The 69,802-nt window shown below is 40.2% G+C and overlaps 8 protein-coding genes and 1 pseudogene across 12 annotated transcripts; 5 read left to right on the top strand and 4 right to left on the bottom strand.

Annotated features, from left to right (window-relative positions):
• Window positions 1–286: 286 nt before the first annotated feature.
• On the bottom strand, window positions 287–4,762 carry LOC137738394 (U-box domain-containing protein 43-like). 3 transcript variants are annotated; one of them, XM_068478030.1, is made up of 4 exons: window positions 4,182–4,762; window positions 2,739–4,054; window positions 2,163–2,484; window positions 287–2,002 (listed from the first exon to the last, which is right to left on the bottom strand). In XM_068478030.1, exons 2-4 carry the CDS (start codon window positions 3,972–3,974, stop codon window positions 507–509), a joined length of 3,054 nt encoding a protein of 1,017 aa, XP_068334131.1. In that variant the 5' UTR covers window positions 3,975–4,054; window positions 4,182–4,762; the 3' UTR covers window positions 287–506. The 3 variants fall into 3 exon arrangements, with proteins under 3 accessions (XP_068334131.1, XP_068334130.1, XP_068334132.1); XM_068478029.1 differs by having other exon boundaries at window positions 4,576–4,762; XM_068478031.1 differs by having other exon boundaries at window positions 4,608–4,760.
• A 1,676-nt stretch (window positions 4,763–6,438) lies between these two features.
• LOC137737910 (uncharacterized) lies at window positions 6,439–7,309 on the bottom strand. The gene is made up of 2 exons (XM_068477492.1): window positions 7,076–7,309; window positions 6,439–6,755 (listed from the first exon to the last, which is right to left on the bottom strand). Exons 1-2 carry the CDS (start codon window positions 7,202–7,204, stop codon window positions 6,654–6,656), a joined length of 231 nt encoding a protein of 76 aa, XP_068333593.1. The 5' UTR covers window positions 7,205–7,309; the 3' UTR covers window positions 6,439–6,653.
• Window positions 7,310–17,054: 9,745 nt separating this feature from the next.
• On the top strand, window positions 17,055–18,726 carry LOC137737958 (CBL-interacting serine/threonine-protein kinase 4-like). The gene has a single exon (XM_068477548.1). It carries the CDS (start codon window positions 17,300–17,302, stop codon window positions 18,617–18,619), a length of 1,320 nt encoding a protein of 439 aa, XP_068333649.1. The 5' UTR covers window positions 17,055–17,299; the 3' UTR covers window positions 18,620–18,726.
• A 12,935-nt stretch (window positions 18,727–31,661) lies between these two features.
• LOC137737945 (pentatricopeptide repeat-containing protein At3g23020) lies at window positions 31,662–34,895 on the bottom strand. The gene has a single exon (XM_068477533.1). The coding sequence runs from the start codon at window positions 34,734–34,736 to the stop codon at window positions 32,130–32,132; it is 2,607 nt and encodes an 868-aa protein (XP_068333634.1). The 5' UTR covers window positions 34,737–34,895; the 3' UTR covers window positions 31,662–32,129.
• A 984-nt stretch (window positions 34,896–35,879) lies between these two features.
• LOC137737598 (acylamino-acid-releasing enzyme-like) lies at window positions 35,880–43,336 on the bottom strand. 3 transcript variants are annotated; one of them, XM_068477130.1, is made up of 18 exons: window positions 43,118–43,336; window positions 41,981–42,156; window positions 41,497–41,806; window positions 41,156–41,377; window positions 40,836–41,054; window positions 40,635–40,709; window positions 40,094–40,232; window positions 39,234–39,385; window positions 39,069–39,148; window positions 38,859–38,980; window positions 38,693–38,771; window positions 38,436–38,613; window positions 38,234–38,294; window positions 37,820–37,942; window positions 37,315–37,512; window positions 36,689–36,757; window positions 36,324–36,400; window positions 35,880–36,206 (listed from the first exon to the last, which is right to left on the bottom strand). In XM_068477130.1, the coding sequence occupies exons 1-18, from the start codon at window positions 43,282–43,284 to the stop codon at window positions 36,143–36,145; spliced, it is 2,511 nt and encodes an 836-aa protein (XP_068333231.1). In that variant the 5' UTR covers window positions 43,285–43,336; the 3' UTR covers window positions 35,880–36,142. The 3 variants fall into 3 exon arrangements, 2 of the variants coding, with proteins under 2 accessions (XP_068333231.1, XP_068333232.1); XM_068477131.1 differs by having other exon boundaries at window positions 40,635–40,703; XR_011068833.1 differs by lacking the exons at window positions 35,880–36,206; window positions 36,324–36,400; window positions 36,689–36,757 and having other exon boundaries at window positions 37,376–37,512; window positions 37,820–37,956.
• Window positions 43,337–44,046: 710 nt separating this feature from the next.
• Window positions 44,047–45,750, top strand: LOC137736133 (photosynthetic NDH subunit of subcomplex B 5, chloroplastic-like; annotated as a pseudogene).
• A 3,237-nt stretch (window positions 45,751–48,987) lies between these two features.
• On the top strand, window positions 48,988–49,449 carry LOC137736132 (uncharacterized). Its single transcript, XM_068475459.1, has one exon. It carries the CDS (start codon window positions 48,988–48,990, stop codon window positions 49,447–49,449), a length of 462 nt encoding a protein of 153 aa, XP_068331560.1.
• A 3-nt stretch (window positions 49,450–49,452) lies between these two features.
• Window positions 49,453–50,277, top strand: LOC137736131 (uncharacterized). Its single transcript, XM_068475458.1, has 2 exons — window positions 49,453–49,791; window positions 49,837–50,277. The coding sequence occupies exons 1-2, from the start codon at window positions 49,453–49,455 to the stop codon at window positions 50,275–50,277; spliced, it is 780 nt and encodes a 259-aa protein (XP_068331559.1).
• Window positions 50,278–62,635: 12,358 nt separating this feature from the next.
• Window positions 62,636–66,583, top strand: LOC137737150 (serine/threonine receptor-like kinase NFP). Its single transcript, XM_068476541.1, has 2 exons — window positions 62,636–63,836; window positions 65,620–66,583. Exons 1-2 carry the CDS (start codon window positions 62,694–62,696, stop codon window positions 66,352–66,354), a joined length of 1,878 nt encoding a protein of 625 aa, XP_068332642.1. The 5' UTR covers window positions 62,636–62,693; the 3' UTR covers window positions 66,355–66,583.
• Window positions 66,584–69,802: the final 3,219 nt, after the last annotated feature.

Below are 69,802 nucleotides of genomic sequence, written 5' to 3'. Positions count from 1 at the left end.
AAACAAACCGGATTAGGTCCGGTTCTTATTTCAATTTTTGCATGATCCGCCCCATCCCGCGCTGCTGTATTTTCAAAAGGGTCCGGTCCTTACCCTCCAATTTTTAGTTCTTACTTCTAAGGCACAAATTCCTTATACTGAAATTTAGTTATATAATTATCCAGCAACAGCAGCCATCTATACATTATTTTCGTTTGGCTAAACATTCACGGAAGCACTTACATAGTTAGAGATCCTCTTCTCAGAGGGCTAAAACTTTTAGGCTGTCCAGAATATTTACTCATCCAAAGCGGAGTAAAACGCACTTAGTATCACGGTCAAATGCTGTTTCTTTTTATTTGTAAGTGAAAGGTAGATTCGACGGGAGTACAAAGAGGGACAATTGATGAATGTTTTAATAAGAGTGACAATTGATGCACTAAATTTTCCAACTCTATCCCGGTATAATCCCAAACAGAATTGAAGTACATTTGTTCTTCTGATCTGGTAACCAAAATTTTTTAGCCTTACATCATTCCCGGAATAATAGAAGTTGATGATTTCGAATAACGTTCAAGGAGTGACAAAACCCTGGAAGCCTTCCTCCTATGGCGGCCATCCTCATGAATCTTCCTGCTAGTTAGTCCAGCAAGACGTAATCTAGCTGCTGATCCATACACCTCAACCATTTCCTTCGACATGAAAACCTTTTCGAGAAGACTCAATGCCTCTTCTTGCAGAGAATCCGTTCCCCAAGATAATACCTCCAACGTCGGCTTTATGGCATCAGCGTCATGCAAGACACTGGCTCCTCTTTGAGGAGAGGTTTCGAGAACCAATGTCGAAAGAGTTTGAATTGCTTCGATGGCAGTTTCATAGACCTCTCCCGATAAGAGCCTTACCAAGTCAGGCAAAGCTTTCGCTTCCAAAAGACAGAATGTGGAAGTCACACTGCAGATACCACCGTGTGCTGAGCATAGTGGAGTGCCGGATGGCTTGAAACATGACCAGCAGCCGGAGGGTTTGGAGACCATGGTGAGCTTTGGAGTGCTTGTGGAAAGATTACCAATCAGAGCTGCAGCCCACGCCTTTGCAGTCACTGAGCTGGACCTGAGAAAGTTTACGAGCAAAGGGTATGCTCCTCCTTCAACCAGCTTACGCTGCGATTCCAGGTTTGTGGGATCCGTAAACCTGAAAAGAGCACTTAGAGCATTTTCTTTTGCCTTCATAGTCCCTGTTCTTAAAATGTTTATGATTGCAGTATGTCCATCCAGTTCGATTAACTTCTTAGTTAGTAATCTTTCAGATTTTGGCAGATTTGCCAATAATCCAGCAGCAGCCATCTGTGCATCATCCTTGTCATCATTCTCAAGGAACCCCACTAAAGCCTCCAGCCTTCTTGGCTTGAGAAGGTATTCCACGACCCCCTCAGGCTCATGCTGTGAGAAGAGGAAAAGCAAATTTATGGCAATCTCCCGAATCTCTGAGTCAGAGTGATCAAGTAGAGGAAGGACTAGAGATATGGCATTGGCAGTGAGAACAACCTTTTTTATCAGCCCTGCATCAAACTTGCAGATTCCAAGAAGTGAGAACAAGGCAGGCCTCCGGACATTGTAGGCCAAGTTGGGATTCTGTTGTAATGCAGTCAAACTGGTGACAATTGGCTCTAACTCTAGTTGACAACCATTTTCATCAACAAAGAATTTAGCCCCATCCGTGTCAGATGTAAATTTCTCCAGGATTTCATAACATTTAACAGCAATGATTGGGCATACATGGGGAGTGAAAGCTAGCTTTAGAACAAGATTAACCCCACCAGAAGCAGCTATCAGTTCTTTGTTGGCACTGCAACCTGATAGTTTAGCCAAGGCGGATAAGGACAATTGTTTTGATTCAATATTTCCAGACACCATTTCGAGCAAAGGAGGTATAATCCCTTCCTCACCAAGAAGCTTCAAATTTGAGTCTACCAATTCCATGTTAACTAGTGTTTTCACCATTGATAACCTTGAAGTTTCCGGCCCTAGAATGATAAAATGCATCAGTAATCCATCGTAAAATGAAAAAAGGCAATTCAGAAAAACAGATTTATTACATCCAAATCTTTTCTTTTTTTGTATGTGATTGAAGGAATAGAATATAAAGAAGATGTTATATAGGTCCTAGGAGATGAATCGTCTTACCTTGAACTATGCGATCAACAAGTGGCTTATACCAGCCAGATTTAGCTGCACAATAAATGTTTTCCTCATCTATGTCGAAAAGTTTCAGCAAGATTTTCTCTGCAATCTCAGCTGACTCCCTCACAGTTCCCTTTAAAAGGGTGTAAACAAGGAAAAGAATTGTACTGCATTGTTGAGAGAGTTTCCTGCATACAGGCACATTCCAACCAGTTCTGTCCTGCAACAATTCATATAGCAACTCAATTGCAGCCTTCGAGATGCTTGCGTCGCGGCCTAAGCAGGGAATGATGTGATCCCACCCCTGGGATTCAACCACTTTCTCCTAAACGAATTGATCAAAAAAGATTTAGAATACAGCAAAACATTTCATATATTTTCAGGCCGTAAAAGAGAACAATTCATAACTTTGTCCAACTCTGAAATAATAGATTGTATACTTCAAAAATCAGAAGAGTGGGAGGAAAAATTAGATGAATTAAAGGAAGGGCATTCGATTTCTAGTATTCTTTTTTATTTTCAGCTTTCACTTTCTTTTAGTTGTTTTCCATATATACAAGGAGTATCAAAGATGCTTACCTTGTTTCTTGCATGCCCTTCGACAATATCCTTTAAGGTGATCAAAATCTTCCTCTTCACTTCTCTGTTGTGAGAATTTCCGAGGACGGAGATTATAATATCGGTGAGTCCTTCAATGGCGATCCAGTCCTTGTTAATAGAATTCTCTGTCATAAGATCTTGCATTTGGCTTAAGGCCTCTAACATTGACGTCTCAACGCCTGATAACAACTTTGCCTTGGCAGATCGGATCTTGAGACAATAATTTAGCTCTCTCCACTCTTCTATTGATTGTCTCAGTGGGATGTTACACCTCCACGAAGTATCTTGAAGAACCTCAAGAGTTTCGGGGTCAGTTCTCTCGCCACTTTCAAACCAAGCTATGATAGCGGCTCTCTCACATGTAGTACCAGTGCAAAGACTGACTGGTTCAGCCATCACAGTTTTTCTAATACAGCATTTAAAAGGCTTAAGTGGTGGAATATATTCTTCACTCGGATCATACCCCTCTATGGCCTGCACCCGTTGCTTGTATTGCTTCTTGACTTCTTCATAATCCCTCGCAGCATCAGCTCGAGAGAGCAACTCAATAATCTGATCTAAGAAGAAAACTTCAGCTCTTTCTTTCCTGCTGGTAGCTTCTTCTTTCTCCTTTCGGAAATCTGCAAGCTCTTTGCTTATCTCCGAGGGCTCTAAAGGCACCCCAACTGCCATTGCTATTTCTGCAAGCATGTCGTTTGCAAAACCTGGGCCAAGGGTCTGATCATCAAGACCTTGTTTTAGCTTGTCGAAAACTCGGAGCTGAGACTGTGAAGCCTCGATTTCCACTCTTTGCATCTCATTCTGTAACCTATTCACCTGATCAGATATCCCCAATAAGACATCGTTGCTTGCAAGGGAGAGAGCAGCCAAAGACCTTCCAATATCCCTGGTAACGTCTTGTACCTCCTTGACAATGTGCCTGCACTTGACAAGCAAGTAGAAACGTGCTCGGTTTTTGTACTTGTCAACCAGATTATTAGCCCTTTTAACATCTGTTTCGAGGGACCCCAAAGCAAGCCTTGCAGCTTGTGAATCATTCAATTCTTGATGCTGTAGTTCTTTCAAAACCGATCCAATGTCAAGCAAGTGGTTCGAAAGGACCTTGAAACTCTCCTTTTCGAGAACATCTTTCGCAGCGTTGGCTGTTTTAATGACCTGGTTCGTTAGCACAGCCAAGATGGTACCAATAGGTATAAGTTCCAACGCCATCGTCATACTCTACGCCAAATCCTTTATTCGAACAGAAACACGATCGCTTATGAGATGAAGGCTACAACTACCGAAGCATACTTGTCCTGCACACGAAAAACACACAAAAATACCAAGAATTTGTACCAATCAACATTCTAGTTGGTCAAGGATAAATTACTTTTTAAAGTTGAAAAATAAACCGCAATCCAAATCGCAACGAACAAGTCACACCTTTTCACACGGAAACCTTTGAATTTTGAAATTCTGCTAATCGAAAAAAATTTACAAGTTTAAGAGTTCAATCACAATGAAAGTGCCTGGTTAAAAAGCTGAGAAAATCATAAGGAAATATCTCAGCTTTAGTTTTGGCCACTAATCCGTTGGCCGGAACATGTAAACGGAAGGAAAGTGGACAATCCAACTGGTCCAGAAGATGAACATTGTAACACTGGCAAACGAAATACTTTCAGTTTCAAACTGGTAAACGAAACAGTTATCAAACAGGTCGGGGTAACGAGAGAACTTGCATGTACTTATAACTAATTCGGATAGAAATAAGCAAGAAAAATAAGCACAAGTATATTAAAACATGAGAAACCCAGAAAAAGCAATGAGAATTAGGTACCTGTCACAAGAGAAGTGCATCATCATATTTACACTTGGAAAAGTTGGGGTTAAAGCGATCAAAGATTTGCTCCGGTTGGAAAATAGCACTTGCTAATTTGCTATTGCCATTGTTATCAGTCTATTAGCCTATTGCTATCGCTGCAGGGAGGAAGACTTAAGCAAGTCAAGGCTTCTTTCTGTGGCTGTCACTCACCATTTATTGAATATTGGTTATTAATTTTAAATTACTTAATTCAGACGCGGTGTGGAAAACTCAGAGTTTCTTTAGTTTTTTCTCTCTTGTTGCGTGCGTGTGTGTGTGTGTGTTTTTTTTTTTTTTCCCAGGAAATTTGTGTTTTCGACTTGTAAACCACGGTTCATTTGACCGTGGAATTGTACGAAAGATCAGGAAATTTCCACGTACTTGAGGAAGGTTGTTGAACATGTAGTTGTTGATTTTATGCCATTGTAATTACAGATGTGATATAAAGGTGAGACAATAATACATGCAACTTACGTATGTAACCAAAAATACAAAAGGTAAGAGTTTAGATCTGAATAGTTAAGAAAATTCACTTGTATATTCAAAATATTGAGTTTAAGTTCTTTCTCTTCCAATATCGCTTGTATAAAAAATAAAATAAAAATTGAAGTAAAAGTCAAACCATCCGTATTTCGCACACAACGAAAATTTTCTTCTCTCCATAAACTTTCTGACACATCAAAGTTTAGCATCAATTCTTGTGCTAACATTATGAAAACATTATGTCAAAAACATGAGGTGACATCGTATCTATAGAAAATGCCACTTTTGACCAAGCCTCTCTAGCAGGGCCGGAAATTTTAACTAAGAAAAAATTTATCGCGAACTGAAGCTACACATCAATTCTTCAGCTGTCTTTTCATTTTAAAATTATTTCAGCACAAAGAGGTCATAGATTTTTAAGCCATACGAGGCCCTGTTTTCGAAACATTTGGCGTTGCTGTATCAAATTTTCCTTCTTTATTATAAATACGCACGAAAAAGAACCTCGCGTGAAACTTAACAAAGAAACACCATTTGCTCTAAGAGCTGACTTTGTTATTGTAGTCCACAACAACTTCTATAACCTATTGTAGTCCACAACATATATAACCTATATAAATTGTGTAACGTTAAAAATTTTGGGCCCTTCAAAATCGAGGGCTGTGCGGGTGCACCTCTTGCACTCCCTCAGGGCCGGCTCTGCCCCTAGCATTTGTTTTGAAATTATATTCTCTATTTTTCATCATTAATTCCTAGCCAAAAGCATTAAAGTTGTTTTTGCAAAGATTAGTGCAAAGATTGCTAGCACTCCCATTTCTGCGACGGCCATCAGTCCGGCGGACTTTCAGTTCATGAACTGGGACAGGGAAAGAGAGCTGCAGCACACATTCAAAAGCCCAAATCCAATTAAGATGAAGAAGATTACTGGAGATATTTTCTTACGAATTTTTTTTGGTTGAATTTTCTTATGAATTTTTGTTATAGCATCCATAACGGCCTCTGGTTTCCGGTTTAGCCCTTCAGATGGCCACCCGGCTAATTAGAAACCCAGAGGAATTAGCTCTTCAACTCCCTCAACCCCAATTTACAGGCCGGAGAAAGGTTTTCCCGGCGATTGTAGGGCATTTGAATGAAAAATGCAGCAATGGCTCGAGTTTGCAAGTCCACAAAAACAATTAATCCCAATGGATCAGAGCAGTAAAGCATGGAATCAACACAACAGTAAAGGAGAGACAAGTCCAACCATCTGAAACTACATTCAACCTCAGCACAGTTACTTGGCCGATAACATCGCCAATAAACGAAATCAAATCATTGAAAGCAACAAGTAGTTACGGTATTACATGGCATCCCCAGTCACAAAGCTCATTCAAGTTTCATATTTTTCAAACCGAAACGGAGGAGGCCAAACCCCATCACAAACATTACAAGTTCATACGTGTATTCGAACAGCTAATCCACTTACTAAGCCCTCTGCCTCGCCATTTATTTAAACACAAATCCAAATACAAATATAGCATTTCTATATAGCAGCAAGGCACTTACAAGTTACGACAGAGGCAGCAAAAGCCTCAACGGCCAGCCTTGTTCCGAGCTAGCTCTCGTGCCATCTCCCTCATTTCCTCCGGTGACGGAGGTCTCGGTGCCTCTGGTGGATATACTACATACGAATGCTGCACCCCATAACAACACAATTAAACCCATACATTGATTGCCTCTAAAACATGGTTAAATTAATAAACCCACGTGAAATTTCACCAAGCCTCTCGCTATGTAATAATTTCTAACTTAATCATTGTGAAATTTCAGATTTACTATCATCTCAACTTTGAATCATTCAATTTAATAACACTACAACGTTATAATCCAATAAACCCAATTCAGATTTCAACCAGATTCTTTCAGCATCTAAAAATTATTCCATTTTATACATCGAAAAAAATAAATTAACACAACATCAGTGTGTGTGTGTAAAGAGAAATAGAGAGATTACATTGCCCATGAATCTCTGGAGATTCTTGGAGTTGTTGGCGAAGGAGTACATAAGAACGATGGGGATGGAGACGTACAGGCCAAATTTTCCGATCTCCAGAAGTCCCTTCGAAGTTCCCACATTCGACATCTTCCCTGTTGGCTCAGGTATGAAGCTTCAGCTCACAAACCCTAGAAAATGATTGACCTTCGCAGAGAGAGAGAGGTTCAGGAGGTGAACGTGTGCGGATGAGGAATTGGATACGTGGGCTGTACTGTTTCTTGGTACCCGCCAGAGTGTCTGTGACATTGGGCCGGGCGGCGGGCTTTTGTCAGAAAATTATTAATGGGCTGCTCCAATGTTTCAATTTGGTTTTTATAGGTTCATTTGTCCAAATTTAACCTACCTAGTTAAACAATTGTTGTATTTTAACTTAAGTGCGTTACGTTTTTCACGAAATAACAAGTGAGAGGCATGTTTTGTAACTCCAGAAGCCAATTTATCCTCCTATGCTTTAGGCTCACCGAAGAGAATTAACAATAGTCGTAAGGAACTTAAACTAAGGATACTGACTCATTGAATATTTATTTACTAAACAAGACTGAGCTAAGCTAGTTCTAAAGCCAAAAGACGAAGGCGCAAGGAGAAACAAACAAGGGGAAAGTTACTTTTTGATCCATATAACTCGCTAGCCTTCGTGATCCTTCTCCTAATATGTCAATGATTGGGCATATTATCAAAGACGCAACAACTTTGTTGGCTTCAGTCACTGGAGTTTCTTATACCCATGTTTGTCATCAAACCAATGGCCTTGCTCATCGCCTAGCACGTGCTGCCCCATCTTGTTGTTGTCCATTTGGACTTTTAATGAAATCTATCGATCTTTTCTCCCAAAAAAAAAAAAAAAAAAAAAAAAAAAAAAAAAACCTCATTTCAGACCTTCTATTTGAGAAGGCTAATATGTAACCGTGTTGTTGTCCATTTGGGCTTTTAATGAAATCTATCGATCTTTTCTCCAAAAAAATAAGGGCAAGCCTTCCCAATGGTTTTTTGATTTCTTCGGATATGTGATTGATTAAGTCATTTTCTTCAAATTACAAGAATCCCAAGCTATAGGGGCCAAAATCAAAATGTTGCTTTTTTTTATCTATTGATGGGGAATTCAAACTACAAATCTCTTCCGACGTTAGGAACAGTGATATCATTGTACTAATTAGAGCATCTTGTCACTTAATACTACAGTTTAATGGTATTCCTTTTCACTAGTAAGTGAAATGTCTTAAGTTCGATTTTTGCCAAAGGCGAATTTGAACAACATTATTGCTAGCCCATTGTGAGGCTAAACCCACTCCCTTCTTCTGATGTAGATAATATTGTTTGTTCAAAAAAAAAAAAAAATTCGAACATGAGGCTAATTTTTGTCCTTTGCAAAGTGATAAGGCAATTACCTCATCGATTTTGCCTTATCCTTCGGAAGGCTAGTGTGTTCTTGTACCTGGTAATTTAAATCCCATGGCTGCAATGATTTTAACTTAGAAAATTATAAGCATGGGAGTCTTTGTCTTAAATCCTGCGTTGCATTGTTAATAACGTGATTAAGACTTGGATTAGGGTTGTATTAAACTTGATAGAGATTTGCAAATCTAATGCTCTCGTTGCTGTGATCCAAATAAGCAAACAACTTCCAAGAATTTCATTGTTACAACTTACAATGCTTGGCTAGGGTTTAAACAATAATATATACCTATACCAATAATTTACAATATGTTGCGGTCTATTTTATCTGACAAGGTTAAAGAGGGCCGGCGATAAGGAGAAGAGAGAGAGAGAGAGAGATGTGTTTGTAGAATTGTTGGGGAATGTGTGTTGTTATCCCTCCAACATTGTGCCTTTATTTATAGTAGTAAAAGGAGAGAAGATATTCCTTCATCCCCAAGGAATACAAGATACAATAAGAAAGGATAACTAGAATCAAATCTAATATAGGGTTTACACAATCACACTTAAACCATGAATGTTTACAACACTCCCCTTTGAGTGTGTAAATACTAAAGGTAGATTTAACATCATGCAGAAGTTGAGGAAGTCGACTCGTCGGCACTGATTCTAAGGAATAACACTTATTCTCGATAAGGTAGGAACTTGCATAAGTAGTATGTCTCACTAAAAAAACCCTAAGGCTATGGCAAAAACCTGAGGAGGGACAAAATCCATAGTCTAAGGAAAAATGTGTGAGAAATGCAAAGTCAAAAGAAACATCTACGGGGACATCATCAGGGATATGACCAGCCCAAGATGGGTGCCTCGTTAAAACCTAGTTAGGTAGCAAAAACCCAGTGGGAAAAATGCTCCTAATCGTAGAGAAAAAGAGTACATTAAGATCAAGCAAGTATCTATAGGATACTTCCCCTGAGTTTGACATAATTCCAAAGGGAAATAGCAAAGTTAAACTCAGAAAGTTTACGCATACCAATTCCATGAACAAGCTTCTGAAACGTCGCATTCGGCAGTGATTTGGTAAAGAGGTCAGCCAAATTGTCTTGTGAACGGATTCGCATGAATTCAATCTTCTGATGCTCTTGTTCTTGATGTGAAAAGAGGAACTTCAGCGCAATGTGCTTGGTGTTGTCTCCTTTGATGTAACCCTTCTTGAGCTGTTCGATGCATGCTGCGTTGTCTTCAAAGATCGTCGTCGAGACATCAACGATGGGATAAAAATCATAGGAGCTTCGAATATGGCCCACTATTGCCCTTAACCAAAAGCATTCCCGAGTTGCTTCATGTAAGGTGAGAATTTCAGCATGGTTAGATGAAGTGGCAACTAAGGTATATTTAGTTGACCTCCAAGAGATTGTGGTGCCTTTAACAGTAAAGACCTAACTCGTTTGAGAACGCGCCTTGTACGGATCAGACAAGTATCCTGTGTCGGCATAACCAACAAGGTGAGAATCAACTCGAGAAGCATAGGGTGTGGCACCATTTGAGGATTCATAGGGATAGAACAAGCCCAAATCCCTTAAGGTAACGGAAGGTATCTTTCATGCCAGTCTAGTGTTTGCGTATAGGTGTATTACTGTATTCTACCAAAAGATTAATAGCAAAGGAGATGTCAAGTCTAGTGCATCGAGCTAAGTACAATAAAGCGCCTATTAAACTTAGTTAAGGAACTTCAGGCTCCAAAATCTCTTCATCATCCTTATTCGGATAGAAGGGATCTCATTTTGCATCTAGCGATCGAACGACCATAGAAGTACTCGAAAACTTCAATTTATCCTCATTAAAACGGCGCAACACCTTCTAGATGTAGTTCGATTGATGTACTAGAATTTCATCCGAACAATGCTTTATCTCAAGATCGAGACAGTATTGAGTCTTACCTAGATTTTTCATCTCAAATTCTAACTTCAGGTGCGCGGTAGTTCTCGTGAGCTCTTCAAGGTTCATGTCATCGACATATACTGCAACAATCACAAATCCGGAATGTGACTTCTTAATAAACACACAAGGGCATAGTTCGTTGTTCACATATCCCTGACTAGTCAAATACTCACTCAGGCGGTTATACCACATTCTTCCAGATTGTTTCAAATCGTAAAATGAATGCCTTAGCTGAATTGAGAGCATGTTCCGAGATTTGGAAATATTTAAACCAGTCAATGTAAGTCCTTCGGGAACTTTCATATAGATTTCCATATCAAGATCCCTATATAGATACGCGGTTACTACGTCCATCAGCTGCATATCCAGTTTTTCGGAAACTACCAAACTAATAAGGTAGCAAAAAGTAATCACATCCATAATGGGTGAGTAAGTTTTGTCATAGTCAATCTCGGGACGTTGTGAGAAGCCTTGCGCAACAAGACAAGCTTTATAACACACAATTTTGTTCTTCTCATTACGCTTCCGAACGAAAACCCACTTGTAGCTAACAGGCTTCACATGTGGAGGAGTATAAGCTACAAGTCTAAACACTTTACATTTCGCAAGCGAATCGAGTTCAACTTAGATTGCTTTTTTCCAGTTTGATCAATCAGTTCTACGTTGACATTCATCAACGGAACACGGTTCAATGTCATCGCTCAACATGATCTCAGTAGCTACTGCATATGCTAATGCATCATCGACAATCATCTCATTTCTACGCCACACATCATCTAAGCTAACATAATATACTGAAATCTCACGATTCTCGATATGAGGATTCGTCTCTTCAAGGACGCTTCCATAAACTTAAATTTCCTTATCAATTAGAATAAGTAAACGATAATCAGATTCACGGTAAACTCTTCAAGACCTTGTGTCGTGGGTTTCTTCTTCCTGGGGTGTGAATCCTTTGAACCAAGGGTCACCACGCTTTTGTGTAAGGGCAAATAATTGGCTAGCCGCTAATGTACGTGGATTACCAGAATTGGTGTCCTAGGCCTCCGGGAAGGAAGTATGTCGTACATTTGGTACATCCATCTTTGCAGGCGTATTCGTAGCTGGAATATGTGATCTTGTCACACACGCTAGATCGGTGAAAGCATCTGGCATGCTCTGAGCTATGCTCTGCAGATCTAATATGCAGTGCACTTCAGTTTCAGACTGAGTGGTGCGGGGATCTAAATAAGACAAAGTGGGAGCCATCCACGATAATTCGCATCGTTCTTCAGGAACGTTGAGGCTCTTATCTCCCCTTAACGACAGGAAGACTGTCTCATAAAAGTGACAATCAGCGAAACGAGTGGTAAACAGATCGCCTGTCAAAGGTTCTAAGTAACAAATAATCGAAGGAGAATCATATCCGACATAGATTCTTATCCTTCGCTGAAGCCCCATTTTTGTACGTAAGGGCGGCGAGATCGGCACATATACTGCACAACCAAAAACACGCAGATGCGATAACTAACTAAAGGGCACTAAATGGTTGTGTCGTAACAGGCCTCAGGTGAACCAACTTTGTTGCGTGCAATATTGCATGGCTCCAAGCAGCGATCGGGAGCTTGGTACGTATGACCAACGATCGAGCAATCATTTGTAAGCGCTTAATGAAAACCTCTGTCAGGCCATTCTGGGTGTGAACATGGGGTACATGATGTTCAACTTCAACCCCAACCGACATACACTAGTCATCAAAAATTTTAGATGTGAATTTTCCAATATTATCCAATCGAATAGATTTGATCGGATAATCAGGGTGGTGAGCCCTGAGCTTGATAACCCAAGCCAACAATTTGGAGAATGCGTCGTGCCTTCTGGACAATAAGCATACGTGTGACCAACATGTGGAAGTGTCAACCAAAACCATAAAGTATCTAAATGGTTCGCAGGGAGGGTGAATCGGTCCACAATGTCCCCCTGAATCCGTTATAGAAAAATAGGAGGATTGGAACGAATCCTGTCATAAGAAGGCTTAGTAATAAGCTTTCCCATTGAACATGTTTGGTATGCAATTCCTTAGATCGAACCTAAGCTTCAGGTTAGTGGATGCCCGTGTGATGATTTGAGGATACGACGCATCGCTATTTGTGTGGTCTATTTTATCTGACAAGGTTAAAGAGGGCAGGCGGGAAGAAAAAGAGAGAGAGATGTGTTTGTAGAAGTGTAAAGGAACGTGTATTGTTATCCCTCCTACATTGTGCCTTTATTTATAGTAATAAAAAGAGAGAAGATATTCCTTCATCCCCAAGGAATTCAAGATACAATAAGAAAGGATAATTAGAATCAAATCTAATATAGGATTTACACAATCACACTTAAACTATGAATGTTTACAACATAATATAAATTGTTTAGGGGGTTTCGAAGTGGTGAAATTTTGAAAAGAGAGACGTTACATCTGCACTAAAAGCAAAATCTTTGTGGTAAATGACAACATAGTTTAGGTGATATATGCACACAAATCCTTATTAGTCCATGTGATGTTTGTGCAAGTTAACTTCTTTTTGTTTAATTAGCTAGATACGGACAAAGGAGACGGAAAAAATAACTCGTGCACATGCGTTAAATGTAAATAAAAATCAAAGGGATGACATTGGCAACTAAACATATTGGATAAGTAGAAAATTTGTATGCAGTACCAACCATTGTTGATCTCAAGCACAAAGCATTTGGTGAAAAATATCTAATAATTAGCAACTACACTACGTTCACGTTGTCATTAGCCACAATTTAGTTTTAAAAAAAAAAAAAAAAATCTAAGCTAAACCCTTTGTTTGTGGACAAAAATGGGATTAGATTATATTTTAAATTAGAGTAATGATATTCATACCATGTTTTTGTACCATATTTTCGTATCATTTTAGGTGGCATTTGATGTGGATATTTAAATTAATCAAATTTTTAAATTTAGTTCCTTATTTAATAAACTAATAATTAAGAAAAACTAATTAATTAAATAATGATTGTGGTATATGAGGAGTCTTTCTACTTCATTTCCTTGGGTTTTGTAAATTTTTCAAATGATGTGGAGAACCACATCAGATGTAACCTAAAATGGTATAGAAATGTGATATAAAAATATAGTATGGATAACATTACTCTTTAAATTAATCAAATTCAATGATATAATAGTGGCCCGACAATGATATCAACGTGGATCCAATCAAACGAAATTAGTGGAAGGAAATGAACGGCCCACAATTGAAGGTGTCGTAAACGGCACTTTCAAAGTGAGGAATAAGGAGACCGTGCTCATGTTTAATTAACTAACAACAAGGTATCCACAAGTTTATGACTATTTATAGCCACACACAATTTGGTTTCGTCTTCGTCGCCCCAATGGATGCTGTTAGCTATTACTACAAGATTGTTCATTTTCCAGTTCTTTTTTGTATAATGATATTAGGAAGTGGAACTCAAATTCGATGCTTCGAGTATAATAATAATGTTTTTAAGTAATTGAGATACAACTCTTTTGCAGAGATTATTGAGTGTAGTTAGATTACTTTGCATTGCTTTGGAGAGAATAGCAGAAGTGTTCCCGATGTTACTAATAAAATGGACATTTTATAGAATAATGGTACGTTTGCCATGTTTTTAATCAAATGAAATTGGAATTCGGATTTAGGAGGTGTTCAATTTGTTCTTCAAATTTACTTATGTATGTGTACATAAATGACTCTCTCACCAGTCACTACCAGCAAGTAACATCCCTCTCCTCTGTGAGAGAAATTTTCTTTGCTTGAGAGCCTTTCTCACCGTCTTGTGTAAGTAGTTGCAACTTCGTCCATTTTCGTTGTCGCTGACCCTAGTCTAGCTAGGGTCAGTGGTAGTTTTTTCTATTTTTGTTCTGTTTTTTTTTATTTTGTGTTTCTATGCTACGTTTTCCTTTTCCTCCCAATCCTGTTCCAGTTTGTTCTCCACAGTTCTTTGGCATCCTTTTTTCTGGTCAATTCCAATTCGATCTGTAGCCGCTGTTATAGCGATTCGTTGTGATTAATCGAGTCGGTGTATTGAATTCCGGTGTTCCCACTGGTTTGGGTGCTATCAACATCACCGCCTTCTCTCTCTACCTTTTGCAGCGTTGCGTGTGGATTTCCACAGGCTTCATGGCTGGTTTTTTTCCAGCTTATGGTTGTGATTAAAGAGCTGTTCTCAGCTAGTGGAGGCGATCAAAGTGGGGATGCTTCGTCGGGAGCGTTGAATTGTATTCGACAAGATTTGCTAGTTTGGAAGCGCTGCAGCAGTGTTCTAGGTTTCCTTTCGATTCTGTTTGTTTTGGGCTCAACTTTTGTCTGGGCTTCTTATGTAATTTTGGCTGGTCTAATTTTGTTTGTATATTTTGTCTTTAGGCCGGTGTTTTGTAAATTTGTGTTGTTCGTGTATTGAAGGTTTCTACCTTTAGTTGACAAAAAAATAAGGCCATCTCACTAGAAATAAGGAGGGAGTCCCTCCAAATTCCCTCCGCTCCTCTCCCTCTCTCTGTCAATTTCCTTTTTATTTTTATCTTTTTATAAAGAAGTCAACACAAAATATTGAAATGACTTAATCGTGAACGTTCAAATAAGAAAAGACTAGAGGAAAAGAAAAATGGGATAGAAGAGAATCCGGATCCAATAAGTAGCACAACAGTTTTGATGCTTCTAAAGTCGCCATTTTGATATGTCAATCTTTTGTTAATGTTGAATATTCTGAATAATTGTGAATAAAAGTATGAAAAACAACTGATCGAATAAAACGTGGAAACAAAATATTCAAAACATAGTTTTTTTTTTGTCAAAATATTCAAAACATAGTTGAATTGTATTATATTTGACTTTAGTTAAATTGGATGCATATAATTTAATATGAGAAAACAATCCCCCCAGTGGACTCGTGGAGTGAAAGGAGCAGCAGGATACGTCATCCCGTTTGCAGAGCATAAAGATTCTTTCTCCTCCTCTTTCTATCATCTTTCATCCATTTTTCTCATATTTTCATATTTTGTCTTTCTCTTGTTATAAAAAATTAATATAAGATGTTGACGTGACTTAACTGTGACCGTTCAAATAGAAAAAAAGGAAAAAAAAAAAGGTAAAAAAAAAAAAAAATGAGGAGAGAACCCTTCTCGTTTGCAGAAGCAACCACAAACCCCCAGGGCCCTAGGTAAATCCCAACGTGTCCAAATTCATCGCTTTCCAGTTTCTAGATTACTTGTGTTGTGCGCTGTTTCCTGACCCTCGTAGTAAATTACGTGAAAGCCCCTCGTTTTGAATTACGTAAAAGCCCTTTTTCCATTTTCTCCATTACAGAAATGAAATTGATCACACAATTAATTAAAGTTGAATATTAAACTGAGCAGGCACCACCAGGTACCAGACCCGTGAAACTTTCGAACAAAAACGACACCAGGAAAGGTCGTGTTTCCACTTAATTTGACTGTCTTTTAGACCGTAGAATTCCAAGTTGCACATGAACAAATATAGACCGCTGATTCATGAAAGACCATGATTATGATTCCAGTAAATTGTCCAAGGTGGTGCATTTCGTTTTCCAGTCCGTGACATGTTAAATCCAACAGGATCTTTTCTGGATTTTTTAAGTGAGGATTTTGAGAATTCGTAAATCGTATCTATTTATCGTATATCTTGCAGTTAGTTTTTGTCAGGTAATGTTTGTACTTAATTTTAAGTAAAAATATTTAAAATGATTTTTGACCGTACGATATACGATGAACAAAAATGATTTACTGATCTCCGAAATCCTCACAAAAAGAAACCGACAAAGATCTGGATTCTTGTTAAAAGACAGATATTTTTATCTTTATTATTTTATTCTTCTTAATGCAAACGATATTTTATATTAAAAGAACATTATTAATTGAAAAAAGTTTCAATCCAAGATTCCGCAGAATGAAGAAGAAGACTGTAATTATAAAAGCAGTACGACTTACGTTAAAGATAAATATTTAAAAGAGAGAAAAAGCCAATTACTGTTTTTAAAAGGGTGGATAAATAATTAATTTTCTGTTTAAGGCTTTAAGCATAGGTTGTTTGTCGGCACCAATATAAAGGCTTTCAAAAGGGAGAAAAAGCCAATTACTTTTAGCATAGTGGAAATGCCTTTAACCTTTTCCATTGATATTGTTTTTGCATAACGCTTTACATCTTGTTTGTGGCCGTATATGCCAATCTGAAAGTTACTTTCTTTTGAATCTTGCATGCTCAATTTGCCCATTCTCATATTTTCATCGACAGCGAAAGGAAGGTGTAATCCTATACATTTCTAATTAATTCAGACGATGATCGAATATAATACATATAAGTATTATAGTATTAGAGCAAATTACTCACATATGCATTGTGTTGTATAATCATATAAAATATATACGGTCTAATTGCTATATAAATCACCAAATAAATCATATAGAAAAATCAGAAATTATCATGAAAGTAGATACAAAATTTAATGCATACTAACACACAAAACACAATGCTAATGCAAATGAAATTGGATTAGAAAATTTTGAAAAATACAATCGAGCCGAGCTTAGTTCTTTTTCTTTAAGATGATTTAAGCTCTACTGCAATATTCATGGTTGATCAGCACATTTCTTTCAAGATACAATAACTACATTCTTATGATAGTTGCACTCCAAACATAAGGCCAACAAAGAAGGACCAAACCCATAAAAGGGTATTTTGGGAAACCCAAATAAGAAGCCAGCTAGTCGTCTCCCGAAAAATACGCCATAAATAAAACCCAACTCCGAAAGCAGTGGCTATTGTTCTTCACAGTTTCTGGGTTGCTGCTGTTGCTGCTACTGCTTCCTCCAACCCACAAGCCATGGGCCCTGGGGTCCCACCAACTCCACCACCCACCTCCGCAGCCGCCACCGCCACCCCCACCTCCACACCCACCACCCTCCTAGGCAAATACCAACTGGGCCGGCTGTTGGGCCGAGGCAACTTCGCCAAGGTCTACAAAGCTCAATCCCTCGTCGACAACACCGCCGTCGCCGTCAAAATCATCGACAAGTCCCAAACTGACGCAACCATGGAGCCCCGCATCCTCCGAGAAATCTCCGCCATGCGTCGCCTCCAGCAACACCCCAACGTCCTCAAAATCCACGAAGTCCTAGCCACCAAGTCCAAAATCTACCTCGTCGTCGAGCTCGCCACGGGCGGCGAGTTGTTCGCCAAACTCTCGCGCCACGGTAAATTGCCGGAGTCCCTCGCCCGCCGCTACTTCCAGCAGCTCGTCTCGGCGTTGCACTTCTGCCACCAAAACGGCGTCGCTCACCGCGATATGAAGCCCCAGAACCTTTTGCTCGACAAGAACGGCAACTTGAAAGTCTCCGATTTCGGACTCTCCGCCTTACCCGATCAGCTCAAAGATGGGCTGCTCCACACCGCTTGTGGGACCCCCTCGTACACGGCACCCGAGGTGGTTTACCGGCGCGGCTACGACGGCTCAAAAGCCGATGCATGGTCGTGTGGCGTCATCCTCTTCGTCCTGCTCGCCGGGCGCCTGCCGTTCGACGACAGCAATTTGATCGCCATGTATAAGAAGGTTCAGAGGCGGGAGTACGAAATTCCGGGTTGGATTTCGAAGCCGGCGGGTAAGATCATATACCAGCTGCTCGATCCGAACCCGAACACGAGGTTGGGGACCGAGGCGTTGATGGAGAAGCCGTGGTTTAAAAGATCTATTGATTTAAGGCTTTCCGAGGAGCCGGCTGCGGAGGTAAAGAAATGCGACGTCGTTCCGTGCGGGATTAATGCGTTTGATATAATATCGATGTCATCGGGGTTGAATCTCTCCGGGCTTTTCGAGGCGGAGACACGGAGGGAGAGGCTGTTCACAGTGGAGGCGGGAGCGGATACTGTGGTGGAGAAGGTGGGGGAGGTTGGGAAGAGGCTGGGGTACAGAGTGGAGAAAGGGAAGAGCGGTGTGAGTGTTGGGATGGGGAAAGGGGCGATGATGAGGGTGGTAATGGCGGTTGAGGTAATGGAGATTGCGCCAAGTTTGGTGGTTGGGGAAGTGAAGATGGCGGAAGGAGGCGGCGGCGGCGTGGTTGAGCTTGAGAAGGAGGTTAGACTTTGGGAAGAGTTGCGAACTGGGTTGGAAAACCTTGTCGTTTCGTGGCAGAACGCTGTCGTTTGATGTTGGCGGTGTACATTATTTTGGATTTAAGTAGGCTGCGTGTGTTGTGAGGAAATTAAACACGGGGTTGATTTAACTTATGACGGTGTATTCAATTGAGAATTTGAGAGACTTTAATGGATTTATAAATATATGAATTTTTATTGAGTTTAATTGATTTGTAAAGATTCTATATAAAATTTTGATTCAATTTCTTCAAAATCTCATACGGAAGATGAGATTTGTAGATGCTTAAAATACATTACGAAATGTCTCTAATTCCCTCTAATTCCTCAACTTTCTCAAATTCTTTAAAATCAATTTCTAATTGAATACATCTGGAATGTTATAAACTTCTTTAAAATCCTAATTGAATACATCCGAATTTGTAAGGATTTTAATAAACTATCTTAAAGTTCTAATTGAATACATCTTCAATTTCAAAGAATTATTTAAAATTCTGATTAAATGCCCTTAGATTCATTAAAAGAATTAAAATCTTTCAAAATCTTAATTGAATACACTCCTTAATCTTTGTACACACGAGGCCAAGGCCGATGACAGTGTATCGGTGTTATGTAAGTCATTTTCCGATGACAGGGGCATCGATAATTAAGCTTAATTAACGCCCGATTAGTGGTTTCTTAGTTGGAATTAGATTCTTTTGTTTATTGATAGGATGTTGGGTTATGATTTTGGATCTTGTACATTAGTTGAGATACTGTAGTTTGTACCGATACTGATATATGATTAATCAAAAAGCTAGTTTTCATCATTTCATAATCGACTTCCTGTCTTATCATTTCAAGCTCAAAAATTTAAAAATGTCACAAATTCGTATAGCGTATGAATTGATGTTGCATACCAGCAGATTCAACGATGATTCGCAACTCTAAATTCTACTCGTTTGTTGTATTTTGTCGTATCATTTGCAACATTTGCTACTTCCCAATATATGATGCCAACTCAAATCGAATTATTATTCATTTCTTAATCGCTTCCTTATTGGCCTAATAAATAAGAGGAAAGAACCAGTAGGCAGTAGTTGTAGGCAACCAAGCAAAAACTCTCACTTATTTTCTCGTTTCAACATTTTCATTTTTATCCATGTCACGTATTTCGCTAGCATGCAAAACTAACAAATTTAATTATTTTTTTTTTGCTAACAAACTAAAATTTGAATTATTAATAACAAAAAAAGAAAATTAGTAGCTACACAATGGGCAACCTAATTTGGTATCGAATTCGTCATCCACGAGATTTAAACTTAGAACCTCTCACTTCCAAGTGAAGAGGAATATCACCAGACCGTAGTACTGAGTGGCGAATTTTAGGTTTTAAGTGCTATATGATCAGTGACAGATCCACAGAGGGACCTGGGAGGTCCCAGGACCCTTGGGCGACCCTAAATCGCTGCTAGAAAATTTCCGGGGACGCCTCGTGCAGTGCAGGTTGCAGGTACGACATCTTCTTGTCGGAGAAGATGACCGGAGAAGAAAGAAAATAATTGGCTCAAAACGATAGTGTTTTGGCCAATTGTTTTAAATTGTTTTTTAAATACCACCCAAAGTGTTTGTTTATTATTTTAAATCCCACCCCCAACCCACATCATTCCTCACTGTCCCACCCTTCCCCCGTTTCCCGCTCTTCTGCTTCCCTAATGCCCATCTTTAACATGTTCATCCAATTTCCAATCCCCAACTCCTTAGATTTCAAAACCCTAAAATTCTAAATCCCACACCCAATCCCGTATTATAATTTTATTACTCTAATATCATACCTCCCCAAATCTCTAGATCACCACTAATTGGTTTCCAATTCAAGTAAGTTTTTTGGTATTCTAATCTAATCTCAATTAAATTATATTAGATATTGATGAAGATTTTTAGTCTATTATTGATATGATTGTTGATATGTTTTATGTTTATACTCATTTGATCATTAGAATTTAGATGGAATTTTTGTTTATTGGGTAATTGGTATATGTTTTGTATTTTTTGTTAAATGTGTAGTTTAGAAATAAGAAATATGGAATTTTTGTTTATTGGTTAATTGGTATATGTTTTGTGTTTTTTGTTAAATATGTAATTTAGAAATAAGAAATATGGAAAAAAATTTCAAGCCACAGCCAATAGGACCATTTATTTGTTCAGGTAGTTCAAGCTCAAGACAAAAGGACCATATTTTCAATGTTATTTTTGTCTATAATTTTTTTGACCTTTATTAATAGGACCCCCGAGTTTAAAAACCTGGATCTGCCACTGAGTAGGATACACATAACACTAAGAGAATTAAAAAGATTAAAATAAAAAAGTAAATAAGAACGTTACTACCGCTTTTTGTGTAGAATTACATTTGTGCCTTGTGCATTAAAAAAAACTATAGCATACGATACTCAAATCAGGCCAAGAAAATTTGAAAACACATGCATTATGCGTACAAACAATTGTATACAATGACTGTTGTATTCTTACTATTTTTTTTTAGAGATCCACATTGATGATCCAATATTTACATGCATCTCGAATCCATAATACTATGGGATTAAAACCCAAATAAACTTCTGCCTGCTGAATAATATTTTAAAAGAGAATTTTGTTTTCTTGGTCACTTGGTAATCAAGATTTACAGTTACTAGTTTTTAAATTTGATACCAATGATTGCGATTAAAACACTAAGGGGACGTTTGTTTGCCTTCACTAAAGAGTACTGGAATGGACTGGACTAAGGTTTAATGAGACTAAGTCTCACTCGCTCTGACAAAAACGCTCGCTAGGGGGTCTCGACTAGGTTTAATGAGACTAAGTCTCACTCGCTCTGACAAAAACGCTCGCTAGGGGGTCTTAGAGAGACCCCCCGAAAAGGAGCGGACTGCTAGTCCCTGCTTCGCCCCCATCTGTGCTTCGCTTCACCCTTCCCCACTTCCCCCCATATGTGCTTTGCTTCACCCCTCCCTGCCGCTGTCCTTCCCTTCCTATAAATCCCAATTGAGCTTCGCCGTATTTCCTCTCCCAGAAAAGTTAGAAACGATCAGAGAGATAAAAAGAGAGAACAATGGAGTCGCCATGGCTTTGTGACAAGAGGAGCATCAAAAATCGGGTACAAGATTTCGGTTCCATCTCTGTCCCACGAATCTAACCCCAATTAAAGGCTGTTCTTATCTAGAAATTTGTAGGAAAAATGAAATCAAAATTTGCGATAAACCCAGAAAATATCAAAATCTGTGATAAACCCAGAAATCTGTGATATGCGATTTCGAATTACAGAAAATATCAAAATCCCAATTACAGAAAATATCAAAATATGTGATAAACCCAGAAATATATTACCTTGGGCTGCAGTGCTCTTCTCCAGAAATTTGGAGGAAAAAACGAAATCAAATTTGGAGTTGTAAAACATAAATTATAGTAGAAATTTGATATGTGATTTTGAATTTGCAGTGCTCTCTCTGCTTTGAGGAACAAAATGCACAGATCCTCCTTTGAGGAAGAAAACTAGGAGAAATGGGGGAGAAAAAGAGAGAAAGGAGGGAGATGGTCGGCCAGAGAAAAAAAGGAAGAAAATGAAGGAGAGGGGAGTGAGAGAGTGGGAAGAAAGAAGAAAACGATGGGCCGGAGAAAAAAAAGGGAAGAAAATGAGGGAGAGGGGAGTGAGAGAATGGGAAGGAAGAAGAAAAAAAATGGTAGAAGTTTAGAGACAGGAAGAGATTTCCAAAAAGAAAAAGATAAATTAATAATATAATATAATTTTTATGAATTAAACAAATATAATATTAAAATTTATTAATTATTTTGCTTTTTAATCCGACACTGCACCAAACACTTCACTAAATCAGTCCAGCTTAGTCTAGTCTAAGCCAGTTTAGTCCAAGATAGTCCGGTGCAACAAACGCATCCTAAAGTGACATTTTACTTATTTTTAGATATCAAATTTAGGGGTGAGTGACTATGCATAACACTTTTGTTTTGAAAGTTCTTCATACATAAATCCCCACTAAGTATTTATCAAAAGAATGTAGTAATATCTTTATTTTTTATTGTTTGATTTTTTTTATGAGAGAGAGAGAGAGAGAGAGAGAGAGAGAAACATGGTAAAAGGAACACAAAATGAAAATTAAAACCATAAAAAATAAAATTTTATTTTAAGCTGTTTTCATTTTCAATATTTGTTTTCATTTATTCATCTTTATTTCTTCCTCTCACGGTCTCACTCCCACCACCTTTTTCATCATTTATTTATCCATATAAATCCTCCACATCTCAAGCAGAAAAAGTAAAAAGTAATAACAAAATGTTCAATCAAACGGACATATAGATATCCATTTGGAAATAACAAATAAACCTCGATCAAATACTATTGCACTACATGCAAGGATTTTGTTTATGTAGTTTGACTTTTTTAGCGTTTCTTACTAACATTTGTTGATGCACAAAATCAGCGAGGACTTTGGTACAACAGAAAGTGTCAACTTTGTGACCTTCACTACATTGCTCTGGTCATTAATGTGGGTAAGTATGTAAATGAATAAAGATAGGGAAGCAAACAACACAAGATGTACGTGGTTCACCCAGATTGGCTACGTCTACGGAGTAGAGGAGTTCTCATTAGTTGTGAAGGGTTTATACAAATACATAGGTTCAAGCTCTCTTTTAGTGAGTTCTAGTGAATAGTTTAGTACCAAATGACATTAGAGATTATTATGGGAGAATGATCCCCTTTTATAGAAGAGAGTTTCTAGCTTTGTTGTGACATTGACATGTGTCATGTCGTGATTGGCCTCTGATATCGACACGTGTTGCGCTGTGATTGGCCTCTGATACCGACACATGTCACGTTGTGATTGGCCTCCTAGTTGGAGGAAAAGTCTTGTGGGTCCTTGACGGTATATTGTTGACCGGTGCTTAATAGTTTCGGGATTGATCAAGTATGGTACAAATAGTGCTCCCCTAAGTTCCCAAGTGAGGGAAGTTCCTCGGTTGGGGACTTGCAAGATCCAAGCCATTGAGTAATCACGAAACTTCCAAGTACCGAAGTGTGGTGTCGCCTTCACTTGCCTTCTCTGTCCTGTAAGTAGATGTAATATCTTCTCTTGGAAGTACTTTTCCTTCATCCAGGAGTGGTATCTTTAGTTGGCCTTGACGCACAAGGTAATGTATCATTTTCATTTGAAGCTTACTTATAGTTTCGGGTTTGGTTAAGTGCGATACAAACCATATAGTAGGAGTCCCCTAAGTTTCTAAGCAAGAAGATCTGCCGAAGGAGGTGACAGACAAGGTAAGCAATCAGGGTTCCAAGCAATCAGTCTCAGATCGGTAGGTTGATCTTGGGTTTCGGCTGATTGTACTCATTCTCCCTGTCTCTCATCAGCAATAAGGATAAAAAGAAGAAACAGGGAGAAGATATGATATGAGGTACTCTTGTTTTTGGAGAAGACGGACGAATCGGCACATGCTTTGTTGTACTTGACTTTCCACAAGTGTATTCTTGAACTGGGCTAGAGGGTTTTCTGGTTTCCTTTAAAGGAGCGAGCGAACTCCAGAATTTGAGGGTCAAAACAAGGCCGTCAAACCTGGAGTATGTTCGATCCTGATGATATGGGATACTTTTGCTGTTTGACAAAGTAGTAGATGTGGTATGGCGAAGCTTTGTTCTTCGACGACGGTGCTAGCAAAAGGCTGTTGAGGCTTCTAGATCTCTTCAATTAGAGCAATGATGCCGAGCTTGGATTTGACCTAGACTCTTCCGTTTGGATTGTGCGGTTCCACAAGAAGGGCGTCGTGCTGTAGTGATTTGTTCTAGCTCGCCGTTGAACCTTCTGCTTCAATCTTTTGTATAGCAGAAATGGTGCACAACCTTTTCATTTAAATGGTCTTTCAGAGCACTACTTCTCAGTGACTCATCCATGCTTGGCAGCTTCAGTGTAAAGAGCCAATATCGTACCAACTGTTCTGAGGTATTTGCCAAAGGAATTCGTGACCTTGACAACAGTTGAGGATGAGTACTCGAGAGCAATGCTAGGCAAGCGACCAGGCAAAGGTTCTGGGTAATCAGTTATAGATCGGAAGTTTGATTTCAGGTTCCGACTGATTGCATTCTTTCTCCTTGTCCTGCAAGTAAGAGCAAGGGCAAAGGAAATGACTGGGAAAAAGCATGATATGGGATACTCTTGCTTTCAACCCTGATGATATGAGATATTCTTGCTCTGATGTGGCTGGTTGGTATGGGTATTATCGAGGGAGAAGAAAATAGAGTATTTCAAGAGGTTAGATTGGGAGTGCCATTTTGGATGTGAGGAAAGGTTGAGCATTTTTATTTTTATTTGGCAAGTCTGCCTGGCTGTGGAGGATGGAGGTTGACATATATAGGAATTGTTCTAATGGCGAGTAGTAATGCTGTTCTTTTACCTTTCTTGGTCAGAGCAATGTAGTTGTCACTGCAAGATTCACGTGTTTTAACTTTGTCATTGCACTTTGAAAAAGTAGTCTATGGTATCCAGAAAGCTGATGTTGCGTGTGAGGATTGTGGACTAATTTTATCCAATGAAATCTAACTCTCGAAGTTCGGGAAGCGGTGCCTCTTCGATTTCTGAGTAGGCAATCTTGTTAAGGATATGGTTCTCGAGATTCGGAGAGCGGTGCCTTTTCGATTTTTGGGCAAGTAAACTTGTTGGGAGTGTTTTCTCAGATATGAAGAAAGGTTGGGCATTTTTACAAGTCTGCTTTGCCATGGAGCACAGAGGTTGACACACATAAGGATTTTCCAATAATCACGCGGTGGTGCTGTTCCTTTATCCTTGTGGGTAATAGTAGGGTAACTGGGCCTTCAACATTTACATGTCTTAACTTTGTCAGAGTTCTTTGGCAAATTTGTCCTTGGTATCCGAGGAACTGATGTCGCATGTGCAAATTGCTAATAAATTTTAACTCAGGAAATCCGTTTCTCGAAATTCGGAGAGTGGTGCCTCTTCGATTTTTGAACAAGCAACCCTGTTGAAGATCTGGCTCTTTCTTTTATAGGAGCACCAATTAAGTTCAAGGAGTACGTTCAGAAAGTTATTGCTTGTAGGAATTTTTCCCTTATTTTCGTACTTCTCATACTTACTGTACCTCATTTTTTCTTCATCTTTTCAGAGAATGTCTGGCCCGTCCAACCGTCGTTTGGACTTGAATGCTATAGAAGAGGTAGCCATGTCTCCTCAGGATAACATATGGCGCCCATCCTTCTTATCTCCTACTGGTCCCCTTACTATTAGGGACTCTGTGATGAAGAAAGATATGACCGCTGCGGTAGTGGCCAAAAATCTTCTTACTCCCAAAGACAACAGACTACTTTCCAAAAGATCCAATGAGTTGGCTGTTAAGGATTCTCTGGCTTTCAGTGTTCAGTGTGCAGGTTTTATGTCTAATATGGCCCAACGCCTATTTGTTCGAACCCACCAAGTTGAATCGTTGGCGGCTAAAGTGATAAGTCTCAAACAGGAGATTAGAGGGCTTAAGCACAAGAATAGATAGTTGCATATGCTCGCACATAGCTATGCTACAACCATGAAGAGAAAGCTTGACCAGTTACAGGAATTCGAGGGTCAGATTTTAAATGATCATCAGAGGTTTGTGAGTTTGTTTGAAAGGCATTTACTGCCTTCGTCCTCTGGGGCTGTACCACATACTGAAGCTCCAAATGATCAACCTCTGGTGCCTCCTCTTTCTGGGGTTCTCCCCAGTACTGAGGCTCCAAATAATTACCCTCCGGTGTCTCCTATTTCTGGGGCTTTGCCGAGTGTTGAGACATTTCTTGAGCCACCTTTATGAAGGCACCCTCCTGTTTGATTGTTTTGATTCATGTGCATGCACGTATTTGTAATTTATCGAAGATATCAATAAATAAGTTTTACTTCATTCAATGTGTTGTGTTAAATACACTAAGGTATCCTTCACTAAGTTCTTTGAATTTTTTATTTTGTTGAAGTTTGCATGTTGAAACTTCATGGGTGGACACTGTAGGTTGAAGTAGTGCTCCCTTAATTTCTTGAGTGAGGAAAAATTCTCGGTTGGGGACTTGAAAAATACAAGACACTGAGTAGTCGTGAAATTTCTGAGTACCAAGGTGTAGTGGTATATGGCAGGAGTCCCCCAAGTCTCTGGTCGAGGGAGTTGACGAGGGTGGTGTCTTGCTAGTAGGCAATTTTCCAAACAAAACTTCACCATTTTCCTTTCTAAGTGGTTGTCCAAAACTCATCCTTCATATATATTTGGTATGAAAGTTGTTAGGCCCAAAGAAGGGGAGACCTAGGCTCATTTCTTTCTTTCTTTCTTTTTTTTTTTTTTTTGGTGAAGCTTTGATGTTGAACATTTGTAGGTGAAGTTTTTGTGTTGAAGCTTTGTAGGTGAAACTTTTGTCTTGAAGCTTTTGTATTGAAACTTTGTTGGGCACCATAAATTGATTTTGCTTCACAGTATCTTGATCAAGAGTGTGTGAAGCTTTTGAGAATTGTAGTTGCTCTCCATTAATGAAGCTTTGTTTGATGTTGAAGCTTTGTAGGTGAAGCTTTTGTGTTAGTAACCATAAATTGGTTTTTCTTCACACTATCTTGATCAAGAGTGTGTGAGGCTTTTGACATTTGTTGTTGCCTTTCATTTGTTGAAGTTTTTGTTGGCATTATAAGTTGATTTTGCTTCACACTATCTTGTTCAAGAGTGTGTAAGGCTTTTGACATTTGTTGGTGCTCTTCATTGATGAAACTTTGTTTGATGTTGAAGATTTGTTTGATGTTGAAGCTTTGTAGGCAAAGCTTTTGTATTAGTCACCATAAATTGGTTTTGCTTCACACTATCTTGATCAAGAGTGTATGAGGTTTTTGACATTTGTTGTTGCCCTTCACTTGTTGAAGTTTTTGTTGGCACCATAAGTTGGTTTTACTTCACACTATCTTGATCAAGAGCTTGTGAGGCTTTTGACATTTATTGTTGCCCTTCACTTGTTGAAGTTTTTGTTGGCACCATAAGTTGGTTTTACTTCACACTATCTTGATTAAGAGTGTGTGAGGCTTTTGACATTTGTTGTTGCCCTTCACTTGTTGAAGCTTTTGTTGGCACCATAAGTTGGTTTTACTTCACATTATCTTGATCAAGAGTGTGTGAGGCTTTTGACATTTGTTGTTGCTCTCCATTTGTTGAAGCTCTTATGGTGAAGCTTTTGTGTTGAAACTTTGTAGGTGAAGCTTTGAGGTTGAAGCTTTGTTGAGCACCATGAATTGATTTTGTTTCACACTATCTTGATCAAGAGTGTGAGAAGCTTTTGAGAGTTGTAGTTACCCTCTATTTGTTGAAGTTGTTGAATTTCCCAATTTCTTTTTTTTTTTTTTTTTTTTGGGAAAATTAGAAATTTGAAAATGTGGGGGAGACAACATATACAAATTTTGTGGAAGAGAGACAACATATACAAATTTTGCTTCCATACTGTTGAGCAAGTGATTGTGATGCAAGCCACACCTTGTAGTAGTTGAAGGTTTGGATGAACCATATAAATTGAATTTGCTTCGAACAATCTTGATCAAGAGTGTGTGAAGCTTTCTATGAGCTGTTGTGTTTGCATTGTTACAGAGGAGAAATGTCTGAAGCAGATGTAAGAGAGCTGAAGAGCTTGATCTTCGTATACCATGCACTGAAGCAGTTGTTGGCTTCCAATAAGACTTTGTTGGTGAGTATAACTCTTATTAGGCATAATTGCTCTCCTAGTTGAGTTGTAAAGCTTGAGGATTTTTTATTATTTGTGAATGCTAGGAGTTCACATGTACAAGTTGTACCACTCGTCTTTTGGTTTGTGAAATGAATGGTGAGTTGTTTTCATCACTTGGTTAGTGGTACGAATATGAATTCCTTTATCACCTTTCATCACATTTCATCACCTGGTTGGTGGCACGAAGATGAGTTCCTTCTTCACCTGGTTGGTGGCATGAGTGATAAGTTGCCAAATGATATTAGAGGACTGGTTGTACATTTCATCACCTGGTTGGTGGCATGAAGGAGAGTACAGGTTGTACATTTCATCATCTCGTTGGTGGCATGAAGATGAGTTCTTTCTTCACATTTCATCACTTGGTTGGTGAGAATAAGGGCAAGGTGTCGAGGCACATTGTAGCAAGTGTCGAATGACACAAAGTATGTTGAACCCTTTCGAAGCACAGTTGGCTTATGTATGGATGTGTTGGAATATATGAAGTTTATGTATGAATGTGTTGGAATGTATGATGTTTATGTTGATTGATATGAGTGATACTTATGAATGTTTTGCTATGCATGAAGGGATCCATGCTTTCGATATCTGAACCATGTTGGTTGTAACACTTAGTATCACATACTTTGTGTCAAAGTACGCATGTTGAAGCTCTGAGTTGGAGTATAGGGGTATGTCAGCGTAGACTAAGTGTTCTAGTGCTAGGAATGCAAAAGACTCAGAAGAAGTTGTCTGAATTCCCTCTTCTTTAAATATTTGTCGAATGGCTTGTGTGACAAAAGATCTCAAGTGGTTGAGAGTCAAAACATTTGTAATGTGTATGCCTTCTTATAATAGCATTTCCTTCAGTACCCAGTCCTCCACTTTGAAAAAGTGAGGCTTGGCCCCATAGTCATAATAGCAACGGTACATTCACCCCTGGTTGTCTTGACACGAACTTTTATCCCTCTTGTTGTAATAGGCTTACTGAGAGTAAAAATTCTTCCTCTTACCGAGAGACAAATACATTTGGTGACTTAGCGAGTAGCTAAATGAGGCAGGAGATGATGCAATGGGTGTCTGAATGGCCAAGATCTCCTCACTTGGTAAAACTTGACTTCCACTTCCCACTTGTTGATAGGGGTTAACCATATGGGGGTTCCCTTGGTATGTCCTTACTTCGGCGGAGGCGTGGTTGTAAGCCTGTGCCATCACCCCAGAGTAAGTCTTCTAAGTGTTGGCATTGATCATGTGCTTGAAGAAACAATCACGTAAGCCTGCCATGAAGGCTTTGAGGGCGGTCTTGTCATCTGCCTCAACGCAGTGAGAATACTCATGGCTGAAGCGACCGGCACACTCTCGTAGTGACTTGTCCGGTTTCTGGTGAATAGTGTTCAAGTCATTTGCAGAATGTAAGTGATCGGTCTGGAAGATGTGTTGAGAAACAAACAGTTTCCTTAGTTCCTCAAATGAGTCTACTGTCTCAGGTGGAAGATGGCAATACCAATTCAGAGCTCCGCCAGAGAAGGTAGAGGGGAAGAGAAGATATCGTTCTTCGTTAGTGTGCATCCGGTATGCACGGTGGACTCAAAGAGGTTTAGGTGTTCAATTGGGTCCTCCCTTCCAGTGTAGAGTTGTAAGCCAAACTTTTGCTTTGTCTTTGCTTTGAGAGGGGTATCAAGGATCCTCTTTGTAAGAGGGTCAGGCCTAGGTTGGTTCCAGTCAGGTATTTCGGCTTGACGTTCGGCCTTCAACTTGTTTACTTCCTTAAGGAATTGTAGGACAAAGGGGTCCTGAATGGAGTCAGGTACTGCTGGATCATTCTTCTGTAAGTCTCTATCTCCTCTTGGAAGTAGGAAAGCTTGATCAAAGGCATGAGATTTTTCTTTGGACTCACCGTACTGACTTCCAGGGCGAGCCTGTCGAAACGCCCCCGAGTTCCCCATACCTTCATATTCCTCTAAGACATGTCGCTCATTCCCTAGATTGGTAGTTGGCTTGGGGCATGAGAGAGGACCGAATCTTTAAAAAAACCCTTGGGTTATTAACCTTCGAGCTTATGTGGATGGGGTTCTCTCGATGTTGCCTCAGGAAGTCCCGACAGTCGCGATAAACGGCTTTTGATCTTTCTACTCCTTCTTCTGCAAGAAGGTGCCTTCCTCCACTTCTCTTGATTCGGGTCGAAGCAGCTGGGTCGAGAGAGGTCTCATGTTGATCAACACTTCGATGAGTAACTCACTCCCCATTAGGGATATCCATGTTGAAGGCAGGTGATCCTCCGTGTTGGGGGGCACCCAAGTGGTGGCTGACTTCCCTAGAGGCGATGAGTTCGTGTGTTTGAGTATGCCTAGCTTCATGGAGCATCCTGAAGAGCTTCTTATACTGCTCCTTGAGGATCTCATTCTTTATCGCTATCTTGTTGTTCTGAGCCTCTAACTCATCGACTTTAGCTTGAAGAGCAAACTTCTTTCGTTCATTTTTTCGTTGCTTTGCACTAAGTGCCCGGGGGGGGGGGGTGTCGTTCTGCGTGTTGTGGCTCCCTTCACTCCCCATGTTGGAGAGGGGTGCCTGGTCGAAAGAAAGTGTACGAATGGTGGAAACCAGCTTGACAAAGCTGGAGAGAGTAGGAATAAGTGCGATTCCCATAGACGGCACCAAATGTTAATGCACAAAATCAGCGAGGACTTTGGTACAACAGAAAGTGTCAAGTTTGTGACCTTCGCTAGATTGCTTTGGTCATTAGTGTGGGTAAGTATGTACATGAATAAAGATAGGGAAGCAAACAACACAAGATGTACATGGTTCACCCAGACTGGCTACGTCCACGGAGTAGAGGAGTTCTCATTAGTTGTGAAGGGTTTACACAAATACATAGGTTCAAGCTCTCCTTTAGTGAGTTCTAGTGAATAGTTTAGTACCAAATGACATTAGGGATTATTGTGGGAGAATGATCCCCTTTTATAGAAGAGAGTTTCTAGCTTTGTTGTGACATTGACACGTGTCGTGTTGTGATTGGCCTCTGATATCGACACATGTTGCGCTGTGATTGGCCTTTGATATTGACACGTGTCGCGTTGTGATTAGCCTCCTGGTTGGAGGAAAAGTCTTGTGGGTCCTTAACGGTATACTATTGACCGGCGCTTAGTAGTTTCGGGACTGGTCAAGTATGGTACAAACAACGTTATTAGTCATCAAGTACAAATATAATATTCTACACAACTTGAATAATTTTTTGAGAATGAGAATTCAAACTTGAATATCACCGACTGGCCTAATCAAGTTTAAGAGATACTATGTTTGCAAAGCCTGTGGTGGGTGAACTTGAGAAGAAATTAGGAAACTTCTGCCTTGTGCTTAGTAAATATTCAATAAACAAAAGCAATTACACAAAACCTGACAATTTCGTTGCTCTTCTTTTCACGACACCCACAGATGATTAGAAGAGCACATTACAACCTTTTACATACATATATTCAAGAGTCACAGCTGGTCATACAAGGATGTTACATAATCTTCAATTTGGTTCATGGACTTACTCCTGCAGAGTTGGCTATACAGTTCTTGTTCCGAGCAATCGGCTCTATACAGGATCACGTCTCTCGCCCGTGAACCGAAATGTGATCTACATTTTCATCTTGTCAAAATTATCATCTCCCTTCTCAGTACCGTGGCGTGGGACATCGGTTGTAACTTTGCATAAATAATTCAACTTCTACATCTGAAGTTCCACAGCTCAATTCCCTCACTGAATTCCATTAATCAGCAAGGAATTGGACTATAATGCCTGGTGAGTATTCAAAACACTCTTCGCAGAGTGTATCTACAGATAATTACTTTCATTTAATCTCACGACAGATGAGAGGGCTGAAATCCACGCTTGCAAACCACTCTGAGCATCCTTCTTCACTGATACTTCCAGATTGCCGACAGCCTGTTTTGAAATCCCAGATTTCAGCAAAACAATTCCAAGTGATTTGAATGTACAATCATCAGGTTGAACGGAAGCTTTTATCATTTCCTTGAAAGTTGCCACTACCTCTTTGAATCTTCCATACATCGCATACAGCCCAAGCACATTATTATAACTGAGCAAATCAGTTAAAAGTCGCAGTTCTCTCATCTGCTTTGCGATCTGAATGGCTTCCTCAAACCTCCCCAGTTTCTTATACATGCACAACATCATTGCATATGTAAACTCATTTGCAGCTCCCTTGCTCTTCAGGCTATCAAAGAGTTCTTCTGCTGGCTCAACCATACATCGCTCGCTATAAAGGTCAATCATACAATTTGAAGCATAAATAGCATGACCATCCTCTGATGATTGAAGAAGTCTGTATGTTTCTTCTGCTTCGTTCAAAAAGCCAACTTTAGTATAGAGCTTGATCAAGGAGTTGTAAATCACCGTATTCCCAGGCAAGCCTGCCTTATTCATTGCATCAGCATAACTCAGAGCTTCTTTAACACTTCCGATATCAGCGAAAGCATTTATCAACACCCCAAAGATAATAACATCCGGCTGAACATTGAATCTGACCATCTCTTTGTATAGTTCCTCTGCCATTTCCAGTTCTCCTAATTTTGCAAAGCTTGATATTACAGCACAATACGGGATGCAATCACTTACCAATCCTGCCTCCTGCATCTTCCTGAGATAGGGTTTTGCTATATGTGGCATATCAGCACTAGCCAAAATTTGTATCAGAGAGCTGTAGCTACATATGTCCGGAACTATGCCATGACTCTTCATGCTATCAAACAGCTGACATGCTTTACCGTACTGTTTCCCCACCCCATAAGCTTTAATCATCACGTTAAACTCAAGGACACTCAATTTCTTTGCTTCTAGGCAGCAAATGAAGACTTTCTCAGCTTCCAAAATATGGCCACGCTCTCCATATGCATCAATGTTGGCAGCACAGCACTCAGAACTCAATTTCCCTGAAGGATGAAATCTCATGAACCAAAACCATGACTTTTCAAGCATCCCGGCATCTATGTACATCCTTGTCAGAGCAGTCTGAGTGAACTCATCAATCTCATGACCCTTTTCATCCATCTCTGATATGAGGACTTCAGCTTTGCTGACCATGTGCCTTATTGAGTACGCATACAAAAGGATGCGGTAACTGACAGGGTCTGGCTCAAGGTGAGCCTCCTTCATCTTTGTGAAGTAGCTTGTCGCCATGTCTATATTGTTATGCTTTGCGTGGAGGGAAATTAGAATATTATATGTTCTTGTATCAGGTGGACATCGAAGCTCTTCCATCTTCTGCATAAGGGAAACAACTTCTTCCAGCCGGCCATGGTTACCACAAATGTGAATCATTGTATTGAAAGTAACTGTAGTTGGAGCAATCCCTTCCCTAAGCATCATTGCAAATATTTTAGATGCTTCTTTAAGTTGGCCATCCTTTCCATATGTGTCAATCAATGTATTGTATGTATGCGAGCTCAAAGAAATGTGAGAATGCAAAGAGCTCTGCAATCCAGAAGCACTTGTTGTAGAGGTGCCCTCTTGTTCTTGTCTCAAAGATACGCTCAACGACCAATATTTGAAAAAATCCTCAGCTTTTCGAAACTCTCTTGCTTTCTTATACAATTGAACGACAATCCCCATGGTAACCTCATCCGGTTTCATTCCTTGTTCGTTCATCTTGTCCAGCCAAACAAGTGCTTCTTCTTTAAGCCCGCCTTTACTGTAAACATCAATCAAAGTTCCATAAGTTGAATTTATCGGTGCTATTCCGTTAACCTTCATCTCATCCCAAAGTCTCTCGACATGGCTCCACTTCCTCGCCTTCCCAAGAATTCTAAGCACTATATTATAGTGAATCACATTCACCTCATAACAATCCTTTCTCTTAAACCACTCAAAAACCTCCCAAGCCCTTTCCCAACACACCTGCTCCTTCAAAATTATACTCCTTTCCTTGTTAGTAAGCCTATCTTCCCACGGCCTCAGAGCCTCATCCAAATCCTCAACTTCATCCAAAGCCTTCAAAATTGCAGGAATATAACCTCCGTAACTGACGCATTTGGTCGAACACCTGGAGTGCACTTTCTTCACCACTCCATTCCCATCCCCCACTCTCAACCCACCATCAATATCTCCACTTTTCGCAAAACGGCCAGTACCCTTTACGTTTTTCGTCTTCTCCCCACCTGGGTTCTTCACAAAACTGGATTTTTTCAGCTCGACCTCATGAACAACGACGCCATTTCCACGCCTGCCATTTGTGGGTCGATGAACTTCACCCAACTTCTTCTTCAGCCCTCCTCCTCCATTGGGACTCTGAACCACTCTCTGTTTCCTATCGTTGCTTATGAGTTCGAGTTTGTCCAGTGGAGAGCGTCCTGCGTTGGGTGACGTTTTTATGGAACCCAGAATTGGGAAGCAACTGGTGTCCAACTGCAGCTTCAGAAACATTGCTTTCACAGAAACTGAATCATATTATAGCTTTTCCTCGAGTTTCAGGAGAATGACATGGATAGAAATTTAGAGAATGTGCAGAACGTGCTCGGTGGAATCCAATGGACTCGAATACGAGAAAGTTACAGGCACACTAGGCAGCAGCGCGTAATATCCTTTTCGGAAATGGGAGTTCGGAGCATCCACATACCGAGGTGGGAAATATCGTATTATACGGGTCCACCCAACCCATCAAAATTTGAACACCATTTGTTTTGTATGAATTATATGGTATGATTAGCATGGCTTAGATTTTTGTAGTCATTCAATTTATGTTCATTGCATGCTTAATTAATGAGTATTCAACCTTAAGTGTTGATGACTTTCCAACATTGTGAGGTTGGAAAAAAGTTGTGATCCTAACCTGAATTCAAATAAATATTTAGTTCGACAACATTAGATAAAATTAATTTGACAACGTTAGGATTCAAGTGATGTGAACTGTGAAATGCTAACATAATGGGTTTGAGTAAGATATTGGAGAAAGCTAAATTATTTAAAATTTTAGAAAAAATCTTATAAACGTCGAGAATTCTTGCAGCACTTCCGTCTTATTAAATTTAAAATTTCTTTTTTAACTTTTTGTAAAGCGTAGATAAATTTTTGTTCAGGGTAGTAAAAAGAATTGAAAAGTACAAAAGAGAGGATGAAAGAGTGTTAATTTTCTTCTGTTTAGATGGGTCCTAATAAAAAGTGATTTTTTTTCATAAAGTAGTAGGCAAAGGGCAGGAGCTCTTTACCCTGCCTGTTTATCTACAAACCAGCTGCACCTGTTAACCACCATTTCATTTTTAGATATGAAAATTCTTAACGCGCATGTTCTTGGCTTCGCAGTTCACACCGCCCTGAAACGCCAACAGCACCAGGATTATGCCCAAAAAACCCACCACACCCCTCTAGATTTGTCAAAACATTCCAAAGGAAGACCACTTCTTATATTCTCGAGATAGCCCCATAGACTTAGCTATGTTTCTACGAGAAAAAAGACATTTATATCGCTCATATGCAATGCTCATAACTCACTCAACATTTGTTTGACAAATTGTCTATATTGACTAACAGATACAAATACAAGGGCTAAATTAGACAAATTAAAAACACAAGTGCCAAACATGACATGTAAGCCAAAACAATATTATATAACAATTGAGTTGAAGTTCTATTATTGAAATCAATAATCATAAGTTTTCAAGTAGGTAGTTTTTCATTCAGATTGAAGATTATACATGCTGAGCAAAGGCATGCGCAGACGACCTTACACATTCAAGGTGGATTCAACCTACTCGACTATAACTCTAATAAACAACATTGCAGATTGATTTGCACTGCCCATAAATCAACCATCTTAAGAAATGGCTGTTCATTTATGATAAATGCTTCTTGAACCAGACACCAATGTTAAGAAAGCTCTCAAAGTCGGATTGTGGTCTGCAAACACAAATTCGTATCAGATGGAAATCCAAGCATGAAACTTTATGACCTTGGCTGTAGTGACTGGTGACTACAGTGCTACAATGCACTAGCTCATTTGGAGCATAAGTTTACCTCTTAATTGCATGAACATCATGAGGAAACACAATGATTTTGACAGGAACTCCTTTTTCCTTCAGCGCCCTAGCATACTACGAATAATAAATACCCGAATCAGTTTTCAACTCACATCATTCCAATCATGTAAGTGTCTGAGTCAAAATCATCACACCCCCTTGAGAAGTTGAGAGGAAGGAAATCAATTTCAAAGATGAAATCTAACAGAATTAAGTTTATAGATTCCAATTGTTTTTTGTGTTTGTGCTTCATTAGATCATTTTCTACTGCAATGCAGCCAAGAAGAACAATTATCCAAGCACTTGTTTTTGTTGTCAAACTATTAAGAAAAGGCGTAGTTCATTAGGAGAACATGTACTTACTTGAAATCCAGTAGAAACTGGAACACGAAGATCCTGAGCACCCAAAAGAAAAAGGGTGGGTGTTTTAACCTGCAGATAAGATCCTTCAAAAAGTTAGAAATAGCAATCGCAGCGTTGGACCAACCACAGTGATCCTAGGAGGGAAGATCTGGATACAATCCAAACCCTCGGAATTGATTCCCTTGAATTAGCCACTCTCAAGAATTAAACCTTCACATTCATCATGACCCCTTCCAAGACTATTAAGCTTATAAAGAATTACCCATTTTTCACTCTTTTCTGTTTCTCTTTAGTTCCATTTATATTTTGCTTGATATCCTGCACTGAGAATACACAGCTTGCCTGTGCAAATATAAAACATCATGCTACTCGCCTAGTCGCCTTTACCAGTGTCACTGCAGGTAGAAGTAAGTATGGTTGTGGCTGCAGCTATGATATCTATTTAGTTGCTTAAAGGTGAATGTGCATGTAGTTAATCAATGTTGGGAGAACGACTGTGTTGACTTTGTTGCTTTTAAATCTGTAAGTAAACTTTCCGTCCTTGAAAATATTTGTATAAGAATCTTCAAACTTCAGGGTAAGCTAATAATATGGTAACAGAAAAGAAGCTGTAACCAAGCACCCACCTTTGAAACATGTGAAATAGGAGATTTGCTGTGCATGAGAGTCAGATGCTCAGCTGACGGTGCTTCTGTGTAGTAATTTTTGCCCTCACTTCCATAGGCCACCACATAGCACCAATCAGGGATGTCTGTTGTACCGACCATTAATGCGAGGTTACAGACAGGGTTCATTGCTGCTGCCACAGCAAACTTATCTGGTGCCTGCGGCATTAAATATTGTTCAACTGTCAAGAATAACTTAAAAAGAACTCGTCTACCAAGCGTGCATAAGTAATAGATGCTTCAATAGGAAAATAAAAATCTATTTAGTACCCCACACAAAAAGAATAAAGCTTTAAGTGAAGAAAGTTGAGGTTCCACCATAAAAATAATTGGCAACACGGGGAGTAACCCAACTTATTTATATGCCCATGCAAGGTCCCTCCTCCCATCAATGTGGGATTCAATCTCCATATGCGCCTCAAAGAACTAAAAAATAACAGTCATGCTTTCTATAGAACTACCAAACCTGGCCAATCAAGTGAGTTGTTAGAAAGCCGCCGTGAGAACCACCAACAACTGCAATTTTTGAAGGACTGGCAAGTCCCATGTCAATGACATGATCTATAGCCACCAGTACATCATCCACGTCCTGTAGCGAATAAACTGAGAGATTGGGGTCTTTAAGTACAAAAGCAGATACATAAAGTAAATACTAGTTACACAGGTATATTAACAACATAAAATTCTTAGCATACATGAGCATATACAGATATATTTACACCAGAAGTGCTTATATCTGTGTGTATGATACCAAAATGTAGGACTTTACCTAAACAAACAGGTGGTATAAAGTAGGCTCCCCTAAGGAACAATTCCAATCGGATAACAAAATTAAGATTGCTATAAAACAAATAGAAGGTAAATATGTATAGGTAAGCACCTGGGACCCAACTTTCCCTGGAAGGGACTGAAGTGCTTCTTCCCCAAACCCCAGTGAACCTCTGAGATAAACTAACATGTCAGAACAATTGCATAATATAACATCTAAACAACAAAATTGAACCACAATTTGGTTGAACATCAAATACATTTAGCTGCACAATTCAAAGCTTTGACCGTGGTATGAAAAATCACAATCATACCTATAATTTACAAGTAACAGGTTGAACCCAATTGAAGAGAGAAAAGCAAAGGACTTTGAAAAGCTTGACACTGACACATCGTGCGGGCCTCCATGGAGGATTACAATTAATGGGTCCAATGAATCATTTCTTTTAGTTTTGGAAGACACAAATATAGCTTCAAATGGTTTGGCGGCACCTGAAAGGGTTTAAGCATATACAGGATGTTAAAATCAATTATTTTTTGACACACCAGATAGAAAATTGGTTCATCATACCTTTTGTTACGCTACCAGAAACATGCCTGACAGGAACCTTCAGTATACTGAATTGAAGAGAGGAGAGCAAAGATTTAACCTATCTCAAGTTGAAACATGAGTAAAACAGATGTAAGCTTGAAGATAATCATGATATGTGGAAATATAGAAAAGCAGATGGATGGACCTTCTCAGAGCATTCACTTGAGGGGCTTGATACATTTAACCAACTCCATGCGGTACTTTTACTTTCTTTATCAACAAGGTAACCATACTTGATATGAGGCACGTCTACTGGACTGCTAGACACTTCAGAAATCAAGGATGAAGTGAAATTTCAGTATTGATCAGTAGATGTTTCCAAGTATTTATCAGTAAAAATGGCAGTTTATGTTACCAGCAATGATATTGTCCCCATCCAGTGTAAGAACATTCCATGAATTTGAATCAGCAGGGCTGACACGTGATACTTCCCCACTGTACTACCATGTAAATACCAGAGGTCAGTTATAAACAGTTAAAATGTAAACACGCTGTGCACATGATTGGCCACTATAATTACCTCAAAACATTCACAGAAAGTATCACTTCACAGCTGCCCCAGATGGAAGATATGATCATCATGCATCCATCAGAAAGCCATGGATTACTAAGGATACTTGACTTGTAAAGCCCAGGGAAGCAACCATCCTCAGGACACATTACAACAGGAATCTTCAAAAAAGAAGTGTATTTAGTTATACTTATATAAGCATGGAGAGGGATTAAGAGAGACAATATCATACAAAATGTTCTAAACTTCTATTGTTATGTTCTGTGATGTCACCTCCATGAAATGAAAACCTTTTGTTGAAGATAATTAAGCTAGAGTTCAATTGTGGTCCCCTCCCCTTTTTCAAGAAAAGCACATTTTTTAGGATCATATACAAATTAACCAATAAAGCATCAATGTGAAGCTACCCATACACAAAATTACCATGCACAAAAAAAAAAATAAATAAATAAATATTGTGGGGAGAGAGAGAAGAAGAAAACAGGTAAAGGGAAATTTATATATATTGAATGTTCACCCTCAGTGTGTATGATAACAACATCAAATTCCAAATTTACAGCAGTACATACCACTGGTATAGTAACTAGCAAATAGTAAACAGCACATTGTTGGCCAACCAAAACAAGTAAGTGAACCACGATTTTCAATCCTAAAAGTTCAGGAATGCGAATTTGTACGAGTTTGCACCTTTACAAGGAAAACGCTTAATGCTTACTTATATCCACATCCTAACAAATGAACCTTCGTTCCTAATTTACATACCCCCAGGACTCGAATAAAGAATTGCACACAACTGAGTCGTTTCAAATTATCAATCAGAAAATAAAATGTTGATTACCCAACAGAAAAATAAAAGCTCATGAGCTCACCACATCAACAATTTTTGCAGATGAGGATAGCACTCCATCGACTGCCCAGTCTATTCTGTGAAGAGAATCTGTTGCATAATGTGACCCAGAATCCACAGAACTTCTTGCTGATATAAACAGAAGGAATTTTCCATCTGGGCTGCAAAAATTACATTGATCATGTTTCAAATACAATCAGAATCAGTAATCGCACATGATATTTGAATCAATCAGCCATCTATTGGATAATGTTTGAAACAATAGTAGAATAGTACAATTCCGATTCTAATGTTCATCAAACTCCAATTAGTATTTACTTTAGATATCAATTTCCGTTGTGAAATTGAAAGAGAGGCAACAAATAATTCTCCAGTAGTTCTCGAACACTCCAAAAACTTTAATTTTCGCTTGTGTAGTTCTCGAAAGCATACAAGTAATTCTCCAGTAGACAGATATTTAGAAGGAGTTATCAAAAATCTATACAAGCACTGCACATAAAATATATCATAGACTGAAGTGCACACAAACAAAGACCTAAGTGTCAGATGGGAGAAAAAATTACCTGAACCGTGGATACAAAGCACTACTTATGCTTTGAGTCAGCTTTACAGCAGGAAAATCTTCAGTTGAACTAGCTCCAGAACAGTTAAGGAGATCAATACTTAATATCAAATGTAGAAGCACAGAGAACCTCCAAAGCAATTAACAAGCAAAAGATCAAAAAAACAAAAGGCAACAAAAAGTATTACACAAAGCAACTCACTTGAGTTCAGATCCATCGGTTTCTGATTCACAATTTGGTGCCCTGACTGCATACAATGCACAGGGCCTATTAATGCAGTACTTGATACCCAGCTTTCTGATACCTTCAGACCACCCAACAAAAACCAAAGATTGTTGTGAGCCTTTAACTGGTGGCGCCCATACAACTTGACCAACACTCAAAGACTTTTCAATTCCTTTGACAGCTTGGGCCTCTCCACTGTACAACATAGGATAATTAAAGTTAGCTGGGAATTTAAACGAGAAATCTCCTTACTTCTAATCCTGGTACTAATAGAAACTAAACCAATTGTACAAGACCTGTTAATATTGATGACAAAAAGTGCAGGCTGCCTTTTTCCAGCATACGTTTCCCCCCATTCTTCCTTCCAATCCCCATGACCTTTCCAGTTACCAAAGTCCTTATCAGTGGAACTAACATTCTTGTAGCCCTGACCTGTAAATGTGGGCTTGGAGGGAGCTGGTTCCTCAGCAACATAAGCAATGAGAGTTTCATCAGCATTCCAAGAAATTCCTTGAAACCTGTATCATTGAAAGTTTGAAGTTCTATCACTATCACCAAAGACATAAGGAAAAAGCATCTAGTACACAAGGCTAACATCAAATATCATGCATGGAAAGAATGCATTCACGATATATACCATTCATCAGCATATACTGAACCATGAACAGATTGGGGGATGTGGAATTCTTTCTCCACTTGACCTTGACCCCAAATTTCAAATTGACAGGGAGATTCATTCTCGGGATTCCGAACTACAAGAAGCTTTGCACCGGACGGGGATGGAACAAATACAGAGACTCCCATCATCTCAACAGGGAATGGGGACCATTGGAAGTTTATAGAATTGTTACTTTCTCTTGAAATATGAGAGGATAGAATGAATTTCTTCCTCTTGTTTGCCAAAAGATTCGGTTGACTAATTGAAAACATTGCCTGAGACTCAATTCCTGAAACAAAGTTTAATGTGCACATCCTCATTAGGAAAAAGTCTTTGGCTTTCAATTAGAGAGGAGGTATATATGCTTATATATTTCCTTACGCATGTAATGTACATACATATGAATCTGTTGTACGTAATCTAAGGATAAGGACGTGCATGTTAGAAGAATGAGAAATCATACCGCTGTCAGATTTAAAAGTCCATGCCTTGTCAATGCTGGAAATACTGGTGAAGTCTTGAAGTAACCTAGACTGTGATGCATATTCTTCCTCAGTTGTTGCATCTAACCCCAGAGGCATCTCCTTCAATGGACCATCTTTAGAACTGCCCATGGCTAAAAGTGTAGACAATGTTTTACTACGGAGTACATTGCACAGAAGATATTGTCAATATATGATCACAAAGGAGCAATGAAAGTATGTAGTAGCTCATAACTCATAGGGTCAGAAGCATTGGTCATATAAAAAAAAAGCATAATCTCCTAGAACGAAAGAGAAAAAAGAAACTATATTTTCTTGTTCTTTTAATGAAACAAATGAGTATTAGCATGTCATTCTTTCGTCAACCGAATACAGCTGATGTATGGTAACAGAAACAAGCAATCCGCCACCTCAAATTCTACTTTACATGAAAAAGATGCTACTTTTGATTATTGTGATGAACGTCAATAACAGCTATGTGAAATTTCTTCAAGTTAATCTGCCACCTCAGATTATAGTTCTACATAACTTGGAATTGGCAAATAGTTAACTCACATATTCGATACTACCACATAGCACTTGTAAGAGTTTCGGCAACAAGAAAATCTTAAGGCCTCTTTGCGGTCACGGAAATTACTCAAATTCAATTTACACTTCCGAGACCAAATTTCATACCCATCACTGGGATCCCATCTAGTAAAAAGGGTACTCGCGAATTCGGGCAATGTGGATTAAAGTCGGAATCTTTTTATATGTCCAAAACCAATGATCCTTTTCTAGTTTTTTTATATGCCCATTCCATCAATCCAGTGACAATATACTAAGATAATTTTGATTGGTAACTCCCGATTAACATTCACAATCGCATGCTAGTTCAAGAATTCAAACAAACATGTAATTCAATTCAAAACGTTCCACTCTATGCCACCAAAAACAAATGAATCAAAGCACCGAGCAAAGTGAGATGAAGAAAGTAAGAAAGGAAGAAATAACACATACCCATCAAGCAGTTTAGCACAAACACTAGGATTCGACGACCAAAAGTCAACAGTGCATAGATTTTTTTTTTTTTTGGGGGGTGGGGAAGAGAGAGAGAGAGAGAGAGAGAGAGAGCTTACGTAGTGAGAAAATAGCGAAAGGGTCTGCAACTGCTGCTTCTCGGAGTGAGAAGAAGAGTGGGAATGTGAGATAAAATCGGAAGTGGAGGAGGAGGGAATCTTGGAATCGGACGAAGCAAGGTGACGCACCAAGCCGAGGTGGTTCTGCTTAATAATGCACTGCTCATTTTATTTCAATAGTACACCATTTTTGTATGATTCTCTAGTCTCTGCGGCTATGTTTAAAGCAACTCCACCCCTAAAGACTTTGTGCCAGCACCCCGCTCATTTATTCACTCAAATAAACAGTAATAAACTCAAGTGTACAGTAATAGACTAAAGCATCTCCGCCCCTAAAACCAAATAGCCTAGTCAATTTTATTAAAATATTATTAATTTTTATTATAAAATAATAATTTAACAAAATGAAGGGATATGAAACTCCTCCACCGCTCCAAAGTCCAAGGTCCAAGGTCCAAACCGAGAGAGAGAATCTATTCCCTTATTTTTCCCGATGGAAAGGGAGCCTTTTCTCGGCTCCCAAACAGGACCCCAACACCAACTCCTCCAACCCACCCCCACCCCCACTGTTCAAGTCCCTGACTCTGATGATTTCTCTTTCAAAATCTCTCCCTCCCACAGCCAGCCTAATCTCCACCACCTCCAACAACCCCACCATCACCATGTCCACCAACCAGACCCGCAGCCCTCTTCGTCAGGAGCCCCGAATGCCCGCCATCAGAAGAGACCCGGCACTCTCCACTGCTGCAGGACGGCCCCCGCTATGGCCGTCATGCGAGACCTCAATCCACACCCAACAACCCAGGCCCCCAAACCCCCATCCCCATCGCCCTTTGCTCCGCCGGCAAATTGGCCTTCTTCAACCTTAGCCTCGAGGAGCTCTGCGACGTGTTGATCGTGCGGGAGGTTGATGGCCCGGCTGACGTCAGATGGCCCGGCATGTGGGTCTGTCGATTTTAGGCCGGTCTCTTGCCTGGCTTGGGTTGGGTGCCGGTCAAAATGCTAGGCTGGAGTGGATAGCCTGGGTGCCGGGCTGGTTTTTTGGCTGGGTGCTGGCTTATCAGTTCCCCGGTGGAACTGCTCTTAAGGACTCCGTCCTAAGTGACCATGTAAAGTAAAATCCAATAACAATGACTAATTATGTCATGTTCTGCTCACCAAAGAAGCTAACTAGAAATGTTTAGCGGACAGAATTTAGCCAAGCTAGCTATGCTTCTCTTTTCCGCATTGAAGTTTGACTTCCCTTTTTCATATTTTAATTGAATCTGGTGTAGAATGATAGAAATAAATAGGCATAAAAAAGTTATGTGCACATTTTTTCAACGTTTACACTTTTCAATTTTTTCGTCATTTAATCGAACAAATAAAGAATGATCAAGAGCCAGAATTAAAATGGTGAGCATGAGCCATAAGATGAAAATTAGCGTATAAAAATCATTTTCGTGGTTAAACTAAAAAATAAATACCTAACTCCATTAGTTTATATTAAGGCAGTGACTTATGACATGCTTTACCATTGAGAGAAAAGCGTGTATTTGAGCGTTGCACAACGGCCACAAAATCGAAGATAATCCAAACCAGAAATGGCTATGTGCTCTTTACTCGCGGCTGTCTCCTTACGCAGTTCCCAAACTGAGCTCAAAGCTGTAGGAATCTAGGGCGATGGTTTCTCGGAGTACTTAGACACGTAGGACCTCTTAATTGTACAGAAACTTGGGGAAGAGAAGGTTGAGTACTAGGTTGAATGCAGCCGGGTTCGCGGAGATTGAGCCCCATCTCCGCGAAGACCACCATGACCGTTGGGAGACTAACAATATCAGCATGGTATAAACTATAAACGCTCACTGACTGTACAAGTTCATGTGATTATATGAATTTATCATGATTAGTGATTAATTAAGTATGGTTAATTATGCAGGATGATTTTAAGGTCGGGGAGTATGATGAGCACCACACTTACAACGAAGGCGAATAGAAGAAAGGTACCCTGTTTCTATTAGTTAGCACACTTAGTGGCAGGTAATCTAACATGTTATGTTATTAAATTATTCGTTCTAGAACCGTGACTTGCTTCTACAAACTCTTATCCAGGAAGCTTTTGGGGATCAATAGCAGAAGACATTGAAGCAGTTGGAACCCCTACAGGTTTTCAGGGTACATACGAATGCCTACGAAACAACTTTGATCATTCACTAACCTACATTACAGCAAACGAACATTATCTGTTTTGGTTGTTTCGGCAGGTCTTATATCATGGTTTTTTTTTTTCTCCCTGCAATTGCTGCTGGAATGTATTTCAACGCTCCGGTAATGCCGATTGTTTTGCATTCATTAACATGATGGTTTTGTTCATCGTCGCATAGGAAATCATATCCCAAATGCATTGTTTTTCAGGGGGAGTACTTGTACATTGGCGCCGGTCTGTTTACAATTGTGTTTTGCATCATTGAGATGGATAAGCCGGACAAACCCCACAACTTTGAACCCCAGATATACAACATGGAGAGGGGAGCTCGTGACAAGCTAATAGCGGACTACAACACCATGGATATATGGGATTTCAATGAGAAATATATGGAGATCTGTGGGATTTCACTGTGACTGTGAAGAAGGAACATATTATGAAGAGATAAAAATTCATGTGCAGTAAATTCCACCATAATTAATATGGGATTTCTCAAGTTTTCAACCAGCTATCAATACAGTCCTCTTTCTGTTGCTTCCTTTCTTTCTGCATCGGCTTTTTGACTTTCTTGTTTATATATTAGGCTTACGAATTGAAATTTAGAAGGGAATGAGAACACATATATAATTTTGTCATATATTATTGGATGGTGTATTAAAGAAATAACGTAGCTCATCATGGTGTTCAATTAACCTAGTCTCTCTAACAATTATTAGTGAGAGGCATTTAAAGGGCAATTTATAGAAGAAAAAAAGGTAATACGAGGGAAGCTAAATTTTGTAAACTAAATGATGTCTGTGGAGCCTAAAATAATCCCAAATATTCTAGAGGCGACACGTGGACCTTTATTAAAAAAAGACAAGATTGCCCTTAATAAATGGGCAGGCTTCTCAGATGCTCCCACGCGCAACTCACACCCATGGAGATCTCAGCAGCTAAACACAACTGCCCACAGCTCACCTGCCATTGGTAAGGAATTAAAGATAAGAATTAATTACCCAAATTCTATCTTTAATGCATTCCTAATTGAAGATTGACTCCAATCAAGTAAGTAATCCTAATTTAAATCAATTAGGGATAATTACCCCATTATCTCAAGATATTATCTCCTATTAAATATCTTGGAAATATTTAGAGAATATATCTCCATTAAACACTATATGGCCGACCCTACCCCTATAAATACCTCATATTCTACCAAATTTTCAGAGCTTTTGCAACCCTAAAAAGCCCTAAACACTTTACTCTCTCAGAGAAACTAACTTAGGCATCAGAGATCCATTGACCTAAACCCCTCCCCCAGCTCGCGGGCAGGTAAGGCTTAGGTCTCTGATCAAATGTGTTGATTGTTTTCCAGGTGTATTTTCGTCAAGACTGAAGACGGTGGAAATTTGCATCAACAAATTGGTGCTTTCATTGAGAGCTGATTCAAAACACTCAAAGAAACCTCTTGCATTTATTTCCTGAATTTTCTGTTACATTGAATTTCTCACACTTTGTATCAATTAATTTTTCTTATAAAAGTTTCTTGATCAATCCTTGGAGAAAGGATACAATGGTAGGAAATTCAAAAACTATGACGAACGGAACCCCGTACGTTCAAGGATTTGGACCAGAAAGTGGAGACGAGGACATTGCCCCACATCGGAGGTCTTCAAGGCTCAACGCGACGGCAGGAGGAGCCCCACCACTTCGAAGCCGCACCGCTACCACCATCACCGTGACCCACCAAGCCACGACACCATTTCCACCTTTGCAGTGCCGCACCCTACCAAACCTTAAGCAGAAGGCCCAGGTCCACTTCCAACCCTATGGGCAGGAGGCCTAAAACTTGGCAACTGCCACAGCAAGCCCTGGGCAAAAGGCCCAGCCCACTGCAGTAGCAGGCCTTGTTCAATAGCAGGCCCAAACCCAAGCCCAGAATGAGGTAGCTGCTGCCAACCAGACATCTCAATGGGCCTAGGCCCAAGCCACTCAGCCAGCAGGCCATGATGTGGCAACCCAATGGTCAGAATGGCTCACGACCATGCAGGCCCAAAACAAGCAGGCGCCGGTCCAACGTGCCCTGTGACCCTCTCCGACGACCTGGCTCGTGGCTCAATCCATTCCAAGGCCACCTTCAGCGGTCCAGATTCTGACCACAAGTCTCACGATCAATTCAGGGTTACTTACACCCCACTTTTCTGCAGGAATACCTGCTTTGGGCACAAACTTTGTACCTGCAATCCATTATACTTCCACTACACATGGAGACGCCCATCATCCAAGCTCTTCCAATCCAAATGGCGATCACCATCTACCCCAGCAGGTCACCAATTTGACAAACGCCCTCACGCAACAGACCACCTTGGTGAACCAACTCCTCGACCGCATCGAGATGCAATGCGCCCCAGATGAGGTGTCCCGAAGCAGGATAAGGGCGGAAGAACATAACTCATTCCAGTGACGTCCTGGCAAAGAGTCGCTTAGCCCTCCACGAACTGTGTGTTTAGGTAGTGTGCACTCTCGTTTGGGCCCTCGGGGAAACGTCTTCTCCTGCCTAGATGCGCAAAGAAACGTTCATTCCCGAATCGGCTCACGAGTTAGTGTACATTCGAGGTTGGGTCCACACTCCGATGAGTACCCAAGATATTCCAAGTAAAGCATCCACACGAGGCTAGGTCCACAAGGAGATCCTCCTACGAGGTAACAGAGTAGGCAATCATCTGACGTCCAAAGAAGAGCATGTGAGCAGTCCAGCTCAAGTTCCACTAGCAGCCCCCGCCAAGAGCGATGGCAAGCAGCACAACAACCAGGCACAAATCCAGGAGGAAGTACAAAGACTCGTAGTAGAACAACTGCGCGGATTCCAGCGCATTAACACTACCGACGATGCCCTTCATAGAGACGTGGTCAACCTGAGCAGGTTACCCTTTACAGACGAGATCGAGCAGTCGGACCCACCACGAAAATTCAGCCCACCACATTTCACCTTATTCAATGGAGATGAAGATCTGGATAGGCACTTGATGCACTACCGAAGTGCCATGACATTCTACGCTAACGATAACGCTCTCATATGCATGATCTTTGCCACAAGCTCCAAGGCGAGGCACAAGACTAGTTCCACACCCTGTCGCCACGTTCAATCAAGAATTTTAGCGAACTTTCCTTCGTTTTCACTAAGGAATATTCATCCTACCGCTCGATTAAGAAGAAGTCTGACCACCTCTTCAGCATGAAGAAGGACCCGAATAAGTCACTCCGCACTTACGTTAAGAGATTGAAGGCGGAGAAAGCAAAGATTGTCGGATGAGATGACAACATCGCATGCTCAGCTTTCCGAAATGGGCTTCCAGCAGATCATCCATTTTTCTGGAAATTGATTGTGGGCAAGAACCTGTCCCTGACAAACTCTTATGCTTTGGTAGAAAAACACTCATTCTGGGATGACAAAAAGTTCTCCCATAAGCCGCCTAAGCAGCCATGCAAAGATGCGGTACCAACTCAAAAGAAAGCTAGCGATAAATAGCTCAACAACAAAAACAAGCCAGGAAACAAACGCAGGGACCAGTCCCCAACAAAGGGAGGCACAACGCCCAAGAAGTACACCAAGTTCTCAGTCCTAATCAGCCTAATCCTTCGCAACCTCAAGGACAAGCCATGGTTTAAGCCGCCACCACCTTTAAGGGGTGACACCTCTAAGATGAACCAGACCAAATATTGCTCATTCCACAGAGATCCTGGGCACATAACCAATGATTACACTACATGGAAAAAGTACCTTGAGCAGCTCATGAAGGAAGGCAAGTGCGACCAGTTTGTCAACAAACCAGCTGCCCGGCTAAGGCGAGAAGCAGATGCTGATGCCGAACCCTCAACCAAGACAATCCGAATCATCGGAATCTTTGCCCAATTCGAGCATCTGGGGGCCACCAATAACTCCAAGAAGAGGAAGATCCAGCAGGCAAGATCGGTCAATCAGGTTCAAGCCGTAAATGTTGTACCTGGACCAATCATCGGCTTCACCGAGCAAGACGCTGAGGGAGTAGACTTTCCCTATGATGACGCCTTGGTGGTTTCTATACAACCGGCCTACGTCATCGTTGATAAAGTCATGGTGGACAAAGACAGCTCTGTCAACCTCATACAACTATTAGTTATCTAAAAGATGGGCCTGGAAAGCAAGATCAAATGCAAAACGAAGGTCTTGACCGGATTCAACGAACTCACCTTAATTGCCATTAGCATTATCACACTCGACATAACCAACCCACCGATTGTCTCGTCGCAGACCTTCATGATCGTTAGTAACCCATCTCCTCATAACAAGATATTGGCCCGTCCGTGGCTAGTGAAGACTGGAGCTGTGACATTGATCGAGTATTATAAAATCCGATTCCGCATCCCAGGAGGAGCAGTCGGAGAGATCAAAAGTGACCAGGCTATGTTCAGGCGATGCACTGTGCAAGTTCTCAAGGAGTTAAAGAAGAAATCTTTTGCCCCAGCAGTAACAGCTGAAGTGCAGAAAGACGACTCTACCTCTACCAAATAGCAATTACAGCAGGCAGGTCAAGAAAATGATGTCAAGGTCAACAATGTCCTGGAAGATGAATCAAGATGGAAAATCAAAGATGACGCCGAAAACATCATTCTTGACCTCTATCAGCCGGAAAAAACGGCTAGAATCGGCTCATGTCTGAGCCCAGCAGAAAATGAAGAACTTAAGGCTTTTCTTAAGGAGAATCGCGACATCTTCGCATGGTCACCCTCTAACATGCCTGGCATTAATCCAGCAATAGCTTGTCACAAGCTGCACGTTGATCCCGCTGCCAAACCTGTGATCCAAAAAAGGCGACATTTCGCACCCAAGCGAATAGCGATCATTGAGGCCGAAATCAACAAGTTACTGGAGGCCAGATTCATTGAGGAAGTGGCACACTCAATATGGCTGGTCAACGTCATGCTAGTGATGAAAAAAGAGAAGGGCAAATAGAGAGTATGCGTGGATTACATCGATCTCAACAAGGTATGCCCTAAAGATAACTACCCGGTTCCTCGAATCGATTTGCTTCTTGACTTAACATCCGGGAATCAGCTCCTCAGCTTCTTAGATGCGTACTCAGGCTATAATCAGATTGCCATGCACAAGCTTGATAAAGAAAAGACAGCATTCGTGATCGAACGAGGCACATACTGCTACAAGGTCATGCCCTTTGGCCTCAAGAACGCAAGAGCAACTTACCAATGACTTGTAAACACGATGTTCAAGAAGCAAATTGGAGTCACCATAGAAGTCTATGTCGACGACATTATGGTGAAAGGCAAGAAGCGGTCAGACCACAATCGCAACTTGACAGAAACTTTTGCCATTCTCAGATAATACAACATGAAGCTCAACCCAGCCAAGTGCACATTTGGCGTCTCCTCAGGCCGATTCTTAGGGTACCTTGTAACCTAACGAGCAATCGAGGCTCATCCAAGGCAGATCAAAATGATCCTGGACATGAAATCGCTCACAACTCTGAAGGAGATCCAAAGTCTGACCGTACGAGCAGCCGTACTCAATTGTTTCCTTTCGCGATCCACCGACCGATGCAAGCCCTTCTTCAAGGCAATAAAAAAAGGTGCAGAAGGACAAGTGGGACGATGAATGCGAAAAAGCATTTCAAGACCTGAAGTAGTACCTGACATCACCTCCACTACAATCTAAACTGGAAGCAGCAGATAACCTATACATCTATCTGACAGTATCGGAAGTAGCAGTAAGCTCTACCCTTATACGAGAAAAGCTGGGGGCCCAACTGCCTGTATTATACACATCCAAAGCTCTCATCAATGCAGAAACCAGATACCCAAAGATTGAAAAACTAATTTTGGCGCTAGTTGTTGCAACTCGGAAATTCAGACCCTACTTTCAAGGGCATCCGATCATCATCATGACTCAGTATCCACTGTGATCAATTTGTACAATCTAGACGCTTCTCAACGAGTGATAAAGTGGACATTAGAACTTGGTCAATACGACTTAGCATACCAACCCTGCACGGTGATAAAAGCCCAGGCATTGGCAGACTTCATAGCAGAATTCACCCCAAGCCTAAAGGATGCAGCAACATTGCCCAAAAGTGCCTTAAAGGCAGTCGAGCACACCATAACTGTACCTAGCCCACCTAATGGAGATTTTTGGCGTTTGTAAGTCGATGGATCATCCAACCATCAAAGATTGGGAACAGGCATGGTTCTCACTACCCCAGATGGCTTGATGCTTAAGCAGGCGATCAGTTTGAGCTTCAAATCATCAAACAATGAAGCGGAGTATGAAGCCCTACTAGCAGGTCTCTGATTGGCAAAAGACCTAGCAGTGAAGAAGCTCACGATTTATTCCGATTCCCAGATGATCATCAGCCAAACCTTAGGGGAGTATGCAGCAAAGCATCCAAAGATGGCCCGATACCTCAAGAAAGTACGAGGGCAGCTAGTGACGTTCCAGGCGTACACACTCACTCAGGTTTCACGAGCAGAAAATGCCCACGTAAACGCATTAGCAAGCCTAAGCTCCGCATTAGATCATCAGCTCAGGCGCTTCATCCCAATCGAGTACTTGGAAAGGCCAAGCATAGATGAGGAACCATCAGTCAAGGTGGTGCAAATCAGCACAACCCCGAGTTGGCAAGATCCCATTATCGACTACATAGTCAATGAAACACTCCCCGTAGACTGACTGGAGTCCAGAAAGCTCCAAATGAAGGCAGCACGCAACTACATGTGGAACGACATGCTCGTTCGAAGATCATTTTCAAGACCACATCTTCGCCTCCCGATGACCTGAAGATTATAGCTTAATCCACGAATGTGTCTGTGGAAACCACTATAGAGGCCGTTTCTTGGCGCAAAAACCTCTCAACGTTGGTTATTATTAGCCGACCATGCATTAAGACGCTAAGAAAAATGTACAAAGGTGCGATAGATGCCAGCACTTCAAGCATGTGCCCGCACTACTTACCAACGAACTCCACCCACAGATGAGTCTATGATTATTCATGCAATGGGTGATTAACCTGGTAGGACCAATGTCGCCTGCTACTGGGGGCAGATGCATGATGATCGTAGCAACCGACTACTTCACAAAATGGGTCGAAGCCGAACCCATGACCATAACTACCTAGACGGACATAAAGTGCTTCATATGGAAAAACATCATCTGCCGCTTCGACATCATATACTTCATCATCACCAACAATAGTCCATAGTTCGTGGGCAAAGACTTAGCGAAGTTCTTCAAAAAATATGACATCAAGTAACACATGTCTACGCCCTTGTATCTGTAGGGAAACGGACAGGCCGATGCGTCTAACAAAGCCATCTTCGACTGCCTTAAGAATATCCTCTCTGACAAGAAGGGCAAGTGGCCATACGAGCTCCCTGGTGTTTTATGGGCATATCGCACCACCAAAAGATGAGCAACCGGTAAAACTCCATTCTCTTTGGCATATGGTTCTGAGGCGATCATTTATCCCAACGTCATAGTGCTAAGCATCAGCACTGTACTGCCAAACCTTGAGCAAAACAAAAATGAGATGACCACCAACTTATACCTGGTAGAAGAAAAGCGCGAGAAGTTTATCACCCATATTGCAGCCTATTAGCAACATCTCATTTCCAGCTACAACAAAAGGGCAAAAACCCTACAGTTTCAGCCAGGAGACTTAGTCCTCAGAAAAGCCTTCATTACCGCCCGATGAGAAGGCTCCAAAAAAGATGGCTCTCATCTGGGAAGGTCCGTACAAAATCAGCCAAGTAAGCGGAAGAGGCAGCTACACCCTTACCACTATGAGCGACAAAGAAATCGACAAATAGTGGAATGCTTACAACCTGAGAAAGTACAACGTGTGGCCTAACCTCCCACCGCTCCTTGGACCCTATTCAAGGAGAAAAAGTTCGAAGACTTAAGCAGCTCGACGAACAAGACCTCGCATGCCAAGAATTGTCAGTTGTTATGACATTACTGCATACGAGAAAAGTTAATAAAAGCCTCTATTCTCAATAAAGATTGAAGGAATTATTCGCAAGTCTGGGCCAAATGCATAAACAAACTGACCAATTCCCGCGATAAGCAAAAAACACCTACTGCCCAGCAGACATGGTGTAAGACACCCGCTGCCTTGTAGACATGGTATAAGAAGCCCGTTGCCAGGCATACATGGCATGAAACGCTCCTTGCCCTGCAAACATGGAGTAAGATACTCGTTGCTCTGCAAACATGGCATAACCACCCCTGTGACAAGCAGAATACGCCCTGTGCACATTCAGACATAGCGTATCTGGAATATCCAGACGTGGATGGGTTGTACGACTGCTCAGTTCCCTCTGAATGCATCGACTACCTACGCCGAACGACTCCCATAATTGGCCACGATATTCCTTCCTCTGGAATAGACTTAGCCAACTGAAAAATTCAATTATGCGGGATCCTGGGTTTCTAACCCAAAGAGACGCTAAGCGCATGACCCCTACCCATGAAAGAGTTCGCATGACAAGATGGTCCGTCCTCAACATGCAAATCTTCATGAAGTGGCTTGATTTTAAAGTGTTGCAATACTAGTTAAGCGACCTACTGGATCAAAGCTGCGACTCAAAATGATATGACTTTTGAGGAGCGACTTCGCCTACACCTCATGCCAAAAAGGCCTCCGAGAACCAGGGATGACGCCTAAAGTGGTTATGTAGGTCATCTGCTTTTGTAAGTAAGACACCTGGCCGACAACCCGACAGCTAAAAGCCCAAGGCAGCACGTAAGCAGAAATTTACGTCTGTCGTGACTACACGAACTCGTCTGCTTATTTACAAGCAGCACTTCTGGCCGACGGTCTATGGTTTAAGTTTTACTGGGACAAAGTCAAGTGTCACGACTATAACAGCTACGCGGACCTGCTCTGCTTCCTACGAGAAACACTAGTCCGTCCAACGACTCTATAAGTCAAAAATCTTGCGACATGTCTCTAGAGGGCCAAAGCTCAAGAAGCCATTAAAGTCGAGTATCATGACTATAACAGCAACGCGGACCTCCTCTACTTTCTATGAAAAACATGAGTCCGGCTGACAGCTCTATAAGTAAAAAAATCTCATGACACGCCCCAAGAGGGCGGAAGTTTAAGAAGCCACTAAAGTCGAGTGTCATGAATATAGCAGCTACGCGGACCTCCTCTGCTTCCTACAAGAAGCACGAGTCCGGCCAATGGCTCTATAAGTTAAAAATCTCGTAACATGCCCCGGGAGGGCTAAAGCTCACGAAGCTACCTAAAGCTGAGATTCACAACTATAGTAGCTACGCGAACTCGCATACCTCCTATGGAGACAATGAGTTCGGCCACCGGTTCTATAAGTTGGAAATCCTGCATTTCTTCATTTTGTAGGTAAAGCTCTAAAAGCCTTAAAGCTAAAAATGAAGCCTAAATTGACCACATGAGTCAACAGCCAACTCAACTGCCCGTCATATGACAAAGTTTTGCAAGATGCCACAAGTAGGCAAGGCTCCTGAAGCCCCGAAGCCAAAACTAAAACCTAAGTGATGATGTGGGACCAACTGCTTCATTGAAGCAACTCACCCAGTCGCCCGTCCTACAGTAAAGTTTCGCAAAAGACATGGCAAAATAGAAGGATGAAGCAAAAACAAGGAAAGTTGTTTATTAAATTTCTAGCAAATTGATAAACCGGTTCGAAGGCCAACAAAGTTCAAGCAAAGTAGAACAAAAAGGAAAACGAAAAAACTCAAAACTCCCAAGTCTAAGCAAAAAGACTACTCGTTAGCAGCTTGCGCAACCACTGGTTCCTCGACTGCCATGCCTTCAGCAGTCGTGGCATTCCCAGCAGCTAAAGCTTCTATCAGCTCATCCTTAGCCGCCCCAACCTGGACTGCCCGACCCTCAGCTGCTCCACCAAAGGCAACCTTAAACGAGAAATCAAGCAGATCAACTAGAGAAATGGAAAAAGTCTCAAAGTCCTTCTCGGAAAACTCATAATCTGACGCCCTGCCTTGAATATGGTATACATAGCCAAGCTTGTAGAAATCGGCCTAACAAGAAGCAAGCACCAGTTTTTGACCAACTTTCTCATTCTTCAGCTACACATTCTCCTCAACAAGCTAGTGTGAGCACTTTGCAGCTCATCCAGTTCCTTTTTCAAGTGCTCGCTAGTAGACTATTCACCTTGTAGATCTATCTCATTGGACTCAAGCTTACTGGCAACGTCCTTGAGGCGAGACACTTCACCATGCATGAAGATAAGCTTATCGTCCTTGGCAAAGCAAACAGATCGTAGCTTCAAATTGACACACTCAAGGTCCTCGACCACCGGAGAAACACGATTGACTTCCTTCTTTGCAGTTTCCAACATCGCTTGAGTCACACTAAGCCTAGCATTCAAATGGGTGACCTCTTGATGAGCGATCTTCAGCTGCAAAGAAATGGGGGCAGAGACATCAGACCCCTTTAAAATGGTGAGTTCAGATTCAAGCTTCTCGATCTTTTCAACAGCCAAACGAAACTGAGCCACCAATGCCACTTCAACATCCTTAACACACTTGACAGTATCCTGATCAACGCACATAGATTTGATTGCTAGGATTAAAGTCTTATGCATTGTAGCAATCAAACAGGACCTCATCGAGTAGGCAGGACGATTCGCAAAAGAGTCTGAACGGACGATAACTTTCCCAACACTGTCAACAAACTTAGCCCATGCATTGTCGTCTTCAAACAGGTCAGCCTTCAGCAGCACACAAACTTCAGGAAACTCTCCAACCTCAGACTCGGTAGATCTCTCACAATTGCCCGTGCGAGCAGATTTCCCATTCTCAACAGATGAGTCAATCATGGCAGAAAGAGAAGTAGGCCCAGACGCCACCTTAGTAGCAGAATCCACCTTCCTGCTCTTCATAGCGATGAGCCTCTTAAAAGTAGAGCCAGACTTAGCTCTCGATGGACGCTTTAATACAAACCCGGACACTATAGGCATCACCGAACTCTTCCGCTGGGCAAGTCTCTTAAGAATGGATGTGGTCACCGTCGGAGCAGCAGGTTTTACATGCTCAGGCTCAACAGTTATCTTTGCCCTCTTGGGGGAAGTTAGATTAATGACAAGCTTCTCAGCAGCAGAAAAAATCCTCGGCTTCTTCTTGGCCGAAGGCTTATAAGGAGGTGAAGTATATCTCTTATTTCCACCTTCATTGGTAGCAGGTTCTACAGCAGCGATCGAGTGAGCCAACGCCTCATCCTTTATCCGCTTTATCTCTTCCTTTAGAGGCAGGCCACCCTTCTCCCGACGAAGAAGGCTGAGTAGCCAGCGCTACTCACGGTACTTAGCAGGAATGCCTAAGGTGACGTGTACTTTCTTCATATCTGCCAAAGTCCTTGGAGTTGAGCCAAACTTCGAATCTACACAAAGTAGGAAAGGCGATCAATAAATTGAAGTCATGAAGCAGTTCAACAAAAATTCAAGCAGGATAATAATGAAGTAGTTCACTTACCATTAATAAAGGTAGTCGAGACATACAGCTTAAGAGAAAAGTCAGACTCCTACGCTCCACTCACCTCCAAGGTGTCTTTCGCCCACTCATGATCACCTTTGCTAGAAGCATCGAACAGCCTATGGCGAGACCTCAGCTGCCCCACACCTTCCTTGTGGCTGATCTCAAAGAAGTACCAGAACTCATTAATAGTCAAGCCAAGATCAATGAACTTGCTCAAGTTTGAGAACCCCATCATCGCATGAACTTCATTTGGGAGCACTGAGCAGGTATGCATTTCATGGAGCAAATCACCTCCTAGAAATCCTAACAAAAAGCAACATGCATAGAATTTGATGGCCTTCTTCCTAGCAAATGCACCCTTGTCGTATGGTTCATGGCCGCTATCATCTTTCACCCACTTGATGCGAACTCCTAACGGAATCGCATGCTTGTACGCCTCGAGAAAATCCCGAAGCAATTCTTCAGAATTGATCTTGACATGTGCAGCCTTGAAGTAACCTACCTTGTCGAAAGAACCACCTTGACGATACAAAGGTGGAGGATATTCATCACTTCTGCAGTCGGAGGAAGACATCTCAAAGTCTTTGCAAATAGTACGAGGAAAAATATTTGGAAGACAGCTTGCAAAAAAAAAAAAAAAAAAGGATATATGCATATATATATATATGCACAAGGAACAACATGGATGCGGCCCAAGTTGCACGACCCAGCGAAGGGGAGGCCCACACCTCCACCCATCTTCCTTCCTCTACTCCTAGCGTACTCTAAGCAGGCCCTAAGGCCTCTCGGCCAGTCTCCTTCGCTCCCTCTCACTTGCTTCACCTAACTTGGCCCCCGCCAAGCACATTCAAAAGGGCTAGAGCCTCACGGCTCACCCAGCTCAGCACCCCCACACACTTGCTAACCGTGCCACACCACCTGTTGCACTGTGGCTTCCTTGCCACGCGCCACTCACCATCTCAGCCCCCGCCGAGCCAATTTTTCAAGCCCCAAGGCTCCTAAAAAATTCAAGAAAAAGAAAATTCAAAATTTTCTTACCTTGGTGCGGCACAAAGAAGAATAACTACAACGAGAGATGACTCTTTGCAAGGGCAAGAAAAGAAGAACGCTAGGGGAGGGGGAATAAAAATTTCCTTTGGCTTCTCTTCCTTGTTGGAGTAGTGATTGTTCTCCAAATTTATTTAATCCCCTGCTTAAGGCAGAATTAAATAGGTATAGGGGGCAATTATTTTCCTTTTCCTAGAAGAAGTCTATCTCCAAATCAAGAAAGAAGATCAAGTTCAAATTGGGAAGCAATTCTACAAGCCTAAGTAGCTTGGGATTCCTACACCTACTATCCTTTTCTTGTGTGCAGCACAGTGGGTGTAGGGGCATTTGTGGAGCCTAAAATAATCCCAAATATTCCAGAGGTGACACGTGAACTTTATTCGAGAAAGACAACATTGCCCTCAATAAATGGGCAAGCTTCTCATATGCTCCCACGCGCAGCTCACACCCCTAAAGGTCTCAGCAGCTGAACACAACTGTCCACAGCTCACCTTCCCTTAGTAAAGAATTAAAGATAAGGATTAATTACCCAAATCCTATCTTTAATTCATTCCTAATTGAAGATTGACTTCTATCAAGTAAGTAATCCTAATTTAAATCAATTAGGGATAATTACCCGATTATCTCAAGATATTATCTCCTATTAAATATCTTGTGAATATTTAGAGAATATCTATCCATTAAACACTATATGGCCGGCCCTAGCCCTATAAATACCCCATATTCTACCAAATTTCAGAGCTTTAAAAAGTCCTAAACACTTTACTATCTCAGAGAAACTAACTTAACCATCGGAGATCTGTTGACCTAAACCCCCCCACCTCGTGGGAGCGTGCGGCTTAGGTCTCTGATCAAATGTATTGATTGTTTTGCAGGTGCATTTTCGTCAAGACTGAAGACGGCGGAAATTTGCATTGACAATGTCAAAATTGATAATTAGATTATTACTTAAGTGTTGATTAACGTGCTTATTTTTTGTTTGTGACACATCATTTAGTTTACAAATTTAGTTTACAAATTTAGTTTGTCTGACATTATCCAAGAAAAAATAATCCCCTCGACTATAGTCAATAGTTGGTCGAGTGCAATGATAGTTAGGTCCAAGAGGTTCATCTTTAAAAGTAGCTATAAGGTTCATCTTTGTCAAGATTTTGGCTTCATTTGGTGTATAGGATTCATTTAGTGGTTTAGATTAGATAACTTACAAGATTTAATCAATATGGAATGAAGAAGTGGGTGCCCACTCACATAGTTTGTCCAAGTGAAAGTAGAAGATGAATTAATTATGACGAAAACTTGCCCCTCTTAATCTCCACAAGATTGATAGGATTAGAATAGACAAGAACAAGTCCACCCGTTTTAGGAGAGCAAAGGCATGTAAGTTGCCCTTACTATTCACTTTGAATAGCTCATCATGGTGCATGTTGCATTTAAATGACTACTCAATTAACTTAGTCTCCCTAACAATTATTAGTGAAAAGCATTTAAAAAGCAATTTATAGAAGAAAAAAGGGTATTGGAAGGGCGACTAAATTTCTAGACAATTTTGTAAATTAAATGATGTGAAAGTTGATTATTAGATTATTACTCAAGTGTTGATTAACGTGCTTATTTCTTATTGGTGAACATCATTTAATTTGCAAATTTAGTTTACAAATTAAGTCTGCCTAGCATTACCTAAGAAAAAAATAATCAACTCGCCTACTGTTCATAATGGTCGAGTGCAATGATAGTTAGGTCCAAGAGGTTCTCTTTAAAAGTGGCTATAAAGGTCATATTTGTCAAGATTGCGGCCTCACTTGGTGTATAAGATTCATTTTATGGTTTAGATTAGATAACTTACTAGATGAGTATGCTGGGGAAATTAAATTTTTAGACAAAATTTATAAACTAAATGATGCGTTACCAATAGGAAATGAGTACGTTTATCAACGCTTAAATAATAATCCAATCATCAATTTCCATGTCATTTAATCTTCCTAGCATTACTCCTTAATAGATTCAATCAATATGGAATGGATGCCAACTTACATAGTTTGTCTAAGTGAAGGTATAAGATGAATTAATTATGACAAAAACTTGTCCCTCCTAATCTCCTCAAGATTGGAAGGATTGGAATAGACACGAGCAAGTCCACCCGTTTTAGGAGGGTAAAGGCATGTAAGTTGCCCTAACTATTCATTTTGAATAGCACTTGCCTTTATGCAACTCCACTTGTTTGAAAAATGACAATGGTAAGTACTATTCACAATTTTTTTTTAATGCTTTTAAAATAAAATAATTGTTGAATTCCAATAAATTATTTCAAATACAAGGAAAAAACACAGCATTATAACAAACATAATTAATTTCAACAATCTTAATAGCATTTAACTTAGGGGATAAAATCAATATGGCTCGTGACAATGGTAAGTACTATTCACAATTTTTTTTAATGCTTTTAAAATAAAACAATTGTTGAATTCCAATAAATTATTTCAAATACAAGGAAAAAACACAGCATTATAACAAACATAATTAATTTCAACAATCTTAACAGCATTTAACCTAGGGGATAAAATCAATATGGCTCGTTTCGTCTTCCCTTGGAATGTATGGAACTTCCTCGTTTTTCCAAAAACATTTTAAATATGTGACATATCATCGAGGTGTTGGGACATGGTATCACAATCCTTCTCCTCTTGTATTTCTTGCCTATTACATTTTGTTACCTCAAAATAAATAAATAAATAAGATAAAAGAAGAAGAGGAAACTCCATTTCTCTCGCTTTTGTTTTATCTCTAGCCCTGTCTTGCTCATAAGATAACCTTCCTTGCTCTATATTCATTGCATGTTGGCGAGCCATTTCCTCAACTATCTTAGAATAATCATTCTTCGACGAACACCCTCTTCCAGCTCTTTTCTTACCAATATGCCTCAGTGTTTCTTGGGTCTTCAATGACGACTCTTCAGTAGTTGGCTCGTGCAATGGAGTCTCATTCAACTTAACTTGTGGACCACTAGGCAAAACTTGGTACTTTGGAGTATGCTTCACAATGTTTCAACATTCATGCCTTGTGAATGATTTCTTGTTATCAAGATTGAACTACATTTGTGCTTGTAGTTGTTGAAAAAAAATTGTGAAACAACATTAAATTTACATAACAAAGGTCAAAATAATGACATATTAATTACATTTTTTATTTATTAATAATAAATATTAATACCATATTGGTTAGATTAATTATCACCACTTCAATAAATTCCTCCCTCTTTTGTGATGGCTTCTTGCCAAGCTTTTAAATCTTTATGCAACTGATTGTACCTACTCACCAGAAATTGCTCAATCCGAGATATGCCTTGAATCAGCTCGACAAATTATGCATGAACCTTCTTCCATATATGTTGCACCTTCATCTTATTTCCAGTCATTGAATCGTGAGTAACACGCACCCAACTCTCAAGTTCTCAGCCAACTTGAGCATGAAAGGTATATGGCGATTGATTTAGTCCTCTTTCAATTTTGTCATGTATTATTGGATGGTGTATAAAAGATATAATGTAGCTCATCATGGTGCATATCGCTGTTAAATGACTACTCACTTGACTTCTCTCTAACAATTATTAGTGAGAAGCATTTAAAAATAATTTATAGACAGAAAAAAATTCCACTCGACTAGTATCATTAACAATCGAGTGCAGTAATAGTTAGGCTCAAGAAGCTATAAGGGTCATATTTGTCAAGAGTTGGACCTCATTTGGTGTATATGATTGGCTTACTGGGTTAAATTAGATTAAAGATTCAATCAATTTCGAATGAAGAAGTGGATGTACACTTGCACAATTTATCTACACAAAATTGATAGGATTTGAATAAATAAGTTATTTTTGTGACGAATTTATCTTTTACCTTCACTTAGTCAAAATGTTCACAGATCACTTAATATTTGTTGAATCTAGAGAATTATCCAATTCAAACGAATCCCACGCATTAAACAAGGCCTAATTGTTTATCATTTGTACTCTACCTCTAAATCATCATGCGTTGGAAGACAACCTGTGTGGCTGCCAGTGCCAGGTCTCAGTTTTTCATTTGGCTTCTGGAATCGACATTGTACGATGACTTTGACTTTTAAAACATACTATGTACACTTAGTCAAACACTGGATGGAAGTGTGAGGTTTCAAACCTGATCGCGTTTTGTAAGAATATCAATCTGTTGTGCGATCCGTCCCAAACCAAACGGCAACGCACTTGGCCTCTCCTGTCAAACATTAATGCGCGACTTGAATTTTGTCGCAGATATTTTTCCTTTCCTTGTCCTATCACCTCAGTGTTCACAACCTCAACCCCTTTCTAGGGGAAGCAATTTGTAGTGTTCCCCCTTGAATAAGTTAAAAAAATAGTTATTATTGAATATTAATCGCACTAGCACGAACTTGAACGTCACGTGGTAATGACCTCGTTAACAGGCTAAATTACAGCCATCCTAATAATTCAGTAGATTGCGCCTTAATGTTCTGATCAGAAATCCAATCTTGTATAACCACTTGATCGGAAGAAATCAGGGAGAGAGGGATTATGGAGTGATGGCCACGCCCATTGACCTGGTTGACTAGAAATATGTGTTAGTTGGAAAAATGCATGTGGTAGGACCAGTAGGAAAATAGACCATGGAAAATAGACGAAACTCTACGGAAGCGTCTTTGACTATAATGCTTTTTTAATTCTAAATACGAAATAATGCTACACTTATTATTATTATTTAGTTGTTTCATTATCTATAGCGAGACCCGCCAACTTATATACGCACACATCGGAAGCCATTCAGCGTAAAAACAAAAAACCAGAAAATATGAGAACCAAAACTCTGAACGTCTCCTCCGCCCTGCTCTGCTTCTTCTTTCTCAGCTGCCACCACCTCCTCCGCCATGCAGAAGCTCAAGATCCGAGCACAGAAGGATACACCTGCTCAGCCACAGCCAACCAAACCGCCGACCCATGCCAGACCTACGCCTTGTACCGAGCCCTCTCCCCCGACTTCCTCGACCTCGCCGCCATCGGAGACCTCTTCCAAGTCAGCCGCCTCATGATCTCCAACCCCAGCAACATCTCCTCCCCGAATGCCTCCCTTGTCGCCGGCCAACCCCTCTTCGTCCCCCTCTCATGCTCCTGCAAGTCCCCCAACTCCTCCATCTCCATTTCCTACGCCAATATCTCCTTCACCATCAAAGCCGGCGACACTTTCTACCAGATCTCCACCCACAACTTCCAAAACCTCACCACCTACCAGTCCGTCGAGCTCGTAAACCCTGATCTGGTCGCCACCAACCTAACCATCGGCGTCACCGCCTATTTTCCCATCTTCTGCAAGTGCCCCAACAAAACCCAGGTCGGAAACGGAACCAATTACCTCATCTCGTACGTTTTCCGGCCGTCTGACAACATCTCGACCGTTGCTTCATTTTTCGGGGTGCAAGCAAAGGCCATAACCGATTTAAACGGCAACAACATCCAGCCTTTTGACACGGTTTTCGTGCCGGTGGCTCGCCTTCCAGTACTCTCCCAACCCACTGTTGTTCCTTCTGCTGCACCGTCTGGGAAGACAGAGAGGAAAGGAGTGATCAGAGGGCTGGCAATTGGGCTGGGAATTACCGGACTTGTGCTGATTTTCGTTGTCGGGTTTTTGATTTACAGAGACGGATTGCTGAAGAAGAAGATTGGTGGGAAGGGAGATGAGGAGAATAAGGTTCTGTACAAGAGCAAGCAGGGGTCGGAGAGGGCGAAGGAAATGGAGGTGGGTTTGTTGGCGGATGTTTCGGATTGCTTGGACAAGTACAAAGTGTTTGGGATTGAAGAGTTGAGAGAGGCCACAGATGGGTTCAGAGAAAGTAGCTTGATTGAAGGGTCCGTGTATAAAGGCTCCATTAATGGAGATTTCTATGCCATCAAGAAGATGAAGTGGAATGCCTACGAGGAGCTCAAGATTTTGCAAAAGGTATTTCACCTTCTTCTTTTCTTCTCTGTTTTTGTTTCTTAATTTTTAGGTACTTGATATATAGATCATAGGATCTTTTACCAAACTAGCTATCCACGATACAAATTTGAAAGTTGTGAATAAGGGCTAGCCAAGTGTGAATTGATATATAGATCATAGGATCTTTTACTTATTATTTTCTGTGTGGAATATTATGTTCATGGTCGAAATCACATTGTTTTAGCATTTAGATTTATATTCTAAAAAGTAATAAAATAAATGAAACCTAAACAAACGTTGTGAAACGTTGTTTCGGATATGAACCATTGTCAAATTACGCGGTGTCGGCTCATTTAAATGATTCTCCTCCTTCAGTTTAAGCAAAACTTCTTACTTAAGCAAGAACATGGCGTTTATGAAGGTTGTTCTCTTTTAATTATTAATTAGTGCAGTTTAATGTTCGTAAGCATGTTTTGGCTGGAGGGACAAGAACAAGGTCACAAATAGCGATTTTTCTTGAATACCTACAGGCACTCTCAATGCCTTACACATATTTGACCGTTGGATTATCCGACAACTTAGACTGAGTGGCCGAGGACTGTCAGATTTTATGCAAATTGTGTGGAAACTTTAGTGTATTCAAGAAAAAACGCACAGATGGTAGAAGATGCAGACTTGTTTGAGCCAAAGGTTGAAACATTCCAAAAGATAAAGGATTCAGACTAGGACAGCTCTTGAGAAGCCTCATTATAAAACTGATCTGTTGCAATATTCAATTAATTACTGCTAATATATGATATGATTTAGGTAATCTGGCAATGCGACTTGTCTGCTTACTAAGTTTTTTAAGTTTTTATAATAGAATATCTTGTTTGGCAGGAAGCTTTAGATATTAATTGTGTTTAAAGCATTCTTAGGAAGAAAATAATGCTGGGAAAAATGTCTGCCGTCAGTGGTGTCGCATTTGTGGCCCAATTAAATGGATATTCAAATGTAGAGCCTTTGAATGTAGCCATAGATGATGTATTTCTAAAATTTAGACCAAAGTTTTTGGCAAATGGTAATGAGCTTTCTAGATAGATAGATATAATGTATTATCATGCATATCCCAAAAGGATAAAGAATGAAGTAAAAAATTGCGTTATTGGGTGTCAAAGAAGTCAAATAAAAGTAGAAGCGTGTGTTAAATTAGTTGGCTTGCACTATCTTCTTAAATTTGAATTCTCTTCTTGTAAATTAGAGAGTAATTTAAAATATCGTCACAGTAAATCAAAAGTTAAATGAAGTATTAGGTGAAAGATAACAAAGTGAACCATGTGCAGAAACTTCCAAATGTGCAGCCTTACAATTTGGTTTTTAGTCATTCTATTTAGTTCAGTTGTTTGTTGGAGAGTATTGCCGGGTCCATCCAGTTGTTGGAATCATTTTTCATGTTATTTTAATAGGTTTGGTGAGGTTAAACACAACATTTACTTTCTTCTCTCTTTTCTTTTTTATCCAGAATTTAACGTAGATTAGAGCAGTTTAGAATATATATCATTCATCGAGTAGTTTAGAATATTTATCGGGTTTTCCTTAAAAAGAAAAGAACATTGAAGATTTTACTTCTACTGGGGTGCATATGAGATTGCTTCTCATACTTGGAACTGAAAAACTTTGATGACTTCCAATATACTGTTATTAGCAGACATTTTAACTACTTTGCATAGGGTACTTTAATTACTTTTGAAACATGATTAGTATGTAATTATGTGCACAATTTTGAATTATAATTGACAAAATACTGGCTTTTCGAATTTTGAAGGTAAACCATGGCAGTTTGGTGAAGCTAGAGGGTTTCTGCATAGACTCGGAGGATGATTCTTGCTATCTAATTTACGAGTATGTCGAAAATGGTTCTCTTTATTCATGGCTGCATGAAAACAAGAATGAAAAATTGAGTTGGAAGACAAGGCTGCAAGTTGCTATCGACGTTGCAAACGGTCTCCAATACATTCACGAGCACACTAGGCCGAGGGTTGTGCACAAAGACATCAAGAGCAGCAATATTCTCTTAGATTCGAACATGAGAGCCAAAATAGCCAATTTTGGGCTAGCAAAGACTGGTTGCAATGCCATAACAATGCACATTGTTGGAACTCAAGGCTACATTGCACCAGAGTATCTAGCTGACGGGGTGGTGTCAACGAAAATGGATGTTTTCTCTTTTGGAGTGGTGTTATTAGAGCTCGTTTCGGGGAAGGAGGCGATTGATGAAGATGGAAATGTTTTGTGGGCAAGTGCTGGTAGGATTTTGGAGGGAAATGAGGAAGAGAAGGCAAGGAAACTCAGGGAGTGGGTGGACACTGAAGTTTTCTCGGAGTCATGCTCAGTGGAGAGCATACTGAATGTTGTGACTGTTGCCATTGCTTGTTTGCATAAAGATCCTTCAAAAAGGCCAACTATGGTGGATATTGTCTATGCCTTGAGTAAGAGTGATGATTTGTTTTTTGACGTCTCCGATAATGGATCATCGGCTCCCCCAGTCAGAGCAAGATGAATCGCGAGGAACTCTTTTGGCTTTCATCTCATGTAGGGAAGGCAAGGGTTAGAGTCGAATTATTGCCGTGTCTAAGTATTTATTATGTACCTGTCAATAAATATCATGTATCTGGCATTTTCGGGCACGTGTCCCTACTCGTAATTTTTGTATCATAGTGAGTAAAATCTGTTCATTACTGCTCAAGTGGTAGGAAAAAAAATCATTTGGAATAAAAACTCAAATTCAAGACGTATGCAACCAACTAGCTATTAATTTAGCGGTATTCTCTTCCAGACTATTGAACTAGGTGCCAAGTTCGAAGCATGTATTTCTGGGATGTAGAAAAGAAATTTAGAAAGAAAAAAAAACACCCAAAATCAAGAGATAGCCACATCAAGTTGGCAAGATCTTGCAAACTTTGCATTCAAAAGCTGAAACCCAGTTTCGCAATTCCATTCCAATGAAAAGCTGTAAAGATTTCAACCATAAACTAGAAAAAATTTAGGACGAGTGGGCAAAAAAGTGGTTGTAAGATGGGGAAGTTGAGCCGGGCAGTACGCTTGGTAAAGGCATCATCATCTGTAGGATCTGGGCAGCCGCTGGCTGTTGAATCCCATTTAAACCGTCTGTTGACTTCTTTGTTGGTTTGCTACCCACTTTTAGAGAGGCGTCCTAATAACTCGTGCAACATATGACGTGCTTGGTATGATCACACGCTCCATAAATGGTGGTTTGTGTACAAAATTTAAACACCTTTACCCAACCTAACTCAAACTCCATCAGTATCTATCACTTAAATGCTCTACTTAGTTACAGGTCTATGCTACTGAGCTCGGCAACATTAATATTTAGTAGAACTTCTTATAAGCATCCGTTCTGTGCTAGGCAAATGCTTTCCGATGTGAAACTCCGTCCGCTTAATTTGTAAATTATGAATCATGGTTGTGGCAGACTCACATAGCACGAGACGACTTTGAACGATGTCACGAATCACACCCTAGTACAATAGCATTTGCAGGTATCTACTTGCCGGACTTCCATTGTTTCTTGCAGCTTTTGTTTTTCATGGTCATTTTTGCTTTCATTAGTTATTAGCCTCTCTTTCGCATGCACTTAGCACTCTGTGAATAAAATCTTTCTATATAAAACATCTATTTTTCAAAACATGTCGATATAAGAAAATTCACTATAAAAATTAGTTAGAGCCAGTAGCGTAGGGTTTTATTTCTCCAATTTGGGTCTATATGGATTTTACTACGGTCTAGTGGTATTCCTCTTTACTTGTAAGTGAAAGGTTTTAAATTCGATTATAGTAAAAAACGAATTTGAACTAAATTATTGCTAACCCATTGTGAGGTTAAGTCAATCCCGCTCCCCTTAGTGTAATAAGATAGTTTGTTCATAAAAACTTTTTTTTTTTTATAAGTTAATAAATATTTATTTATCGATACGTTAATAACTTCTTCAAAATTACTCATTTATATAGGATTTTTACTATACTCACAATTTTAAGCATACAAATTATCAAACGTTTATTTGTTTTATTTTACAGCTGATTATTCTTTAAATACAACATAGTCAATTTGTGGTTTGCTACCCAAACATAGGGAGTGGGGTGCTCTACTCTTGAGAACCATAGAGTGTGGTTACTATGATACTCCAAATTAATGGTTGTGGCCCTTACCCACCTTGATGGATTCCACTTAGTGAATGTACCGCTTAGTTATAACTCTGTGCTATTGGACTCAGCAATATGAATGATTATTGTAACTACTTATAAGCAGTCGAGTCAAGCAAATATTTTTCAAAGTGGGAGTTTATCCGCTTAATTTGTCGAGCAAATGTATCTTTTTCTTCAGACCATATATACGTATAGGATCGGGATAAAAGGGTGCTCTGTGCTTAGATAAAACAGAGAATTGACTATTCATGAATCATGCTTCCAACATATTATTGGCCTTTAGGATGAAGATTATTTAAAAATAAATCAGAAAAATTTGTCAAAAGAGCCTTTTAGTTTATAAATTTATACAAGTAGATAAGAGTTTGAACTAGTATATCAATTTGTGCAAATTCTTGGATTGTTATTGACAAAGAGATCTTTCAAAAAGGGCAACCATGGTGACATCGTCTATGCCTTGTGTGAGAGTGATGGCGATTTGTTTTTCAACATCTACGACGATGGATCATCGGCTCTCTCAGTAAGAGCAAGATGAATCACGATGAATTAAGGTTGTTTTTTTTTCTTTTAGGCTTTTATCTCGATTGGTTAGGAAAGATGAAAATTAGAGTCGAACTAACTATTCTTTTGTAATATTTTCTTTTGCACTGTTTGTAGACGTGCCAAGTTTAAATCTCCTTCTCCAACAATACATGCACTAAAGAAATTATTAGGGTAAATTATAATTTTATGTAAAGTCAATATATCTATATGTATTAGGAAATCATATGAAAGTGATGTTATTATTTTAGTTTGGATTTAAGAAATTCGATGAATTATCCCTAAAACATTTCAATCTTATAAATTAGTTATTATTTTAGTTTAATTTCGTACAACCGTTAATCACTTTGTTAAATTAACTGTTAAAAGATGATGTGGCAAACGTGGAAACCACACATTGTGATTTAAAGTCCAATTTGTGCCACAGGAGAGAGAGAGAGAGAAAGAGCCGAAGAAGGAGATCGAATACCTACAGGCACTCTCAATGCCTTACACATATTTGACCGTTGGATTATCCGACAACTTAAACTGAGTGGCCGAGGACTGTCAGATTTTATGCAAATTTGTGTGGAAACTTTAGTGTCTGTAAGAGCATTCCCACCGTTGGGTTTTGCTCGGGGGACAGGCTCCAAAACAAGGGCTCGAGGGCCGGTGGCGTCGCTCCAACGTGGGCTAGCCAGATGGAAGGGGAAGGCCCGAGCTCCGGGCCCGTGAGGGATTGCCAGCCCTTGAGCCCGAGGTGGGGGTGACGTAAGGCTGACGCCAGGGTGGCGTCAGCTCAATATTTAAATTTTTTTGTGTCAGGCGCGTGCACCCCACCCGCGCGTGGGGGCGTGTCGCCGACACAAAAATCAGAAAAAACAGAATCCGTCAGTTACCGTTGGGAAGCCATGTGGCTTCCCACGGTGCGTTAGATCTTAACGGTCACTTAATGTGGACCGTTCGATCTCAACGGTAAAAAAAAAATTTTAAGTCAGATTTAATATCCACCGTTCGATCTGAGATCAACGGTGGATATTAAAATGCTTTATAAATTAAAAAATAAATGAAAAAATAGTTTTTAAAATCTGAAAAGTTACCGTTGTGACACGTGGCACAATCTGGAGCGTTGGAATTCAAATTTTTTTATATCCAACGGCAGAGATTAATTAATTGAATAAAAATTTTAAAAAAATTTGTAAAAAATTCAAAAAAATTCAAAAAAATATCTGAAAAATCTGAAAAAAAATTGTAAAAAAAATTGTT

The sequence above is a fragment of the Pyrus communis genome, chromosome 6, assembly GCF_963583255.1.
Source record: "Pyrus communis chromosome 6, drPyrComm1.1, whole genome shotgun sequence".
In the NCBI taxonomy this organism is placed as follows: domain Eukaryota; kingdom Viridiplantae; phylum Streptophyta; class Magnoliopsida; order Rosales; family Rosaceae; genus Pyrus; species Pyrus communis.
Note: the sequence above shows the minus strand (reverse complement) of the source record. Positions and strands in the feature narration are given on the sequence as shown.

Bases quoted from the DNA above. Each gene is read 5' to 3' on its own strand.
- LOC137737945 (XM_068477533.1), bottom strand. From the start codon at position 34,736: ATGTTTCTGAAGCTGCAGTTGGACACCAGTTGCTTCCCAATTCTGGGT.
- LOC137736131 (XM_068475458.1), top strand. From the start codon at position 49,453: ATGGGCCTGGAAAGCAAGATCAAATGCAAAACGAAGGTCTTGACCGGA. The intron at 49,792-49,836 runs GTAACAGCTGAA...TCTACCAAATAG, and splicing joins AGAAATCTTTTGCCCCAGCA to CAATTACAGCAGGCAGGTCA.
- LOC137737910 (XM_068477492.1), bottom strand. From the start codon at position 7,204: ATGTCGAATGTGGGAACTTCGAAGGGACTTCTGGAGATCGGAAAATTT. The intron at 6,756-7,075 runs GTAATCTCTCTA...TATGGGGTGCAG, and splicing joins TCCAGAGATTCATGGGCAAT to CATTCGTATGTAGTATATCC.
- LOC137737598 (XM_068477130.1), bottom strand. From the start codon at position 43,284: ATGAGCAGTGCATTATTAAGCAGAACCACCTCGGCTTGGTGCGTCACC. The intron at 39,149-39,233 runs GTAATTATAGTG...ATGGTAGTACAG, and splicing joins CTTTCTGTGAATGTTTTGAG to TGGGGAAGTATCACGTGTCA. The intron at 36,207-36,323 runs GTAAACTTATGC...TTGTGTTTGCAG, and splicing joins GATGTTCATGCAATTAAGAG to ACCACAATCCGACTTTGAGA.
- LOC137736132 (XM_068475459.1), top strand. From the start codon at position 48,988: ATGAACCAGACCAAATATTGCTCATTCCACAGAGATCCTGGGCACATA.
- LOC137738394 (XM_068478030.1), bottom strand. From the start codon at position 3,974: ATGACGATGGCGTTGGAACTTATACCTATTGGTACCATCTTGGCTGTG. The intron at 2,485-2,738 runs GTAAGCATCTTT...CAATTCGTTTAG, and splicing joins AAGGGCATGCAAGAAACAAG to GAGAAAGTGGTTGAATCCCA. The intron at 2,003-2,162 runs GTAAGACGATTC...TTATCATTCTAG, and splicing joins TGTTGATCGCATAGTTCAAG to GGCCGGAAACTTCAAGGTTA.
- LOC137737958 (XM_068477548.1), top strand. From the start codon at position 17,300: ATGGGCCCTGGGGTCCCACCAACTCCACCACCCACCTCCGCAGCCGCC.
- LOC137737150 (XM_068476541.1), top strand. From the start codon at position 62,694: ATGAGAACCAAAACTCTGAACGTCTCCTCCGCCCTGCTCTGCTTCTTC. The intron at 63,837-65,619 runs GTATTTCACCTT...CGAATTTTGAAG, and splicing joins AGCTCAAGATTTTGCAAAAG to GTAAACCATGGCAGTTTGGT.